This window comes from Acanthopagrus latus, chromosome 16, assembly GCF_904848185.1.
Source record: "Acanthopagrus latus isolate v.2019 chromosome 16, fAcaLat1.1, whole genome shotgun sequence".
Taxonomy (NCBI): domain Eukaryota; kingdom Metazoa; phylum Chordata; class Actinopteri; order Spariformes; family Sparidae; genus Acanthopagrus; species Acanthopagrus latus.
In genome coordinates, this window is record NC_051054.1 from 23,518,725 (window position 1) to 23,580,693 (window position 61,969).

At 40.1% G+C, this 61,969-nt stretch overlaps 4 protein-coding genes and 1 pseudogene across 16 annotated transcripts in view; 1 reads left to right on the forward strand and 4 right to left on the reverse strand.

Moving 5' to 3' along the window:
- fosl2 (FOS like 2, AP-1 transcription factor subunit) overlaps positions 1-580 on the forward strand; it is an 8,422-nt gene extending 7,842 nt beyond the window's left edge. The window contains exon 4 of the mRNA XM_037071221.1: positions 1-580. This exon is cut by the window's left edge and continues 2,209 nt beyond it. The gene's annotated coding sequence lies outside the window, so the exon portion shown is untranslated.
- Positions 581-7,436: 6,856 nt separating this feature from the next.
- Positions 7,437-21,414, reverse strand: LOC119004372 (potassium voltage-gated channel subfamily S member 3-like). Its single transcript, XM_037071219.1, has 2 exons — positions 21,211-21,414; positions 7,437-10,690 (listed from the first exon to the last, which is right to left on the reverse strand). Exon 2 carries the CDS (start codon positions 10,626-10,628, stop codon positions 9,327-9,329), a length of 1,302 nt encoding a protein of 433 aa, XP_036927114.1. The 5' UTR covers positions 10,629-10,690; positions 21,211-21,414; the 3' UTR covers positions 7,437-9,326.
- On the reverse strand, positions 13,493-16,767 carry LOC119004942 (annotated as a pseudogene).
- A 1,918-nt stretch (positions 21,415-23,332) lies between the features above and the next one.
- On the reverse strand, positions 23,333-43,050 carry wdr35 (WD repeat domain 35). 2 transcript variants are annotated; one of them, XM_037072442.1, is made up of 28 exons: positions 42,625-42,648; positions 42,405-42,522; positions 41,551-41,622; positions 41,333-41,425; positions 41,109-41,237; positions 40,823-40,956; positions 39,632-39,797; positions 39,388-39,533; positions 39,047-39,172; positions 37,574-37,759; positions 37,158-37,193; positions 36,989-37,049; positions 35,740-35,884; positions 35,222-35,291; positions 34,830-34,883; positions 34,590-34,699; positions 34,247-34,466; positions 34,036-34,116; positions 33,671-33,807; positions 32,606-32,809; positions 31,948-32,094; positions 30,753-30,885; positions 30,528-30,638; positions 29,799-29,963; positions 29,280-29,420; positions 27,070-27,226; positions 25,387-25,627; positions 23,333-23,887 (listed from the first exon to the last, which is right to left on the reverse strand). In XM_037072442.1, exons 1-28 carry the CDS (start codon positions 42,646-42,648, stop codon positions 23,737-23,739), a joined length of 3,558 nt encoding a protein of 1,185 aa, XP_036928337.1. In that variant the 3' UTR covers positions 23,333-23,736. The 2 variants fall into 2 exon arrangements, with proteins under 2 accessions (XP_036928337.1, XP_036928338.1); XM_037072443.1 differs by lacking the exon at positions 37,158-37,193 and having other exon boundaries at positions 23,737-23,887; positions 42,625-43,050.
- A 374-nt stretch (positions 43,051-43,424) lies between these two features.
- Positions 43,425-56,747, reverse strand: LOC119034217 (matrilin-3-like). Of its 12 annotated transcripts, none has more exons than XM_037125017.1 (12): positions 56,337-56,747; positions 53,990-54,565; positions 51,153-51,272; positions 49,798-49,938; positions 48,923-49,042; positions 48,437-48,556; positions 47,702-47,821; positions 47,474-47,593; positions 46,542-46,667; positions 46,303-46,422; positions 44,733-44,834; positions 43,425-44,466 (listed from the first exon to the last, which is right to left on the reverse strand). In XM_037125017.1, exons 1-12 carry the CDS (start codon positions 56,695-56,697, stop codon positions 44,414-44,416), a joined length of 2,079 nt encoding a protein of 692 aa, XP_036980912.1. In that variant the 5' UTR covers positions 56,698-56,747; the 3' UTR covers positions 43,425-44,413. The 12 variants fall into 12 exon arrangements, with proteins under 12 accessions (XP_036980912.1, XP_036980910.1, XP_036980909.1 ...); XM_037125015.1 differs by having other exon boundaries at positions 53,882-54,565; XM_037125014.1 differs by having other exon boundaries at positions 53,867-54,565.
- Positions 56,748-61,969: the final 5,222 nt, after the last annotated feature.

The following is a 61,969-nucleotide window of genomic DNA, read 5'->3' on the forward strand; positions in this document are numbered from 1 at the left end:
TTTTTTTTTACGTGTGTATCTTAAAGGGATGAGGGTTTTCAATACTGGGCACTGAGAAGGACACAACAGATATTTCTTTTTTTGTTTACTTCAAACATTCCTAATGAATATAAGTGTCAGGGGTCAAAGAGGGGGAATGTCATCTCTGCTTGAACACTTCTTGTTTGTTAACAAAATTAATAAAAGTTGTGGTTGGAAGACTTTCGTTGCTCTGGATGCTGAAAACGGACTTTGCAATTCAATACAAGCTGCTGCTACTTTGGAAAGAACGTGTCGGCTGTTTATCATTTGATGGTGTTGGTTTAAAATCACATGGAAGCAGCAGGAGATATTTAATCCTGTCTGACAAAATAAAAAGGTGAATTGAGAGCCAAAAACATTACTGTGGGTGAGTCTGATATGTCTGTATGTTGGAATATTGTGAGGCCCCTCGACACACATAGGAAAGCCATTGACTGTAGATCTTCTGCTGTACATGTCATCAACTGTCTGTTGCCTGTTTTCAACTACTATTACTTCTTTTCCAAATGCTTTAACTGTTTAAAATGATTCAAAATTAATAAAAAAAAAAACAGCAATATGTATAGCAGTGTTTGTTAATTTAAATGAATAATAATAATAATAATAACAATAACAATAATAATAATAACAATAATAATAATAACAACAACAACAACAACAACAATAATAATAATAATAATAATAAAAAGAAATTCAACCTGAAATTGTCCTGTTTCATTCATGGGAATGCACTCACATCTATGAGTAAATTAACATCAAACTTTTTTCCAAAGGGCCTTCATTACGCTCCATGTTTTAAATATCAGCCACATTCTGATCATTACAAAACAAGACAGACTTTTTGGCACTTTTTTTTTTTTTTTTTAAATGTGCTCAGTAGAATTGACGGAGACGACAACTGACCTGCACAGGTCAATCGTCAATAGCAAGTAGCTTGTAAGAAAAAAAAACCCTAAACCACAGAACACTCAGACAAGGCAGAGAGCTTACTTTTTTGTGCAATGCTGATATGAAAGCAATAGATGACAGTGGTGTTTAATCTACACCTTTTTAACATAAACTGGCCAATGGGTGTTTATTCAGTGTTATAAAATTATAGACACATTATGTTGGTATTTTGTTCAGTTAAATGCATTATTTTGTACCACTCCGATGTGGTAACAATGAGAATAAAACACTGATTTAAATGAAATGGGACCAACAGGCTTCATTCACTATTAAATTATGTCATTTATACGTAATTCTCCAGGCCTTCATTGAAAAACTGAACTAAAACACTTGGATGCACTACACCTTCATCAATATGGGACAATACTGTCCTGGTAATGATGTAAAATCAGCTGCAATAAATCCACAAAATTGGAAAACGTGTCTGTTATCTGGAACCAACTGACAAGAAAATAATCCTATTGGGCCTAGAACATCCTTTTGGTTTCACTGGGAGTATTTTGTCCATCCCAATTAAATTGGAGTCGTCCAATTAGTGGCCTCTCAGCTGTCTATTCTAACAGCGGCATACTTGCTTTTTTTTTTTTTTTTTTTTTTAACTTTGAAAGTGGACCAGGAGTGTTTACTCTACTGCCTCGGCGAGCTGAACATGGTTCGAATCACAGGGTTAGTATATGCTGCCCTCAAGTGTTCACAGGCGGGAATTGCAACACTGGGTTTAAATGGCAGTCACAGAGAAACTCATGGTAGTTTGTATGTCAATACTAATACAAATGTTAGTCATTTCCCCCTCCTGAATAATCAGTCTTCTGAATGGTCTGCTCAGACATGCCTGACCAAGCACCGCTAACAGCAACAGAGCAACTGTTTCAAATCATTTCTATTATACTATACAAATGTGAGATTCTGTGACATGGTGTGATGTCACCAAGTCACAGAATTAAGGGCAAGAGGAGCTCTTACTACTGCAAGATCTTTATACATCTATAACACACTGAAGGAAAGTGGAAGAAAATAAAGCAGCATAATAGTCCCCCTTTAATAGTCTCCCCGGTTATACTCTCCCTTAGCAAAAAGTAGTTTTATCAAGTGTATCTTAGACTAAAACGGAGGCAGTATACTTGAAGTCTACTTTTTATATACTATATTTTATATGCTTAAGTAAAGTATAATTAAATATACTTGGCTTATACTGAACAGTATAAAGTATTGTCTAAGACTAAGCACATTAATACTTAGACTTACACTTATACTTTAATACTAAAGCTTACACTTGTACTTTAGTATACTGTAACGCCCCTTGTGGACTGTGGCACAAAGACTCCTGGGTATTCTGTTGTTGTTGGTGTAATTATGGTTCGTGAATGTGGTTGTGAATAAAATGATGTGTAAGACGGTTGAGGGTTAATTCATATCCTTGTTCTGTAGTTAAGTTGTGTCGAGTTAACAAAGATGATAAAAAATGTTGGCACCATGAGTGAAGGGTGTTTTCCGGGAGAAACTTCCTGTTTGTGAAACTTCTGATGGAATGATAAAGAATACTGAATCTCTGGCTAAAGTTCTCAAATAATGATGCCTGTATATGTTGATGTAAGTGTGTAGTAGTAATGTGGTGAAGTCATTGACTGGTGGTTGCATTTAATTTACTCAAATAAAAAGTACACACATTAGCAACTTTACTACACACATTTGTTTTGAGGTATTACCCATGCCATAGACTTACATATTAACAAATTAAAATGTGGACTAGAACAGTAGTAGTATATAGATGAGTGTACTTGTTGTATACTTGAAAGTGTACTTTTGTAAACTTAAAATGTTCTAATTTAGTCCAAAGAAGTATTAAATTAGTATACTTTCTAGTATGCTACAAGTACATGGTCCATAGTATACTTGCTATACTTAGACTCAAGCATACTTAATAAAATGAACTTCAGTACTACTTTTTGCTAAGCGTAGCTGCTTGTTTTATTCTGAAAGCTGACATCAGACATTTTGATTTGCGGTTTTCTTCACACTGCACACAAACCCTTTCACTCCTTACCACACTTACACTATACCCTGTACATTATGTATAGGCAAGGCTTCAGTTAATCATAATCATTCCAATAAAGCAAATCTGAATGGGAACACACGAAACCTTCAAGGGAAGGCTGCTTGTAAAATGTTCAAATTGAAAAGATATGTTATTAGGCCTTGTCACAACTGAAGGTCAGTGAACACTCGTGATTGTACACACCATCAATTCCCAACATTTAGGCAGGAACAAAATCACACTGGCGCTGTGCTGTGAAGACCTTCAAAATAAAAGTTGAGTTGACCGGAAACACTGTTAATTTGCGTTTCACTCATTTTTAAAATGTATTCTCCATTATTCGTGGCCTCATGTAATAAACCTATTGCAGTCACCTTTCAAAAATAATACTCAGCTCAGCTTCCCATTAAAAGTTTGTTTAAGTGCTTGAACAGTAATTAGGTTGTCTAAGAGGGGATCAAACAATCATACAGGCAGCCACCTGTGATCCACTTTAGCCAAATCAGTAACATTTTTCTTACTCACTTATAAAAACAAACTTGTATAACCTAGTTTTATCTGTGTCTGGGTTTGATTCTATATTGAGTATCCCTTTATATCACATCAAGTTTTTCAACTTGTCAATTCTAATACCAAACTCAGGACACAGTGTACTTGTGCTCAGTTGCCCATTTGCAGCAGCTTAGTGACATGTTGAATCATTTAATGTATCAGAAGAGTGTAACATGATTGGGTTTGCGGACCAGCGCCCTTCAGACATCAGTAACTGAAATCCTAGCATGGGCACTTTCTTTGAAATCAAACACTGAGCTTCCAGAATCTTTCAGCCTGCTCAGGCTGAGTCAGCTGGTTGGAACAGAGACAACGTGTAATTTAATCTGATCAGATGAATTTGCATGGTCTGAGAACATTGTTTGGAGTGTAAGTTTATCAAGTTGTTATTCTACATATACATATACTATATATACTTCTATAAAATAATCACATATTGTATGATACAGACACTTATAGCTAAAGAATTCAAATAAAACAGTATGCTACACACTTATCTGATCCATAGTGTGTGTACATGAGCACAAGCAGTATAGTGGATGTACAGGCTTCTCCATTCTCTCCCTTTCCTGTCACTATCATGTGTGCTTCTTAAATCGATTCTGACCCTGAGATCTGATTACAGCTCAGATTCAATTTAAGACACACATACAAAATTTTACAATATATTTTTCCTTTTCTTATATTCACAATGCTTCAGACAGAGTGTATCAGGAGTTTTTTTTTACTCGCACTGTAAAAGCAGAGATTTGAGAACAAGCCCTTCATTTAAGCGCATGTTCATTGTGAATTAATGTGCATGAGCTGAGTAAGCAGAGCAGCTGATAAACCTACAAGGGTAATTAAAGGAAAATTGATTTCCATCTTGTGAAGTCACTGTGGGACTTAGCAGAGCATGAAAAGGCAACAGCGCACAATAAACATTAAGCATTGAGACATGTCAGGTCCTATTTGAAGACCAGTAAACTACCGTGAAGCTGCAGTTGTGGTGCTGGAATAGAAAACTGTGGTAAAAATGACTTTGTAAAAATTAGAAGCCAGTTGATATTCTGCTTCCAGAAAACAAAACCCTCAGAAGTGTTGTATGTAAGTATGGTGATATTGTATTGTGATAGAAATATGACAAAATATTAGTCAGTAATGGATTGCAATAGAAAAAAAAAATACAATTCCAGGGTTTTCCCACCTTAACCCTAACCCCACTATAAAGCTATGGTGTAGAACCCAAGCTATTTTGGGCACCCCCTTAGGGAAATTAATGTAAAATCAATGTGTAGAGCAGTGAAACTAATGAAATGACTTTCTCCAGATCTAACAGTTGTAGTTAGCGCTGATCTAGCTTTCACAATTGTTTGTGTGAAAAAAAAAAAAAAAGTCCAGAATGAAGTGAATTTGCATATTTTTATTCTAAAAAAAGGTAACGTTTCCTCACGGCTAAGACCTCCAAACCTCCTTCCAGATAGACTTAAGTCCTTCACGAACCTAGGGAAAACACTCTATACTGTATAATATTATAATACACTACTACTACTACTACTACTACTATAATAGCAGTGTCATTTAATGTGACTGTACTGCACCGGATGTTCAAATGTATGTGTGATGTACGCATTTAAGGTTTCTGAGCAGTACAACAAGTAGACAAAGAAGAATTATCTTAATTGATTTGGTTATACTTAGGACAAATCTGTGAGTCAATGCACCTTCACAGATTTGGAACTGTTTTTTGTATTGTTGCTCCTAAAACTGAGCCAACATTAATGTTATCAATAACACGTGTGATTTTCCTACAGACAAATCAAAATGTCTGCTTTGAAAAAGGCAGAATCAGTCTTGCCAATAGATTAGAACACGACTGAAACGCAGCAATCATTAATCGAAGTGACGTATTACACCTGCGCCTTTCTTGCTATGAGTTGAAAAAAAAGTCAAAAGCGGTTTTGAAACAGGCTATTAATGAAACAGGCTATTAATGAAGAGAATAAATAAGAAAATTAGACATTGTACACCTGAATCATTCACAGAATCATTTGCTTCGCGGAAAAAAGAAATACGTGAATCAATGCAGACTACTGGTATGGTGTGTTCATCCGCATAATCTGTGTTGGGTAGACCTTAAAGGATAGGTTTACATGATTTAAGTCTGTTTTTAAACAATACTAACATGTACATTGAAATAGTTAATGTAATTAATAATTAATAATTGTCCATCCTGTTCATACTGGTTTTGAAGAGGTCTGCAAAATTCCTTCTAGTCAGGCTGTTTCCTTGCTGAAGCTGCGATGGAAGGACACAGAGAGGTGGTTCCTGTACTTTCTTAGACTGTCACTTTGGAACATATGCACTTAATTTGTCTGATTAGACAGATGAAGCCTCACATAAACATCAACTGAACTTTGAAATGTTTTCTTACACAGAGCAGGGACTGTGGATTGTGTCATCCATCACGTTGGGATTGAACCACGTTAGAAAGAGGTGTCTTCACATGACAGGCGTCAGAATTAAAGCCATCGGTCACACTAATGTCCATAAGCAACTGATGTTCTGGCCACCTGCAGGCAGCACAGATCAACATAAGCATTTATTAGGTGCCATATTTGTCTGCTGCTTCATAACTTGGTACATTTACTTTAGCTATTTATGTTTGAAAGTTCTTACACTTAGCTAGCTAGTTATATGATAATTAAAAGAGCAAGAGCCCCAAAGAGTTTTACACTGAATCTGAATGTTGTCAGTGGTTGATGTTGGTAGCAGCAGGAGGAGCTAAATAGACTGATGTTAACGTGATTGTGATTAGTTCATGTAAGGGGATGTGAGAGGACTGCTTGCTTCAGACTTATGCATTTGCAAGAAGTCTGATGCTATGTACATGTGAAAGCTGCAAGAGGAAATGGCAACCTGTCGAATTCATAATCCAAACAATTAGAGGGCGGAGCATATTACCAGTGTGACCCTCGCTAATTGTAGCTGCTGTTAGTTTGCTTTAGTTTGTCATTCAGCTAGTGGTCCAGACTGGGAGCTTGGAGTGGTATTTGGAGAAGAAGTGACAGGCTGGCTATCAGATTAGCATGCTTGCATTAGCAATTATTACTTTTGGAATATGACTTTATTTATGGATTAGAATAAAGAGTCTGAGTGGCGGCTTAGTTTAACTAACACTATGGCATATTTCCATTTTTGCAAGCAAAGTATTTCCAACAATCTTTTTGTTGGGTGTCACTGGGGTCAGTTGCAGGTTTAGTGACAATAGTGTGCCAGCCATACAGACACTAGACACTATCTCTGTGTCCCTGTGTAGAACCACATGGCTGTCCTTCATTTGACCACAGAAATTGCTGACAGAGATGTTCACTTAGCGAAGAACTAAATCAGAGTGCAATGACTTTGAGCGTAAAGGCAGGAGGCAGGCTCCAAGCACAGAAGGTGACCATACTGCTGGGTGCTGACGTAGACCTTTACTTCAGAGCTGAAGCCACAAGCTGCAGTTTCCTGACATCTGGCATCTGCAAAATACTATCAGTGTAAAATTATCAACTGCCGGTAAGAAAATTCTGACTGAGTCCACGATTTATACTTCATCAGTTACCCTGAGATAGATGTTGCCTACATTATTGGCATTCTTTGGAGGGCAGCTCCAAAGCCTGGACATTTGGTCAGTTTTCACTGATTACCACATTCTTATCAGTGGAGGAGAAAACAGATCAAACACAGAGATACTGTTGATGGAAGTACCTGCTGCAAGGTGCAGTTAACCACAGCACTATTAAATGTTAGCTTGCAAACAGATTCAACACAAATTTGAAATACAACCCATAAACAGCTGCATGGAGGAAAAGCTGCTCACCTGCTAATGATGGTAAGACAGACAGAGACAGATAGCTTCATTGTCCACTTTATTCTTCTCCAATTTAAGTACGCCAATACATACTGTGGGAAGAATTGCAAATTCAGCACAAAGCAAGTACTTTCATTGACTTTCACTGTTGTCGACCCAAGCACATTGATTACGAACTCATTACACTGATGACCAAACAAACAGTACAGAGATATTCATTGGATTAAGCAATTGAAAGCTTTTGACACTCAAGGTGAATAGCAGATGAGGAGTGCAACAGCATGGCATGGATTGTTGACAAGTTTGCATGAAGGAAACCTACAACTACACAATGCTGTGTCATATCTCGTCAGTGAACTCAAATTTTAAAATACATTGCCCTGAATGCAACAATCAATGTAACTTGGTCTATTACAGTTTCATAATGCAATTAATGGCTTAAAAACAGGGTGTTAAACATTAAATTGCCCATACTTTAAATTAAGTCAATGAAGTTAGACATTTGCTTGACATTTTGGCAGTTTTGTGTTTTTTGATTTAAAGGTTGATACCTTTGCCATAGTTACACTCTAGCTTGACTCACTGGATGTAGACTGTTGAGTCATAGGGCGACTGTTTTTTTGTAGTCTGCATTTTCCTCCCCTTCCGCATGTTATTTTTTTCCAAGGTCCTCTCCTCTACAGATAACAACAATCCCCTGGATAACAGCCAAAATGCTGAAAATACCAAGTTACCCTAACCCTAACCCTAACGATACAAACCTAAACAGGCTAGTATCTCTTACTGTGCCTTTTCTTTTGGGGGGGATTAAGCCGTGCAGGGGCATGCTCGCTGCAGCCAGGCTTAAGCACCACCCAAGACGCTTGTCTCAAAGAAATACAAACAGGCCAGAGGGTTTGTATCCCTATACCACAGTGAGAATCTGTGTAGCCAAACCTTTCTTCTGCACTGACACAACCCTATTTCAGACTTATGCAAACTGGAGCCAGCAGCAGGTTAGCTTAGCATATCAGAAATACTTGGAGCAAGGGAAATCAGATAGCCAGGCTCTGTCCATAAGAACAACAACAAAATCCACCTACAAGCACCTCTAAACCTTAACACTTAACACATTATATCCCTTCTTTTTAATCTGAATTCATTATATCAATCCAAACAACAGCTCATTGTGCTACATGGGTTTTACAAATGGGTTTACGGTTAAATGCCTGAAATAAGGCCTGTGGTTAACGAAAGCTTAAGTGATTTTCACGTTTTGTTCTACAACATTAAATACTTAAGTAATTATCCCACATTTAAAATTAAAAGGTGTTTACATGTCTTAGAAAAGGCAGTTGCTCACATGTAGCTTTTTTGTATCAAGGAGAACACAGACACTCATCTACTCACTAATCCGTCTTAACTACAGACTTCGGTTACCAACTATTCTTACTTAACAACTCATGGATTGATCACTTTTAATTGTCTATAGGATAGTGTGATGAGATGCTTAGTGGTGGTGACACTTAAGTCCTGCAGCTTAATGTTCTTTGTCTGTTTGTTTAGCCTATAGCCTGATGTTAGGTTGTTACTAACCACAGTTGTATTTAAGTTTCAGAAATCATAAAAGAGGTGGTCAGCTGTTTTTCTACAATAAACCAAAATCCAAAATGAAAATTATCCAAATATGTCATCCCTACAGCAATCTATTAAGCTTACATTTAAGATAACCAGCTGTTTGTTCCAGCTACATTTGTAGCATACAGACATGAGAATGGTATCTATCTTTTCATTTAACTCTTTGATGAAAAGCAGATTGTCCAAAATGTTGAACTAACGCCTGAAGCCGCAAACATATTTGTCACATTTTATGATAACTTAACTTATCAGGAATTGCAGGTTTTAATACATCATCCCGGTACTCTTTAGAAAACTCCTGTAATTTCTGGAGGGAGCTCAGTTATTGTTTTGTCTGCTATCTATGTGTTTCTGTTTCTGATAGAACTTGGAGAATTTATTGAAGATGTTAGTAATGGGCAGAGCCACAATCAGCAGCCCACAGATGATGCACAGTGTACCTATCATCTTCCCAGCAAGGGTAACAGGAAATGTGTCTCCATAGCCCACTGTAGTCATGCTAATGGTGGCCCACCACCAGCCAACAGGGATATTCTGCAGCGTCGACTCCTGACATTCTTTCTCTACACAGTAAATGAGAGCAGAAAACATGAAAATGCCCACAGACAAGAAAAGCACCAGCTGCCCTACTTCACGGGAGCTGTGTTGCAGTGTAGCGCCAAGAGAGCGAAGACCTGCTGAGTGGCGAGCAAGTTTTAGGATGCGAAACACTCGCATCAACCTCAAGATCTGCACCACTTTGCCAACATTCTCCAGGTCTGTGCTCTCCCCTTCATCCATTATATCACAGGCTATTGTGACATAATAGGGCATGACTGACAGTACATCAATAATGTTGAGAGGGCTGTGCATGAACTTCCTGGCTGATGGTGCAACAGCCAAACGAAGAATGAACTCTGCAGAGAAGAACAGAACACAGAAGCTCTCACAGAAACTCAGCACTGGGTTTTCAATCTCCTTCTCATTGAGATCCACTTGATGGAGGTCTTGCATGCTGTGAATGCACAAGGCAACAATAGAGATAATGACAACACTTATGGATGCTACAGCCATCACTTTTGCTGAAGTTGAGTAACCAGGATTCTCAAGTCGGATCCAAATATTCCTGCGGACATCAGCACACCAGGAACCTTCAAACATTTCTATGTTGTCTTCCGAAGCTGACAGCTCCTCAACCGATGAGGCAGAGCTGTGGAGTTGTAGTTCATTGCTCCTCTGATCCCAGCTCTTATGCTCAGCGAGTGCCGTCAGTTCATAGTATTTGTTACTGCAGCAGAGGTCCAGATGGCGCTCCTTGATGCCCCAGTACTCAATCTCTTGAACAAATGAGAAAACACACAACCCATCTACCAGGTGGATTTTGCCTGTGAGGTAAAAGTTGAGAACATAGCAGAAAAAAAGTGGATTTCGGTCAAAGTAGAACTCCATTTCAGAGGAACTGAAATCATCGCAGAGCTCCAGGATTGCTTCTTTGGAGCTACAACACACAAGGCGACCCAGACGTGTCTGTGGGAATCTTTTCAAAACTTGGTGCTCTATTCGTTGTTTGAAACCACCAACATTGATATTGATAAAGCACTCATCAGGGTTGTGCCGGTGAAAGATCTGTCCATACACCATGATGGAGCAGCTGCTAGGTGCTGTTCAGCTGTCTTTGGGGAAAATCTCAAACACTTCTTCACCTGCACACAAAGACATTGAAATTAGTACATGTCACACTTGTATGCTATGTGATCATTCATTACATCAGAGCTGTCCAAGTATCATGTTGCATCTTGGTTTCTTTGACATTATATTGTGGAATGCATAAATGACAGCATCTCAGGTAGGATTTATTTACAATCTAAAGATAAAAATTGTCAAAAGTATCGAAAAACAATCAAATCAATCTTTATTTACTATATGGCGCTTTTCATACAAAAAAATATCTCAAAGTGCCTCACAGAAATTTACAAACAGAAAAAGAGAAACAGCAAATAAAATAAAGAGAAGACAATTAAAAGAACCCAACCCTCCCACAGCCACAGACATGCACAGAGACATACACAAATACATACACACACTCTCACATACACACGGAGACACACACACTCACACCCACACATACAGTAGCTGTCACTAAAGAGACATGGCCGGGCAGTGAGACCTGAGGCGTGGAGGAAGCTACCTTTGGGGGGGCCAACCACACTGGAAGAGATCCTGGTCCAAGGCCACAGGGAGCACCGCCAGAGAGACCACCCCAACTCGGGCAGACAGGAGGTCCCACACCAAGGTGCAGAGCCCTCTAGTCACCCGGGCCGGAACTGTTCATGGGACAGCACCCCCCACGACCAGACCAGACACCACTCCCAGTCTGGGAGGCCCCCATGAGGAAACTCTGGAGATTAAAAGATGACAGATTATAACAGTAAAATAAGGCAAAAAGCATAGAAGCTAAAAACATGAGGGACTAAAACATAAAGGCATAGAGGCTAAAAACACGAGGGACTAAAACATAAAAGCACAGAGGCTAAAAACACGAGCGACTAAAGCATAAAAGCATAAAGGCTAAAAACTTGAGAGATTAAAAAGTAAAAAAGGACATAAATAAATAAAGAGATAAATACATAAATACAAGTGCTCTGATAAGCACAGGGTAAAAGCAGGTCAGATAAATAAGAAGGCCCAGGACAATTAAGACACTTAAAAACTAGTAAAAGAACCTTAAAGTCAATAATAAAAAACAACAACAACAACAATAAATAATATTCAACATTGTTCAAAAAGTAGTTTAAAAAAAACACAGACTGAAATATCATTATAACTTTGTGTTCCATACTGTTATTCTTTTGGCTACTGAAACACACATTGTGTATTTTTTACTAAAGTATATCAAAGTTTAAAATCATGACAACCTTATTAAACACAAATGTTTCAGTGAGGCACTGAAAATATATGGTTATATTTCTATTTGTGTCACAATGTATGTTAGTGCCATGAGAGCATTGTTGAAAATTGTACTCAAAATGTGACTGAGGAAAAGAGAATTGATTCAGTTGTCTTTTCACCAGTGGTGCTAACAATAATATCACTTGGGGGCGCTAGGGGGGAAAGCTGTCTGTTGCTACTTTCAGTGTCAAAAGTAGATAAGTAAAAGTACATTTTACATATAAGCTATTTAAATGTATTGGATCCAATATTCAATATGTTTATAAAAGTCAGATTAATAAAATAAAATACTACAAAAATACAGAAAATACAAAGTAAAAAGTAACTGAAGTTATCAAAGTAAATTTTGTAGAATAAATAGTACAATATTAGCCTCCAAAGTGGACTGGAAGTAAGTTGAAAAATATGTAAATACTGAGGACAATTACCTCAAAATGTGAGGCTAGCTAAATATCTTAAGTTATGACTATAACTATGGATCTATGAGACCGAACGATGACCGCCACCACGATTTTCACCTTGAATGATACCATAATCTCCCTATCCTCGAGACCATTTAACAACAAAGTCATGTGACCGACCTTAAGGAGGTTTGACTCTCCTCCAAAAAAGCATCCAGGTGAGCACGCCTCTCCCTCTTGCCTGGAACGCCTCAGCCCGTTCTGAGCGACAAGAGACGGTGACAGTCATCGTTCGGTCTCATAGATCCACAGTTACAGTCATAACTTACAATCTATATCGACCTCACTCAGACGGTCACCATGGTTCACCTTGGATGACTAGTACCATCAGCGTCACGAGGAACAGAGGACTCCACCCCTCCTCGTCCAGCAGCCGAGAGCACGGCGGAGCCCAGTGGAGAGGGCAATGCCACGTTGACCCTATAAAATCTGGCAAAGGTACAGGGGGCACTCCAAGAAGCTGCTGCGCAGATGTCAGAAAAGCGGTGCAATGTAAGCGCTGAGTGCCCGCACAGGGCACAGAGTAGGGTCAGGTTGAAAAGCACCTACCTCAATAACCTGCAGGGTTCGGCCAAAGAGACACGCCAGTGTCATCTGCCTTCCACTTCAAACAATCCCCACTCACAGACAGAGCGTGTAATTCGCCCAGTCGTTTAGCTGAACATATAGCCAAGAGGAAAGCTGTTTTGTGGGACAGGAACTTGAGGGTGGACTGATCAAGGGGCTCATACGGAGGTTGAGTCAGGGACCTCAACACCAATGGGAGGTCCCACGATGGAGCTCTGGGGGACCTGGTCGGACGCAGGCGACAGGCCCCTTTAATGAACTGAGACACCAAAGGGTGCCTGCCTATGATAACCCCACCCACTGCCTCATGAAAGAAAGAGACAGCAGCAGTGTATACTTTAATGGTGCTAGTGGCCCTCGCTGAGTCCAAGAGAGACTGGAGAAAATGGAGGATCAGTTCAATGGGGCACGTAGATGGGTCAACCTGTGCACGTTGACACCATGTCAAGAACACACTCCACTTCTGACTATAATTGGCATGGGTGGAGGGAGCTCGGGCATGTCCTATAGTCCTCAGAACAGCTTAATCTAATCTCTGAGACCGGGACTGAGGAGGGGCCATGCCCAGAGCTGCAGAAGAGCAGGTCTGGGATGCCAAATCTGGCCCCCTGCCCGTGAGAGGAGGTCCCAGGGTTGACCGTGAACAAGGCGAAGGAGCCTGGGGAACCAGTGCTCCCTTGGCCACCAAGGGGCTATCAGCAGCACCTTGCAACGACCCATGATGACCCTGTGGAGCACCTGGGAAATCAACGGGAGTGGGGGAAAAGCGTACAACAACCGTCCGGCCACTCATGAGACAGAGCATCCAGACCCAGAGTGCCCCCCTGCCCATTAGGGAGAACCACATCCTGCACTGTGTTGTCTCCGCAGAGGCAAACAGGTCGACGCAGGCCATACCAAACTAAGCCCACAGGAGAGCCACCACCTCTGGGTGAAGCCTCCACTCTCCTGGGAGAGGGCCCGTCCTAGACAGGAGGTCCGCTTCCCGATTTGCAATGCCGGGAATGTAGACTGCCCTGAGTGAAGCTAGATGGGCCGCCCAGAACAGAAGTGTCTGCGCCACCTGGAGGCAATGCAGTGACCTGGTGCCCCCTTGGTGGTTCACATGGAATACCGTGGAGAAACTGCATACCAGGACATGCCTGCCCTGGATGGAAGGAAGGAGAGCCTTCAACGCCAGGAAAACTGCCCTCAGTTCCAAGACGTTGATGTGCTCCTCCCCCCAAGGGAGTTCCCAGACCCAGCACCATCCTGTGTTCCCACACTGCCCCCTCCCTGTCAGGGAGGCATCTATGGTCACCACCGTCCTTCTCGAAGGAATATTCCCACCCTGGAGAAGGAGCCTCACGTCCCTCCATGGGCGCGAAGCATGGAGAAACGTGCGTGTCACCCGAACCTTTGCACGTCTGTGTAACTTCGGGTGGAGGCCGAGAGCATTGAACCATCTGTGCAGAGGCCGAGCCCTGAGGAGACCAAGAGGAACAATGGCCACTGCAGCTGAGATCATGCCCAACAGCCTCTGGAACTGGATCAACTTAAGCCACCCCCCGAGGCGAAAATGGGACAGGAGGGCCTGGATGTTCCCCACCCTCTGAGAGGTGAGTGACACAGACAGAGTCCAGGCGCAGCCCAACAAAGACCGCCTGCTGACATGGCTCCAAGTTGCTTTTCGTCCAGTTCACTTTGAGCCCCAGGGACTGGATGTGGGAGACAACCAATCCTGTATCCCGTAGAGCTTGGTCGCAGGACGGGGCACAAATCAGCCAGTCGTCCAAGGGGGGAGGATTTTATACCCGACAGCTGGAGAGGGAGAAAAGCTGCTCCAATTACCCTGGTAAACACCCCTGGTGAGAGGGAAAGGCCAAATGGGAGGACCTCGAACTGGTAGGCCTGCCCCTGGAAGGCAAAGCGGAGAAAACGTCTGTGGTCTGGTCAGAGGGACACATGGTAATAAGCGTCCTTTAGATCTACTGAAGTGAACCAATCCCCCTTTTCCACAGCCTCCAAGATCTGATTTGTGGTCAGCATCTTGAAGGGCAAAACCTTTATGAAGGCATTTAAGCGTCTGAGGTCCAAGATGGGGCGTAGGCCTCCATGTAGGCCTCCGAGGAAATACTGAAAGTAAAAGCCAGTGAGCTGTTCGCTTGGCTCTACTCTCATAATTGCATCCTTCTGTAGAGGGGTCAAAACTTCCCCTAAAATTTTCTCCTGGACCGGGTCCCTGACTGTAGTCATACGAACCCCAGAGAAGGGGGGGGGTCACCGCCGAAACTGGATCTTGTACCCTGTGGACACTGTACCCAGCACCCAGGGGTCCAAAACCCATTCTTCCTAGCTGTCCAGGCAAAGCTGGAAGGAAACTGCAGCAGCCGTCCCCCCACCCCTATGGGACCCCGGCCTGTCGTCCCGTACCCCTGGGGGGCGTCTCCTGTGGGACACCTCTTTACTGGAAGGAAGGGGCTGAAACCGCCGCTGGCGGCATGACCGCGGTTGTGTACCACCAGAGGCCGGGAAAACAGCACGTTGCCGCCACGGCTCCTGGTGAGTGCCAGTGGGGTGGTTTGAATGCTGGGGACCCCTAGAACCATACATGGGAGCCGTGGTTCTGCTAACGGTGTGCCGCACACAGTCTCTAGTGCGGTGAGACTGTCTGGCTTTGTCCAACACGCCCTGAAAATCATGATGAAAAACACGTGCAGGCACAATTGGCATGTTTGTGAGCTCCTTCCTAATGTTCTCTGGAAGGGATGTCTGCGCCAACCAATTCTGCCTCCTGGACATCATGGCAGATGACATAACTACACCAACATCCCTCGTAAGTTGGGAGTGAGTGACAAGAGTGGAGTCTATCAGGCTCATAGTGTCCTGATCCTCTGGGTTAGCTGTCCTCCTGAGGGCCGCTATCAAGATGGCGAGCGCATTACCGGAGCGGGCAGCCCGGGTGGCAGCACTGTAAGAGCGACACACCAGGTGGTTGGTCTTTTCGCATTCCTTTACAGGACAGCGAGGGTTAGCGGTCACCCATTCTGGGCCTAGAGACGTAAGGGCCGCCATCTCCCTCTCCACTGGGGGCATGTACCCCATGCCAGTGTCAGGAGGATACATGACCTTCGTCAGCCTCCGGCATCCGGCATTGAATACGGTGCACCACTCAGGGCATTCCACGATTTTCTGAGCATCTGCAAATAATCTGCTGCCACAGGAACAGATATGGGGTGCCGAGACTGAGAAATACCAGCCCAAACACCATCCATCGGAGCAGGTGCCACAACTGGGATGTTGAGTCCCACAATCTTCGCCGCACTCATAATTTTGGAAATTTTGTCGATGGCAGATGACTCACCCCCACCAGCGGGACTGAGGTTGGACATCCCGTCAACCACAGAGGACCTGAGCTGCTCGTCTGAACCAGCAGTGTCAGACTGTTCGCCGCTCCCAAAAGGTGAGCCTCGTGCATACAGGGAGATAACGTCCGGAATATCACCTCAATCCCCCTGACCAGAGTGCAACTCATCAGGGGAGGGCTCCTTCAAGTGCCCCTCCCCCAGTGTGCTTGTCATGGCGGGCCACTGGGCCACCACTCTGCCCAATCTCTCTGACAGACCATGTATGGCAGCCAGGATTTGCAACTGGGTGTCTCCATGAGCACCCTGGCCACCTGGAGCATCCACAGGGTCATTAGGGGGCTGGACTGCCTGCTTGTCACCAGAGCCACGCCTTCTCTTACGGTTAGGGGTGCGTTCATGTTTACGCTTCCGAGAGCGTGTCTTAGGAGCAGGGGCGTAGCTAAGAGTGCAAAACATCTGGGGCTTTAGCCCTGCACAATGTTGCCTCAGTTACCTTAATCTTATTACTGATTACTCCTTTAAACTCATTGGAAGCTTGATAGTACTCTGTCTCCAGCACAACAACAAACCTTAATTTTCTCATCTTTAGCTAACAGGAACTCAAAATAATGTCTGTATTTCAAGTTAGAAGACGTGCATCTCTCTCCTCCCTCCATTGTTGTTTGTGTTTGTGTTGCTGCGTGTTGTTACACGTGAGTTGTGCTCGTGCTGAAAACGTGACTTGTGGCACACGAGACATCACTCCCCGAGACAAGAAGAAAGCAGAAATATATATTTTTGCTAAGGAAAATGACAAAAATAATGATAAGTGACTTTAATCTGATTACTGGTTTGTAAATATTTACGTGTTAGATTACTCCTTACTGAAAAAAGTGGTCAGATATACCGGCATCACAGCGCAGATAGAGTCTTTTTTTGAACGGGGTCCGGGGAAATTTCGAAAATTTGGTAAATTGGACTGTTCAAAGATGCAATTTCAACATTGTTTGAGAAGCAAAGGAAGGCCAATTGTTGGGCCCTTATCGTCATATTTTAATCACAAATAAAGCTAATTTTCCCTCACTAAGCCTATTGACTGATGTTTACATTAAAGATATTATAGCCTATAATAAGACCTGCACTGTGTGCATAGGCTGTTAAAGCAGGTAGAACATTCCCTATTATAATTTCTTGGCTTCATTGTCTGTCTGCATCAGGTCTACAGGAGGCTTTGAAGGGTATTAAGAGACAAACATCCATTTAACATCATCAATAAACCTACAAACGTAATAAAAATCTGCAGCATTTAATGTAATAAACCCACAAATGTAATACATTTTCCACAAATGTAAAAGCCGCTGCCTACTACAAATGTAACATGCTATTTCCTACACATGTAATAACTATTACGTTTGCAATGATTTATTTGTGGGGATGTGAAAATCGTTATTGTAATAACTTCCCACAAATGTAATAATACAATGAATAATGGTCGGGGTGGTTGTTGTTTGTTTGCCTACACACCTACTAATACTACTGACCATGGGTGCAACATCCAGCTGCTGACTCTCCGCTGTTACACAACGGATCTCCCCATGACCAAAGTGTCAGCTGGGCTTCAGAAGAGCCACAATTCAACAGAACAGCCGTAAGCAGTCATTTGGACCGCTAGATTTAAACTCTATAATCTATCAATCTCTCATCTCATGGAGGCAGTGCCGGTCCAAAAGAGCTCCAAACAGAACTCTTTGTTTGTTTTGTTTTAGCTCATTTCCAGCTTTTTCGATTATTATCATTTATTTTATTATATAGGCAATTAAGTGTTCAAATAAAATGTTTCATAATCAAATAAGTTACTTTTAACTGTTAATTATCTTGTTCTGAGTTTTCTCTATTAAAATCTTGTGTAAATATGCAATAATTACGGTTTACTATGTTATCAAAAAATGTTATGTTAAAATGCACACTTTGGTGTTATTTCATTTTTTGTTTTTTGTTATTTTTTTAAATATCATGACACAATGAATTCATTCATCACTCAGGCTATTTGCATGACACATTATAGGGTTGACGTCCAGCGGTCCAAATGATGCTTACGGCCGTTCTAGTAGTGTTGGAATTCCGGCCCATCAGAAGTCCAACTGACACTTTGGTCCAATCAGAAACATTTAATTTGATCCAATCTAACTCTAGGGTTGTGGAAAGCTTGCTGTTATACCTTAACCAAGATATCGATCATTGAGATTAATTGGATCAGATCTGACTGGAATGAACCTAGTAAACTGGCTCACTTCACCCGCCAGCACACAAATTCACGCGCATTTGGCGGGTGGCGGGTTTAATTTCCATTCCTGCTATAAACACTGCAGTGGCACTAAACAGTAGGGGGTAATAACACTGATGTTGAATTTGCAACAAATTATTCTGACTCTGCCTACATATGTCATGAGGAAAGCCAGGCTAGCTTCTGCGCAACTTGCGCTGGCGACAATGTTGCATTTGTGGCTGCTGGCCGTTCGACATGCAACCACATAAAAACCTTTCACCATTAAGCAATTATATTTGATTTTTTTTTTGTGACTGCCGCCACACAGGGGTTGGCAACATCCTCCAACATATGGGCCATGCCCAAACAGGAGGGGCACTCCCGATGGTTGTCACAGGGGTCCATAACGCCAAGGCAAAAGCGGCAGGCATGAGAGGCCATTCCTCTGTGTAACCAACAGCTACGAATAGCTGGTCAAAGGGAAACCAAAAACCAGGCTGCACACAACCAGTGAATGAAAAACAACCCACCTACTGCAAAAAGCAGGGATTTCCCTTTGCAAAAAGTAGTTTTTTCAAGTGTACTACAAGTATACTTATTTTATACTAAAACAGGGACAGTATACTTGAAGTGTACTTTTTATATACTATATTTTTATATACTTAAGAAAAGTATATTGAAGTATACTTGGCTTATACTTAAAAGTCTAAGAATAGGAACATTAATACTTAGACTTACACTTATACTTTAATACTAAAGCTTATACTTGTACTTTAGTATACTGTAATGCCCCTTGTGGACTGTGGCGCAAAGACTCCTGGGTATTCTGTTGTTGGTGTAACTATGGTTCGTGAATGTGGTTGTGAATAACATGATGTGTAAGATGGTTATGGGTTAAATCACATCCTTGTACTGTGGTTAAATTGTGTCGAGTTAACAAAGATGATAAAAATGTTGGCACCATGAGTGAAGGGGTGTTTTTCGGGAGAGACTTCCCGTCTGGTAAGTTGTTAGCACGTGTGGTGATAAGTGGTGAATGTCTGACTAGAAGTCATTGACTTGTGTTTACACTTACTTTAGCACAGTAAAAACATCTTTTACTACACACATTTGTTTTAAGGTATTATTCCTGTTATAAACTTACATGTTAATAAACTAAAATGTGGACTTGAAGTATAAATTTAGTACACTAGTAGTATATAGGTGACTGTAGTTGTTGTATACTTGAAAGTGTACTTCTGTAAACTTAAAATGACCTCATAAAGTATCCTTAAAGTATACTTTTATAAACTTAAATGTTCCAATTTAGTCCGAAGAAGTATTAAATTAGTATACTTTCTAGTATGCTACAAGTACATGGTCCATAGTATACTTGCTATACTTAGACTTATACTCAAGCATACTTAATAAAATGAACTTGAAGTATACTAGTTTTTGCTAAGGGTTAGGGCGAATAAAAAAAATGAGCTACTACAGCTTTAAGTTTATGTACAACAGAAAATGACCCAAACACAAGAGAAAACTAAACGAGCCCGCCTACTATGCACAGAGGCAAGGAAACAAAAAAGCAGTTTTCTTTTTAGTTGTGTGACAAAATGAGCAGTCTTGAAGAAGAAAATGAAAATGCAATTTGGATGATTTATTACTCATTTTATTTTGTGAGTCACACAATGCAGCGATGACCTTTGAATGAAAAAGCATTTCTGCTAATGCATTTTCATTTTCAAATTTGACATTTCAAAATGAATTTTGGTACCTATTTGCTGGGGCATCTTTTGAAAATTAAATCTCATATGCAATTTTCTTTATCAATTTAATTAAGTTACAAAATGAGAAGTCTTGAAGAAGAACATGAAAATGCAATTTGGATGATTTATTACTCATTTTATTTATGACTCAAAAAATGCAGCTATATTCTGCAAATGAAAAAGAATTTCTGTTAATCCATTTTAATTTGAATTATGGAACAGATTCGCTTCCATATCATCCAAGGTGAAGATCGTGGTGACGGTCTGAGGTCGAAATACATACTTGGTTACATCACATCACTGTGACAGTTCTCTACCAGTATGCACCTGAATGCAATGAACGTTGTGAAACTTTTTCAATTATACGTGTAAAACTGCAGCTATTATCTACCAACGGTCTGAGCAAATGACAGTCACACGGGTGCTCCTTTTATGCCTTTATAAAATATATTTTGACACATAGTTTGGCTAACATTCAACACTGACTTTGCATCCAACTGTCATCAGCAGGCTGCCCGCTGTCAGTTGTGCCGTGTCAGCTCTAAAACGGAGTAGCTCTCTTCCTTATTGTGCGTATTGTGTTACGCACGGCCATATAGCGTTACAAGCTGCAGTGAGATGTCAAACCGGGGTCAGATTTCACACGAATCTGCGGCAAAAAAAAAAAAAAAAGTTGTCAATGTTTTCGGGACGAACATGCACCGATGTGGAGGCATAAAAAGTAGAGATCCAAAGTGAAGTAAACTGACTTTGTGCGACACAAGCACGATCCTGACTCGCAGCGATTTATCGGAAAATCGTGCTCAAAATAAAAAAATGTCAACGGTCACCACCAGATGTTATGTTTTCTGTTTAAGTATCTCTGTATACACTGAGAAACTGGAAGAAATGATTAGAGCAGCGTACCTGTGTGCCATATGTTGTCCCGGCGACGCGGACGTCCTGTCGCTGTGACCGTGCAGCCAGTCAGCTTAACGCAGCGCGTCTGTGAGTCCAGCGAGGGGCGGCTGCTAACGGGACAGGTGATCACACAGCGGGGCACACCATCCCACACCACAGCCCGCGACCCTCAGCGCATTCAAGCCCTGATGTGTGATGTGCTACCAGTGTCCAGGGTGTGACACATTTATTACCGTAAAAATATCGTGCTTAAGGCTGAGTGCTCACATTATTCTTATCAATTAAGATATGAATTCATAATAAAAAATAAAAAATAAAAAAAAAAAATACCCACGTGCATTAGAACCATCACAATACACGTGGGTAGTTTTCCTCCGCCCTTAAAGGGGAATATTTGAATAAGTTGAAAACTTCCGTGGAGGGGTAAAAATAAATAAATAAATAAAATTAATCAAAAACGACAAGGAGTTTTTAGAGATTGGCCTGCTGGTCAAATTTCCGTTTTAGTGACAAAAGCATACACCACAAGATTATTCTATAAGCACGCCTGAGAACAAGGACTCTTTAGAGATAATATTTCACGGGCCATGTACAATAAATATAGTGGACAGTATACACATGTATTAAACACTGTATTTTAAACACTGCATTTATTTATGCATGCAACCTTCATCAAGGCAATTCTCTTAACTTTTTGCATTGTGGGTAATGTAGGCATAAAGAAAGGCTGGCTTGTCTTTTAACCCACACATACAGTACTTTTCCCCTTTCAAACCCTGCCACCTACATTACCCACTATGCAACTTATCCACTTGATGGCATTGCTATTAGTCATTCATCAGATTACATGCAGCCAAAAAAAGCTTAATTCTACTTTTAGTTATATGTATTTTTAATATGAATTAAATAAAATATGTGGACAAGGAGTATAATTTTGAATTTCTACAATCAATTCAAAAACCTAAAAGCAAAATTAAGGCTGTTAACCTCAACATGATGCTGTAAAATTAAAAATCATGCTTATAAACAGCAACAGTAATGTGAGCTAAAAAATCATTACAGTCCTGTGAAAACTGAGTACATGTAAGTATTAAATAAACTTAATGGAGACACAGTAGCATACCAAAGGACTCTGCAGTACGATGATTACCAATATGATCTCTTATGGCAATGCACACTAAGTCACAGATAATGCCCCTCATATAGCCTATGCTATCAGTCAGATAAAACTGGTTAAAAATAACTTATGCACAATGATGCTGCAGCCTACCCACTGATGTCATTTATTGATTCTGGATAGCAGAAGATTGTATCAGAGGCAGGTTAGTCACCTTGCACTTACATTTTAGGGTATTTAAGAGATGCTTTTGTCCAAAGCGACTTAAAGTAATTCAAACATACACTGATGGCGGTGGCTGCCGACCAGCTCATTGGGAACAGTTTGGGGTTCAGTATCTTGCCCAAGGACACTAAGACATATAGACCAGAGCAATCAAACCATCAACTTTCAGATAACAAGACGTTGGCTCTACTCCCTGAGCCACAGCCAATTAAAATCACAATTTACACAAAAAAAGTTTTACACATTCACATTATCTATCAAACTGATCCTTGGAGAGCTCAAAGTATACCCACCTATAAGAGGTTCATCTGGTTGGAGGTACTGAAGAGTTCCAGCGCTTGGACTGCATCTAACAATTATTCTTATTGATCTACTAATTACTTTCCTAGTTTATTATCTAGTCTAATTCTTGCTTCCAACCAACAGTCCCAAACCAAAAGGCTCTTCATTTACAATCATAAATGACAGATAAAAGCAGCAAATCCTCCTATTTAAGAAGTTGGTAACTGCAAATGATTGTGTATTTTGATTAACTATCAACTATTTCTTTTGAGTAAATAATTGATTAGACTAATATTTGCAGCTCCACCCAACAAGGTAATTATTTCTTGAGCACTACTCAATGTGGGTAATTAGACTTCCTGGTGGTAATAGTTTTAAAGTCATTGATCCTTTGTGTAACAGTATGTTCCACATCATGCATAGTATTCAAGAAGGCAGCAGGAAATAAGGAGGCAAAAACAAAACCAACAAAAAACCCAATCAAAATACATTTTAAACTGTTACACTGATGTGACTGTTTATTCACTCTTTATTTCCATATAAAAACAGATAACAAAGCAGCCGTGCTCCTTCATGAATTTTACAACATTTAGGGTAAAAGAAAAATAACCACAATATCAAAGACATATAAAGAAAAGCTCACTGAACATATATTTTGCTATGTTTTCTCTGTTGACAGTTTCAGTTCAGATGTTTTTGTTAGCATATTCATAGCTGCCTTTTTGACTTTTACCACAAAAGAACCTTAAGCATCAAGTTGGAACTAAGTGCAGCTATTGTAACAAGTAAATCATTTCTGTTCACAAAATAAATGCACGTGGGCAAGTATTTAACAATTTATTTATGTGAAAAATCAAATAAAATAAAATGTGGTTTTCCCTCCAAAGGTGTTCTTATGAGACTGGGATTCACACTACAGGACTGTGACACAGCGGGCAGCAGCTGTATTTGCGGATCTCATGCTCTAGAGCGCAGTGTTTACACACACTGCACATCCAGAACTGGTACTCCTGGATTGCTAGACCCGTCACAATGCACGTGGGTAATTTTCCATCCGCCCTAAAAGGGGAAAATTAAAATAAGATAAAAACGTCAGTAGAAAGGTTAAAAAAAATAAATAAATAAATAAAAGACAAGGAGCTTTTAGAGATTGGCCTGTTGGTCAAATTTCCATTTCAGTGATGAAAGCACACACCACATAATTTTTCAAGTGAGCTTGAGAACAAGGATTCTTTACAGAGAATATTTCACAGGCTATGTACAATATATCAGTGTACGGCCTATACAGTCTATAGTGGGAAAATTCAAATAAAATATAAATTAGGCGGTTGCTCACTACATCTCCATGAAACTGTCTTGCGATGGCCACTGCTGGTACGAAATAGTGCAGGAAGTATATATTCCTACAGAAAAGTGGGAAGTTTAGTAGCTATTTCACAGATGGCCAAATGAGGCTGTGAAATCCGATATTCCAAGGTATAATTGGCCGTTTGACTATTTTTGATTTTGCCATTACATTTCACCTCAAAAACTATTTACTTGGTGTCCTTATTTTCAGCACAACCTCATGTGTGACTGTACATTTAAATGCAGGCAATGCTCAGGTCTGCCTGAGCTCCTTCCAGCTGAATGAGGAGCTGCACTGCCTGCTCCACATTCAGCATCTCCTCATTGTTTTGACTCATTAAACAAAAAAACAACTCCACAACACACTAAACCAAACACTACGTAACACTAACTATACACTCCAAACACGCTAAATTTCACAAATCTCTCAACTCAATATCGCTGTCTCTACACCGACCATCATTGCCTGTCTTTTATCCGCCTATGTCCCTCCCACAACTTCCTGTTCCTCAACAACCAAACTTGCTGCTTGGACACTTTCGTGACAAAAGCCCATTTTTACGGTTTCTTCCTGCACCAGACACAAACCAAACGTGACGGCAATGTTCGCGAAAAAGCGTGGCAGACCCTAAATCCGGTTTTGGACCTGCCGGTGCGTCTGTCGGCTCGGGAGGTGGGCCGTGTGGGGTAGCGACTAGCAGCTAGCTACACACCAACATCCACAGATTCCGATTCCACTTTGTTGTCCTCGCATATCCAGATCTCCTCAGACCGGAACAGACTCTGTCCGGACTCGTTTAGTCTCATTAATCCACAACTAGCAGGTTGGATGCACAGGTCTGAACTGCCGGCAAAATCCCGGTCCAGCTTGTGCCGCTGCAGATATAAATCCGCTTGTTGTCGTGGGTTTGAGCTCTGCAGTGATGGTGCGCACGTGACTGTAGTGGCTACGGTTAGCAATGCTAGCGGAATTGGTAATGCATTTGTGAAATAAATTATTAGCGGTATCATTGTAATCCAAACAAATGTGTCATTGCACACCCTTGAACCAAGCAGCAGCCATGTGAAAACTCTCAGGTTAGTCTGATCCTGATCTGCAGAGATATTTGAGGAACACATACACACACACACACACACACACACATACACACACACACACAGACAGACAGAGATTCCTTGCTTTTATAGAGAGATAATTTAAAAACATTCACCCCTCTGATGACAAGTCTGGCTCCAGTATGTGGCTGTCCTTCGGGGTGTGCTTCGTGAAGATCTCCAGGGCCAGATCCTCGTAAAGCTGCCGCTGTTCAGGGTCTAGACTTTCTAAGGACTCCAGCTTGATGAAGGCCTGCGAGCATGTGCCAAAGGCTTGATTGGCTGCAGCGCAAATGGCAAGCAGAGAGTAGATCTCCACCACTGGGATGATGTCTTCATACTCACGCAGGTGAAGGGCTTTACAAATGAGAGGAATAGTGAATAATTAGACTGATTTCACTCTGTCTGGTTGTGTCTATTATAAGAAATGTACTTGACTTAATTCAGTGACAGCACACAGAACTGTAAAAATGACAAAGATATATGTTGCCTTACATGAAAGATTAAACCTGTTTTGCATGGATCATGTTTGGCATATTTTCGCTGTCCAGTCAAAACATGTATGTACCTCTAACGTTGGTCTTTTTGAGCTGAAGGAGTGCCACTTTTTTGTCTGAGTGAGGAAAATTCTCCTCTTTTTTTAAGCCAAACAATTTAGAAAGTCATGGAATCAACTGAAAAATGCATTGCCACAAAGCTGAAAAAACATGGCTGTTTTTCTTAGCTTTCTCTTTCTTTTTCTTAATTTGGAGGTAAGAGGTTTTGACAGGACAGCAATAATATGCAGCTCAGCCCCAAGTCAACCATCATCACAAGTGTGCAGGAACACGGCTTGAGTCAGCAGTATTTGGGCAACATTGTATGTCCTAATTTCTCTCCCAAGGAGTACAATAAATAGTTACAGTTACAGGTTACAGACTGTCTCTTTACCTCCTTATATTTGTATTTTGAGTGCAATTTCTTTGCTCTAAAAGTGACAAATCACAGCATAAACAAAGACAAAGAGGAATTTTACAGATAACTTTAAAAAAAATAAATTCTACCGATGTTGTGATAATATTGTTACCAAGAATATGTTCATCCAAGGAAATCCTGTAGTGAAAATTCGATATCATAACAGCCCCACATATCATGATAACCTGAAAATAACATTTGCATTTGTAAAGAGACTTTGCTTAGATGATATTTAAACATTAAGAGGAATGCAAAGTTAAAGCAAAACTCTCGCCAAAATGCCTACCTAACCGAGGGCATTTTTGTGAATGTACCCGCGTCAAACATTTGTTTAGAAGCATAATTACAATGAATTACGATGTACTTGGGTACATTCACAAAAAGACCCAAGGCTGCATTTTGGTGAGAGTTTCACTTTAAAGTTAAGTATTATACTGTGCCATGTACAGTATTGCCTTTGATCCTAAAACGAAGGAGCCTGTGTAATGATGCTTTAACTGAGATGACAGCCAGAGCATTGACAAAATCAGGGCTTTCTTCAGTTTGTCCAGGTGCCTCTCCTACCTTAACTAGTCTGTAAACTATTAAGCATATTAATCTATGACTCATGGCAGGCCCATTTATTTACAGAAATGATACTATACTAACTTAAAAAAAGTCATAATGATTTGCATGTCAGTATAATGATTAGTTCAAGTTAAAACACTGGAACTTTGACTGTTCATTCTCTGAAGACAAAAATAATTCCAAGCCACAGTTTGAAATTAGGGAATACACTATATGAGCCAAACAACAACTCATGTACTAAATCCCTATCTATGAGTGAAGTGCTTGTGATGTTGTACCTGTACGCATGGCATTCTCCATGTAGCCTTCATACAGCTGCCTCTGAGCAAGAAGAAAAAAGTGATATGCCTCTGCTCCACGCCAGGCATTGTCCACAATGCGATTGTCTGAAGAAGTTGCATCTTCCTCAAGCAGCCCAGCCAGTGCAAATGTTGCCTAATTACAGCAAATATAGGTGTTATGACTGAACGACAATAAGTTTCAAACCTGTTGTTGTTCCACCACAACATGATGTACAGTATAAACAGAAAAAGAAAAGAAACACAGAGCTGGCTGGTGAACAGAGGTGAAGGAGGGGCGCAGCTGTGCTCACCGGTCTGATGGCAGTTCCAGCTGCTTGGCCTCGGTGTCAGCGTCTTTCTCGACGTTCAAACCACCCGAGCTCTGCTCTCCTGAGCGGACCAGCCCAAGCGTGCTGCCTGAGTCATTATAGTTCATGGGTGAGAGAGCGAGGGAAGGATTCGTGGAAGCGGGTGATGATGAGGTGCCCCTAGCGCCCTATAAACTCAAGCTACTGACGGTCTTCCAAAGGGGAAAACGCTTCGGAAAAACTATGGGTCCATCGGCTACTAGTGGTGTGTGGCACACGGGCGTCAGTCTAGTGTGTGTCAGTTCAATCTCTTGCTGCAGCATATTCCAGGTGGACTAGTTGATAGTGTTGTGTCGGTCGCGAACGTGTCGTTCGAACGAACGAATCTTTTCAGTGTCACTGAGGACGTGATTCTCGTTCAGGTACTGTGCTGAAAATGGCGTTGTGTCACTCACCCAGGGCAGAGGAGATGCTTCACATTCAGTAACTGTACTGCTAAAATTAGCGCCGTGTTGCTAACATCCGTGTAGCATCATATTATGTGATTTTACTGCACAGTAAAAGTCACTCACGTTCGCGAACGTGATTCTCAGCAGCTGCCGTTGTGAACGTGATTCACATTCATGCTGATTCAGTGACAGCGCGAACGTGATTCACGTCCTCAGCAGGTCGTTCGCGAACGAGGGATGCCAGGACGTGAATCACGCTCGCCCTGTGATTCGTTCATGATTCGCGAACCTACTGCAGGCAGAGAACTGACGTAGAGGATGTGATTATCGTTCAGGTACTGTACTGAAAATGGCGCTGTGTCACTCACCCAGGGCAGAGGAGATGATTCACATTCAGTAACCGTACTGCTAAAATTAGCGCTGTGTTGCTAACATCCGTATAGCATCATCTTAAGTGATTTTACTGCACAGTAAAAGTGACCCACGTTCACGAACGTGATTCTCAGCAGCTGCCGTCACTCAAGTTCGCGAATGTGATTCACGTTCACGCTGATTCAGTGACAGCGGGAACGCGATTCACGTCCTCAGCAGGTCGTTTGCGAACGAGGGATGCCAGGACGTGAATCATGTTCGCCCTGTGATTCATTCATGATTCGCGAACCTACTGCAGGCAGAGAACTGATGCTAAGGACGTGATTCTCATTCACGCACTGTGCTGAAAGTGGCGCTGTGTCTCTCACTCAGCCAGGGCAGAGGAGATGACTCACATTCAGTAACCGTACTGCTAAAATCAACGCTGTGTTGCTAACATCCGTGTAGCATCTTGTTAAGTGATTTTACTGCTACTACAGTGTTATGTGATTTTACTGTGCACAGAGGACACTTTCACCGTGTAATAATTTTAGTGCATGTATACCACTCAGAGCAGCACTGCGTCTCCCACGAATGATTGTGCACCGTCCATCAGTAACTGAACGTGAACCTCAGGGCTGAATTATTAACTGAATGACGGATCGTTTGGTTGCTTATCAGTTCAGGGAGTTGGAGAGCAGTGAACGATTCGGTGAACGAATCTTTTGAACGAATCATTTTTCTGAACGGATTCTGGAGATTCAGTTCAGTAAAAAGAACTGCCGTTCCCATCACTACTAGTTGAACAATCAGTGCTCGCGCCAACCGACTGCGCCGGAGGTGACGTCACAGTAACCATGATGACAGCTGCGCATCACATGTCAACACAACCAGCTCCAAACAAAGAAAGAAATACAAAGGAAAAGACCTAACCCGTCCGTAACAATAGGATTCACAAAGCATACCTGACAAGTATTCAGTATACAGTACATAGTACAGTATATGATGTCTTTATACATGTAAAATACACTCTTGACTTTTTCCAGCTCTAGAACGGGCTATTAACAATATTTGTACAAAGTATACTGTAATGTGTTACCTCAGACTTCTTCCCTTTGGCTTTGCTCTGCTGTGACGTCTTCACCTGCTCATGGTAATTTTCAACAAGACGTGCTGCTAGCACATAGAGCTTCTTCACTCGCAGTGGTCGGGTTCTTTTCTCCGCCTCCTCATCTGCTATCTGTACACACAAATTCAATGGTATGTGCCCACAAACATATCATTCCAAAAATTAATTGGTTACATATAAGATATAAGTTTTTTTAAGTTTTAAGTTTTTTTTTACAATCTCCTAATATCTTTTTGAAACAGCTTTCCATAAAAAATGGCCTGCAAAAATAAGGCCCCAAGTGTGACTCACATTTATTAACAAATATTAGATATCCTATTTATAATAATAATAATAATAATAATAATAATAATAATAATAATTTATATTTATATTGGGTCTTATTAATACAGAAGGTGGAAGCTATTTAGCTGAATGAAGAAGTCACATGACACTAAACACTTTGCATGAAGCCCGTGTAATGAGCATACAAACATACATTAAACCCACCTTAAACATGAGTTTCGCTGCATCAAGAAAATGGTGGGCTTTCCGATAGAGTTCCACCACCTCTAAAGTTTTATTCTTCTCAAGTAGATGTGAAGCATATTTGGAGAGAAGAGATTTAATCTCCTTCATGTTGTAGGTTCTGGTGAGTTCCACTGCTTTGTTCCACTTTGAGGAAACAAACTTGGGTTATTTGAGATTCATTTGGTAAATACCATACTTAAAAAGCTACAGGTAGAAGTAATGATCATAATAGTTAGTCCTATAAATGCACATTAACTTAAAGTCCCCTTACTGTAAAACAGTACAACAGTTAGACACCACAAAAAGTCACTGTATTTTGCAAGGTTAAGAGGAAACAGTGAAAGTGACAGCCTGTTCATTTCATTGTCAAAAGCACAGCATTAACACAGCAAGCTACTGAGAAGGGAGGAGGTTGGGACTGATAACAACTTTTCCTTTTGGATTAACACAGTGACAAATACACACACGTGTGACATCATTTAAACAACAGCCAGCTGTCGTTTTTCTCTCGCTGAGTCCAACCTAACAATTTTTTCTTTAACCAAATGTTAAAACTGACATTGGAGGAGCATAGTTAGGGAACAGCATTCACAGTCTAGGGCTAGATATCACTCAATAGGAAGATCAGTGTAGGAGGACAGCAGGTGCCACAGAGACAGAGTGTAACTCAGTAAATCTGGCACCACACGGCTTGAGTCTGTCTCTCACCTGGTTCAGATGGACACAGGTGTCAACAGCAGCTTTGGGTTGGTTGCACTTCAGGTATGCGTGTACGGCCTGCTCACACATGCCCACAGTGGCAAACATCTGACCAATCTCCTGCAACCCAGAGATACAGGAGAGTAGTTCAGATTCAGAGTCACTGATGTCTGTAACTTCTACCTAAACAGAAGATGATTAGGTTGAGTTACTTTTGTGGAACACCTGGCTCACCGGTAAAAGTTTATGATTCTCTGGCAGCAAAGTGGTCAGTCTTTCAAGGCCATCATAGTCTTCTAACATATAGTAGCATTCTGCCAGCCTTTCCTGGTTACGACCCTGATGGTAGTACTGTACTGCATTGACCCTTGAAACAAAGCAGAGGATATATATTGAATGTCCTTGTAAAATTGTCACATGCCCATAAACTGTGAGAGAGTAATTGGTCACCGTTCTAATTCCCTAGGTCCCTGCCTCATGCTATTCCAATGTAAGTGATTGCTGACAAAACCCAGTCTCCATTCCATTTAATTAATTAGTTCATTTTCAAGTCAAACTGAAGCTTATAAAAGATAAGAATGTAATAATCCCTCAGCTGGGAATTCACATGTTACAAAAGTTTAAGAGTAATAAGCAGACGGAACAATAATGACTGAGTTATAGATTAACTATAATAATAAATCTAAACTAGAACAAGCACATCAAAAATAGAATCATATAAAGATGAAGGTAAAAAACACAACAATAACAAGCCCCTATGCATTATACACTATTTGTCTTGTAATGAAAGATATGACCAAGGAGGACAATTGCACATGATATTAATTACTTCCATAGTTGTAATACACATATTAGGTTTAACATTAGCAGTTAAGCAAGTGGCTATCTTACATAAAATTCGAAAAGATCTACAATGACTCAAATGATGGTAACTTTGGAAGATGCACATTGATCTGGCTAACACAGACTGCTGATGTCTGTCATTAGCTTTAGTTGAACGTCACAAGGCATTTTTGCTTACGTTTGGTTGGATTTTGTCCTCCCTCACTTACACTGGTAACATGTTAGGAAGGGATCACTTTCTTGCTAGTATGAACAGGAGGAATGATAATAGTGGCCAGCTCTTAGGTCTAGCTCTTTCAATGTACATAAGGTTATGGGGAATAAAACAGCACTGACAGTATGTTCACCAACCTCTATCAGCATCTATTATACTGTAGCACCAAATAATGTAATTAAATTTTCAACATGATCACAACAATGCAATAATTTGACCAACAATGCAATAAAATGTCCTGACTGATATTGTAATAACATTTTTACCAATAATGTAATGCCTTATCACATGATTGGGAATTCATGACATTTTCAGGTGGATAAAGGTACTATTATATAACAAGCAGAGAAAGGATAAACACAGTTTAAATACCACTTCTGTCTGTCAGCAAAGTAGTCTCCAACAGCATTGTATGCCTGCTCCAGTAGAGAATCATCACAGTCACCAGACCCAGATTTAAGCAGCTGGAGCACCCTGAACCAGTCTCCCAGTTTGATCCGCAGGCTGATGGCAAGGTCTCTATAAGAAATAAAACATTCATCAGACTATGCCTAAAACACTAGTGGCATTAAGGTAAAACTGACATCAAATGTCCCATATTATGACCATGTACACGTTCATACTTTTATTTTCCCTGTTTTAGTGCCTGTCGGTGTAAGCCTCCCGGAAAAGCCCAGTATGCTCTGTTTGGTCAACTTTCAAAGCCCTGAGCGGGTAACACCCACCGTGTTTCTGAATCACTATACTAGTGTTTTAGATACCATGGGTGTGCTTGGCGCATCACTGAGGCTTGACTTTACAGTTGTGGCACCTCAACCTTAGGAAAGTCCTGATTGCTCGTTCGGCTTACATTTCTTGTGGACTGACTGTTTTGATGCTTGCTGCTTTATAATTAGCAAAAAAAAAAGAAAACTCACTTTTTACAATATGAGACCTTTAAAAACAACAGAATGAGCAAAAAGTTTTGATGTCAACTTCGATATTCAAAGTTGATCTTTGAATATGCTCTGACAAATAAGTCTAAATATACCTGCGATCCATGTCCAGGTACATATGCTCAGCTTCCTCAAAGCTGCCGAAGTAAGCTGCCACCTCCGCCTGTTTCATGGGCTCGCTCTGCAGGTTGCCCAGGTGCTTGACAAACCCAATGCCCTGGTAGTCTTTGCAACGTACGAAGGCCTGTTCAGCCATCTTCAGGTCCAATTTCTGGAGGGCTGCTTCAGCCAGCAGACGCCTACAAGGTTCAAATCACCAGAGGGGCTTAATGAAATGATGTGTATACATAAATGTTTACAACTGCTCTGAAAATAAATAATTTTGATTTAAACTGGTGCTTAAGCTGTTAAGCTGTATTAAGTCACTCATCAATCTAAATGTGTACTGTAAGCAGTCTTTACCAAATAATTGTCTGTGATCCATATATCTGTGTCAAACTTCACAACTTTAGAACTCCAGTAAAACACTTACCATACATCTCTTATACTCTGCTATCTGCCTACAACACCAGCATGAAATGTTTGCACAGATGAAAAATTGGAGGGCAGGAGCTATTAATTGGTACCAACCTGAAAACAAATATTGTTTTTTTCCCCTTTCTGTCCAATAGGCAATTAAGGTATTCATTTAAATATGATTAATTGAGTATTGATTTTATCTGCTTTGTATCACATGGCAGGGATTCAACCTATATATACACATTTCAGCTTTTAACCAGCAACAAAATAACTACAGAAGACAAACTGATTGCTTGTTGGGTAGAGATGGCCAGACAAATTTCATCAAGATAACCCACAAGGACACATGACAGTGCCAATAACTGACAAAAGACACATGACAGTGATTTATCTATATATGTACATGTCAGCTTTTAACCAGCAACACTAGCGCCTTATTTTCATGGTCATGCAACAATAAGCAAGCAGCGCATGCCTTTTCTCGACCTTGAACATCGCTTTGCTTCTCTGTGTGGTATTTTGTAGTGCTTTGAATGCACTCGCCAAGACCTAACACTCACTGCTCTTTAATTTAGGGCCTTTAAACTTTAAGCCATGTTTGAATGCTGAATTAAAACTAAATATTACAATTTCGCCTTTACCAGAGTCTTGGATGTGGATTGTCTTCAATGAACTGTGAGGCATCTTCAATCCCCACTTTTTCGATCAATGCACGACTGTCTCTCAGGGAGCGGATTTCAAAGTTGATGAGATTGTCTTTGTTAGGCCTTTCTGGATCCTGTTGAGCAAAATCCCATAACTGAGTGTTTGACTAAATCAACAAATATGAACTGCACCATTGAGCACTTTCAAGGTATTTAAAGGTGAATACTTTAAAGTTCCAGTTAGCATGAAAAGCATCTCATTAACAACACAATGTATGAATTCCTGTCATAATGCAATTAGCTGTAAACACTATAGTCAACAGATGGGTAACACCAAAACTTAAATGCTTTTTTATGTTTACCTTCATGATTTCATCAAGCAGAACAGATTTGATTTCCAGGTCTTCAAAGTTGCAAATGTATCCAGATGTTTGGATTGGTTCCTGTTTTTTTTGAAAGATACAAACCATTATTGCAACAGTAGCTTAATCCTTATTTTGTATCAACAAGACAATCCAGCTGACGATCATAGACAATTCAGCTGATAATCATAATCATCACCAGAGCACTCACCTCTGGGTCTAGGTTCCTGAAGACATACATCCTGGTCTTCTCCATCATGGCAAACAGATCGGGGTTGTCATTTGCCCACTTCATGTCCCAAACATCCTTGCGCTCAAACTTGGATGGATCTCCTGCAGATGCATGGTTTCCTGTGCTGTTGTCTGTGGAGGTACGAACTTCCAAGTCCAACAACGTCAGCACACCTGCGATGTCGATTACAGCCAGACGACTAGGAAAATCATAATTATACACAATGTGACAGCACTGCAAACATTCAACAGCTTTCCTATCAACTATTCAACATATTCGAACTGTGACAACTTGTAATCTAGATAACACCAGCAGTGCTTGCCTTGAGTTGCAGTTCAATGACAGATAGTAGGCTCTGTTGTTCAAAGTGTATTTCTGGATGAGAACAACATTTGGGAGGCTGTATCTGTGGACGGTTCCAGACTCACGGCCCTGTAAGCGTGCGGGCACACGCACACACACACACAAACACACACACACACACACACACACACACACACACACAATGTTTAACTCAAACTTACCTTTTCATTTTATTACATTGTTCCTATAATATACGTACCACAATCAGGGTCTTATCTGTTGCTGTAATACAACAAATGGGATCTCGAGTTGCCTGAAAAACAACAGGTGAACCATTACAATTTATACAGTTTATCCGTGGTAAAAAAAAATACTACTAGTATTCAATATATTTGTCTAGTTCATCCATTTTATACAGAAACTTTAAACCAAAAAATATTAAAAAAACATTACTAGGGTTAGCCTCAAGACAGTTCTAGTGAATTGAATGCTTTGAAAGAGTTTGTTTTCATGCAATAAGACAAAAAAAGGCTTCACACAGAGTAAATAATATGTATACTGTGCTAAAATGGCACAAAAGTGTCTTTGTAGAGTATATTGTTTTTATTTTGTGCCTGCCTGGATGTTACAAAACCTGTAAATGTCTCTTACTGTGAAGGCTTTTGCAAAATCTGGACCACTGTCAGTGGCTCCAGATGGATTGCTGTCAATGTGGTAGACCCTAGAAAGACAAGGAATGAGAACAAGTGAGAGGTAGCCAGACAGACAAACTGTTACCCTTTCCACTGAGGTGAAGTATGGTCCAGGTGTGAGGATAGCCCTGGCAGAACATTAGGTCATGCCCAGCCGTTTTGGAATCTCAGTGGCATTTGATTTAGATGAATGAATCCTTTTCACAGCACTGGCAATACAAACAAACTACAGTGAAACAGTGAGCCAGTTAACCCAAGGTTTCATCCACTATTCACTGACTCAGAGAATCCAGCCTTGTGGTTATCTTGCCTCCCTGTAACTTTCCATCATCTCTTTGATGTTGACTGTAAGTTCAGACATATGTCCATTTTATCCCCATCCACTACGTGGGTTTGTTGAGTACAATCCTCATGACATCCAATTGAGAAGTGGCTCCATCATACTGTTCATGTTGCGCAAATGTCCAGAAAACTCACCTTTCTCTTCCCTCCTTCTTAGTTCTCGTCAATTGGTTGATCTCCAGAGCAGTTAATTTTTTCGCCACTCTGTACTGCCACAAGTAGAAAGCCTCTTTGGATGCAGCAATCACATGCGTCTTGGTCATGGTGACAAACAGTGGATCTGATGAAGTAGACAAGTGACAGACTTGAAGATGAAAAGAGTGTTTATCATTTTTTTTTTATGCTTTGGAAGCAACATAATATGGTATCTCTATCATTTCTTTTTCACATCATGGTGTGTTTACAGGTTATGAGGACTACTAATACATGAAAAAAACTGGTCGACGATTGCACTCCTATAACACTGGCACCTACATTACCCACAATGCAAGTTAGCCACTGATAACATCAGTAGAGGATTTTTTTTAGATTACATGCAGCTTCCTCTAGAGCCACAACAAAGCTTTATAATACCTACATACCTTTCACATACCTACTATATATCACATCAGTTTTCCCCAGTAGCTGTTAAACACTTAAAGGTGTAAAATTAGTAGAGTTACCCTTTAATCAATGCTGTCCATCTCTTATTTTTGCAGTTTGGTGAATGATGCATGAGCCTAACTTCTGGCATCAAATTTGAAAAGCACAAGTTCCGTTTGTTAATTTTGATCTAAATCCATATGTTTCCGTACATACTGTATACAGCTGGGAGCGATACGAAACTACAGTGAAAAACTTGCCAAATAATTCTTTGTAAATCTTTCTTTAACTTTGAATTCTGAACAATTAAGTGCATATCTTCTGTGTGGATAAATACAGGACAACTTTATAGTGTTCTTAATTAGATACACTTTGACTAGCCTGAGTCCTCATGAGGAGACATCTCCAAAAAGGCACTCGATTGAACTCACTCTCATATTATTTACCAAGGTTGGGTTTCTAAAACCCCATGCAGACCACAGAGGCTTTGAAATCTGCAAAGTGTCTCAGCCTGAATTTCTCAGCAAACATTCAGCAGTATGTCAAGCAGAGACAGAATGCTGAATATCTGTGAGAGATGAAGAAGCCAAGTGCTCACTGTCTATTTGCTATAGGATGCTAAGGGCCCATGTGGGCAGCAAGTGGCAGAATGCCAGCCAATGTTTCTCTATACTCAGCGTGTGATGTCTCACATTGGCTTGAAGAAATACACCAACCTTATGGCAAATTGGGACTCTGATCAACCTACTAAATGGGAAGATTTCACTCCTGTATTATTTCTCTCTTGACTGTATAAACGTACCTATGTCAATGTATTTTGAGTCCAGCGGTGTCCCAATGGAGTTGCACAGAATCAGGACATACTGAAAAACACACAGTAATACAACCTTATTCTCTAGGTCATTTCATGATCCTTTATCAAAGCCAATAGTCCTCATCTTGAGTGTGTGTGTTTTTAATTTGTTCATTACCCTTGCATGCCTCCCAGACTCTAACTCGGCATCCTCCTGTGTGGCAATGAATTAGAAAAACAGGAGGCAAGACAGCAGAGAAACATTTGTAATCCTTACTATTATAGCTCACTCTTTATTTTTTACTGTCTATACTGTATCTTTTCTAGTGTATGTCAGAGTTAGAGACATCATGTCCAAAGCAATGGATAAAATAATCTCATTCTCAGTCAATCTCAATCTCAATGTCATACATTAACCTGGCAAATCAAGTCAACCTGCAATGTTTTACAGCCCATTAATCAGTCCTTTTTTGCTTTCCTCTCACTGAAGTGTTGACAATGAGGGCTTGTCCTCATGATTTTACAAGATTAAATAAAGGCTGAATTAATGAATGTATTTCTATATCAAGACATATAATCCAGAGGTGTTTATACCTGAGGCTGGGTATCATCTGCCTTGCTGGCTAGGATGCAGGAGTCCCCTGAGGTACTGATAGACATCAAGCTCTTGACGTATTTGACAAACTTCTCATTGTTTTTGGTGTCCCAGAACACCACACAGTGCTCTTGTCGCTCTGGCTTTGTGTAGGCGTACACCACTGTGCTGCAACAGTAGCCCCACTATAAAGATGCAGAAAGAAGCTGGTGAGATTCATCTCTTGTGTAGACTATACTTCAGAAATATGACCTAATACAAGACATGACTTCTTCAACAACAACAAAAAACCTTGTCAGAATTCAATTACAGGCTCAAAGAAACTATTTGTCTTTGTTAGGTTAAGTTTCAGTTTTCTGAATAATACTCTAAGAGCCATGATGTCAAACTGTCAATGTGAAATGTTAAGCGGTAGCAATAATGACTAAGATATGAGCATCTAGACTGAGGAATACTAAAATTGCTGTAGACAGTACTCCATCTTTGTTAGTGGGTTAGGAAAATAGATACTGATGACCTGTTACTGCTCTACATTATGCAGAGAAACTAAGAGAGGAAGACCAGAAGAATATGGGTTCACAAAAGCCTTTGGTCACTAGGTGAGAATTTAACGCCCTGTTACAGGAGTGGGTCAACACTGACTATCCTTGTTATCACCAAAGAGAACATCAGTTAAGACAAAACAAACTTCCGAGACCCCGTCAGCGCATCATCTATCAGTGTTAAAAAATATTATTTATTACTCTACTATGACTAATTTCCCCTCTTGGTTAAAAAATGAATACACCACGTGGTCAATTTCAATTTGTTACAACAGACAGAAACACACCAAATATTGCTTGGACGGAACCTACAAGCAAGGTGTTGCCTTTGAAGTAGACCAGCTCCAGAGAGTGCCTTTATGAGCAAACCATGCATTTTATTACTCTACATCGCCCTTAGACACATTTTGCCCCAACTGAATAAAAATATTTGACGGATTTAAAGACAAATGGGGCTGAGCAATACCAATGTGACATATTTGGATTTGTGATTACTGTTTTTATTAACTGTCGTGATGAATGCCCTGAGTTTTCAATAGTGCTGTCGCGATACTGGACTTTCTAAAATTGATACAATACCTTGAAAAATATTTATATTTGATACCAAATTGACAACATTTTAGATTTTCATCAAAAGATATTTATAAAAACGCTTGTGTACTGTTAAGCACAACAGAATTTACGATAGACGACAGTCAGAAGAGTGGGAGGAGGCGGGCCTATGTGGGCACTGCAGTGGTGTGTGTGTATTGACTTGCTGTCAGAGAATGGAGAGAGTGAGAAAGCACAGCTGGTATCACCGATACTGTGAAAAATTAGTATTGAAGAAGTATTCTGCATCAACAAGTGTCTACGAGTGTCTCCCAGAATTGTTTCTTCCCTAAATAATGTAATAAAAGGAAGCTACAAGCTAATAGTGTTACCATTTACCTTGTAGTCAGGTCTTATGTTGGCAAAGTAGATGTAGGAGTCCACAGCCAGGCCAATACGCAACCCTCCTCCCTCCCAGGCAACTCCTGTCATTTGCTTCCCAGGAACTTTTAGAGTTCTCAGATGCTGTTTGAATACCAAAAAGGAATGTTAAGTTCAGATTTTCAAATTACTTATCTTAGAGAAAAGAGCAAATAAAACTATATATATTATTTATTAATTCTGTCCATTCTGTGTAAATTATTCTGTGAAGTCTCATATATGTTAGTGAGAAAACCACTGCATATACCTTATGTGTTCATACATAAAACTTTGTGATGAAACAAAATCTTCACTCTTACCTCTCCAAATGGAGTGTAGAACTGCACCACGTTGAATTCTTTATCCACATTTGAGGCTCTGAGAGAACCCACCACTGCCAAAACACTGCCACAATGATTCCACTGGATACTGACCACATTCATTAGAGTGTCAATGCAAACTGGGTCTGAAGAACAGGGTGGTAGATATATAATATTGGTAAACATTTAATTTATATACTTGTATGTATTACATGTATGCATGTTTAGGAGTTGTTTTCCTTACTTTCATCATTCTCGTAGCGCATGATTTGGCATCTTCCATTGTCAAAACAAATCGCAAGGCATGGGCAGTCCGGTTCCACGTAGCCCCCAGTCCCCGCGTACCAGTGGATACCTGCTATACTGATAGCTCCAGTCGCATTTGTGAGACAGCTGATGGTCATTTTCATCTGAACAATAACACAAATTGGGGCAGAACAATATTTAAAAATAATGTTGCCATAGCGATATGAGTAATGATTTTAAGTTGGATTAGTCATTTTTGCATTTAATATTTAATACATAAATATAATGATGATGATTATGTGTTTTTGCTTGTATCTGTCCCAAACTAGCTTGTTCAATTATGTCTGAAGTATATAATTCATAGACTGTGCATTTCTGTAGCACCACAATCAAGAATTACAACAAGTAGAGCAGTCTGGCATCACTTTGTATCGTAGTCTTTAAATCCAGGAAAAGACAACACAAATGACATATCACCATATAATGATATGTCAGGATAATGATATCATATTGTTAGACCTGTTAATGAAGGTTCTCAGTATCTAGATCATGGTAATACTAAGTACTGTATTGTTTCAGTTTCCTGAAGATGTTTCACCTTTCATGCAAGTGACTTCTTCTGTTCTAACTAACTAGAGAGGAGTTCTAGGATTTAAAATTCTGTGTGGGAGTCTCCTTACTCTTCTTTTAAACCATCTGATTTTAATAATTTCTTTAAAGACAACAATGTACACATATTGGCCAGAGAAGACAGATTGTTTGAAAGAGGAGTAAAAGAGTCCATCTACGTCAAACCTGAAAGACTGTCTTTCAACAGAGGAGGTTGCCTACAACACTACTTATGACCCAGCTACAACGCAGTACTGAGTTCCCTCCCCAGACAGCTTAACGACCATTCACAACTGAGCTCACCTAGCCCTAGCAGCCTACATGAAGACAAGTGGCCCTAGTGACTCTAAAACTCAGAGCTCACACATGTCCTTAACAACTCTATAAGGATACTCCCACACCAATTTTAAAAGCCTGCAACTCCCCTCCAGTTACTCAGAATTGAACAAGCATATTGAATGAAACTTGAAACTGAAATCACGTCCAGTTGCCTACAATACAGCACTGAGAATAATAATAATGTTCCCAGCCCTGGTACATAGTTCAGCATTTACTATGTAACTTAAGCTTATGCACTCACTATGAAGTTTCCTTGATTGTCATAGATATGTACTTCCCCATTGGCCATGCCGAAAAGGAGGATCTTGCTGTCTGGTGACCATGCCACATGAGCAAGTTGATTTCCCTTGAGCTCCTTTCCCCAAATTCGGTTTCCTACAGGGAAAAAAAGGCATTTGTCCCTCTGTACATGTTTGTACCCATTCCCTCAGTTTGTGAACAGAGCAATCCCTATCAAAGGAGCCCCGGTGATTTTATGCTTAACATGACTGTACTGTAAACTTTTAGAAAACACAATATGTTATTACCATCTACAGATCCAACAATGACTGCTCCATCTTCATACACAATGCAGATCTTCTGCCCATCAGCATTCCAACTCATACTCCGTACCACCGACTTGTTACGATTGTTAATCATCTCCTCGTACCAGGCACCTTCGGAATGGTGAAGACAAAGAATTATGAAAGCCAAACCTATATCCAACCTATTACAAAACAACTTCTATTTTCTGTTTGACGGCAGTAATCACCTTTGTATAGCATCCATACGATGATGAGTCCATTCTGATCACTGGTTGTCAGCTTTTCATACTGCTCATTCCATGTGACCACTTGTACTGCACCTGCAAGTGCCGTAATCACAAACTGTCAAATCACTTTCACTGCTGAACTACATCTTCTATTTTGCAAATGTTACTTGTTACTAACCTATAATGATGAGGTTTGACAACCACTGAATATAACTTACCACTGTGTCCCTCTAGAGTCTGGTTCATTGACAGATTACTGGGGGCAGCAAGGCCTTTAATTTTGGCGTCATCTTTTGATAAAGCAAATAAAGTAAAACAGATCAGGCTCAGAATTTTAATAATATTTATGCAATTAAGACAAAGTTTTAATTGTTTCTTTAACTTTACTGTTGGTGTTGTTCTGTTTTGGTTTAATAACATCATACAAGTCATTACCTCCATCTACAGAACACAGCCAAAAAGCTTACTGAGTTAGATAGTTGCATAAAACAAACTATAATCACGATTGCATGGATATTACATAACAGCCTTGACTGTTATAGATAAACTTCAACATAATTCTTCAAAAATACACTTTCTGTTTTAGATTAAGGGGTAAAAAAGAAATATATAGAATATTTGATGTAAACAAGGACAACCAGTGTCACCGACACTGTAATCTGGCCCAGCCAATGTCAATTTATGGGTAAGCAGTGGACTACTTATAACTCATTTTACACATGTTGTCCTTTCGGCCATGTGATAGGACTTCACTTGTAAAATATTTTTGTTATCATTATGTAATTCAAATGTCTTTGTTATTATGTCATCAGGTCTTGACAATCCAACAAATGAGAAAGTAACTCTGACCAATCAACAAGCTTTTTATACAAGTGACATGACTGGCAGGTCATTTAATGTTGTATACTGGTGTCCTTTGTATCCAGTATATCGCACAGAATAACACTGTAGAGAACTTCATAGGTCAAACAACTCTATTTGTATGGTACAAGTTTAATAAAAGTCTAAAGCCTGAAAATCATTAGCGTGTACCAGGGCAGCGCAGGCTGTTAGCTCCATTCCTTGAACTTACCTGTCTGGGTTTCAAGTTTTAGTACTCTGAGAAGACCATCGTCTCCTCCACAGGCAATGAAGCCTTGGTCTTTGTTCCAGGACACGCATTTTAGATGGATATTGTTGGGAATAGCGATCTATTAAACACGGGAAATTAAAGCCACACTGTTAACCATCTCTCTTACATTTCTGACATGACATCCTGACAGATGACAAATGAAAAGGTGTTGGGCACTCACCTTCTTACTGAGGTAGATAAACATGGTGTTGGTGACGTTACGCTATATTTACATAAAATGAATTGCTTATAAATGTGACTAACTACTTAACATATACAGACACTAAACCAACATAAATTAGCAAAGTAGACAGCTAGCTAAAGTGGCTAACTTTTTCAACCTAGCTAACCACATCGTAAGGCCTTGATCTGGTAAATGTAACGTTAGCCTGTATCGTTAGCTTTGCTAGTTACGTGCCTAAAAACGACACATTTACCAAGTACCAAAGACGCTAAGAGTTCAATGCAGCCCCATAAATTATAACGTCTACACGGGTTTAAGTGCAAAACGTGAGCAAATGTATTGGATAAAATGTTTAAGGTCGCGGTGGCCGACTTCTGTACTCAGAGGCTGTAGCTTCCCTCGGTCTCCCGTGGTAACCACAAACCGGAAGGGTTCGGTTTAGGGTAAATGTGGTAGTTGTAGTTTTTACGCGTTTGCGTTCTTATGAAGATTTGCTCCGTCCCTTTCACCTAAAACAGCCCGTTGATTTGTTTTTTATATTAGATTATTTATGGAAACACTAACACTGCTTTATTTAGCTTTGCATGGATGTCTTCGTCTTTCTTTAGCCCTCTGAAAAAAGGAAGAAGGCCCACTAATTTAAAAAAGCCTAATGAACCAGCAGTACTACAATGAATATAACTTCAACAGAATTTTTCATTTAATTATGTTGAATACAAAACATTAAAATTGTGAATAAGCCAGTGGTGGTGTACTGTAAAGAAACAAAACACAAGATATGTATATAATCCATTGTTTCAGAATATTTATTCTCCATAGGCAACTCTTTTCCCAATAGAAAATATACACGTTATTTCTAACACAAAAGCACCAAAAATATGTCATGCACAGCACTGTCAGTTTGTTCAAATTACAAAGCAGAAAACACAGTTTGTGTGTCTATGACAAAAATACCGTACAGTGAAATACAGTTTTAACTGGTCACAAAGACTGAGTATCTCAATGGAAAGTCTCATGATTTCAATACTTAGTGCACTGAACATAGTTTTTAATGGCCTGGACTTTGCCAAGTCTGCAAAGTAACTACTGAATCAGTCCAGTTATCCTTGAAGTCCCCAAACAGTTTCTCCCCCGAAAACAATAGCACCTGTCTCTAACAAACAAAATAATAATTACCAATCAATATTGTGAAATAAAGTTTTCAGGTATCAAAGGAAGGGATCATAGTAATTCACTGTGATGTAACAGGGCCATGAGCCAATTTGACCTCTCTGTAATAGTGCTTTAAACAAAAGGTTAATAACAATGCTCTTGTTGTATAAGAGATTAGTTGTGTTATGATTATGGATAAAGACCTAGAGCACGGACCAAGAAATAGTCTTAGAGTATTACATACACAACTGGGACGTGGTGCAACTCTTTCTCCACAAAAAGAAAAAACATTTATCATGAAAGTAAAAATTTACCATGTTTAATAATTCTTTCATGAGTCTTAACTCAAGGGCTTACAATATTAACAGGAAATCTAGAATTTCTAACACTGTGTATGTAAACATTTTGACCAGTTATACCTGACTATACTGTAAGAAGCATTAACTGACATTGATGTGAATTCAATATGCAGGTTTACAGTACAAAAAAGTAATCAATACGATGTAGACCTCTACCAAATTATAGAATATATTTATCTGAAAGAGATTTAGAGAGTAAATGACTTAAGCTGATCAAAAATACAAAGATACCCTACTCGTCCTTAACATGTCTTCTCACATTTTCATCACTGTTCTTAATACTGCTGTTGGCCCTCAATCAGGTCCACTTTGTTTGAAAGTTCATCAAGTGAACACAAGGTCAAGGAAACATAATTCAAAAGTGCAGTTGCAATGTTGACACTGATCATGACACTGGGTATTTATAAAAATGCATCACAATAAATTGACAGAGATTCGAAGTTTAGATTCAGATACAGCTTAAGTAGTTTTCCAAGCAATTTTTGGTGGCACAAAATATAAAGCATATATTTATCTCACAAAATAATTAAACATTTTAAATCTTATATCAAATTCAAACTGGATCCTTCTGAGACATGAAAGCAAAAAGGATATGTTTTCGGCTCAGCTCCTGAATAGTTGACTGTACTTTCTTCTGGAAAACAATCTGAGCTTCACACATGCATGCATCCTGAGTAATTTCACCTCTCATTTCCTCTGAAAGAATGACAGAAATACAAAGTCAAAGCAGTGATGTTTCACCATGTTAAGTCAAAAACATTTGTAATACAATAATATAGAAGAAATTAGGTATAATCATGATTTTTCTTTGGTGAGTGAGTGATAAACATTTTTTAAAAAATCACTTCAGGGTAAATCAGTCATTAAGGGCCTTGTTACTGAGGCCAGCTGTGGTGTCGCTTTGAACAGTACAAATGTTGATAATTGTTTGAGCAAATACCATCATATACATAAAGCACCAATTCACTGAAAAAGGTACGATCGCAATAGACGACAGGCAGATCAATTACATCCATTTTTTGGGGGGTCCCTAACTGGAGCCAAAGTTTTTATTGGGTTCAAAGCATACTTCCATTGCCTCATACAGTCTCTCAATTCTTAAGCCAACAGTGCAGCACGTTATTGCATGTAAACTGTGCTTTAAATGGATGGATCAGTAGAAGTATTGCTTGTTGATGGATACAGAGGTTTCGGTTTCAGTGAACTGCAGACTTCTCCACAACTACAGAATTCAAAAGGACAGACAAATTAAGGTTAACAGATTGCAACCCTAAATCTGTAGACACGTTTAGGCAAAGCCCCCATCAGTGCCATGGGCTGCACCAAACCTGGAGAACTTAAGTGAAGTGCATGGAAATAAATGTTGTGTACATGTGTGAGCATTTAGTATGATATCAATTAATAGCTTTTCAACTGGTAAGGCAATCGAGGATAGAATGTTGCTGTTGAATGAACCCATGAAAAGTAACTTAAATGTCACATTTTTAAAGTGTTTTCAAAAGATTGGTCTGAAATGATTAAATGCTGCTCTTGATTAATTGAGCTAAGTTATTGTAGTGACATGGCTGTACACCTCCAACTTTTCAGACTAACAACTACTTTTCCCTCATTAATGTTTTCAGGTTAGGTTGAGGTGAAATCCAGATATTTTGCCAAACAGGCACGCTTGCTTTTCAGTTTGACAACAAATTGTCTGCCATCGCCTTCTCAGTCAGCTCTCTTAACTCTCTCAACGTTAAAAGTTAAATGTTACTCCTGTTATGCTGCAGCTGTGTTGCTGGCCCCGCTGCTTCATGGAGAAGACACCTACAGTCACAGTGTCTGGCAATGGACTATTGATTTATCAGAAGTAAAATGATGGTAGGGCATTGGCCAAGTAATGTAACTGGTGTAGACCTGACCACAGTGTAATACCAAGTTAACCAACTACCCTGACAAGGCTAGTGCAAGTTATTTGTAAGGAAAAAAGATTTGCACTGTAAAAAATACTAATGTGCATACAGATCTATAGGCTTCTTCTGTTTGTGTTTCTTTTCTCATACAAGACAACTCACAAGTCAACAACTTAAGAGAGTATGGGAACAAATCCCTTCAAAACATGGACAGTCTGGACACTCAGTACAATTATTACCATAATTTATGTTGAAAAAATCCTAATCCTTACGTGAGCATGTTTTCTGGTCTGCATTCAACACATATCCCACTCGGCATTTGCAGTTGTATGAATCACCATTGTTGATACAAATATGCTGGCAGTCATGTCCTTGAGCACATGCATCTGAGCCTGGAATGAGACCATACAGGTGTCTTAGCAGCCACTGTTGCATGATTCTTAAGAGCTAGTATGAACATACCATCTTGTAGTGCTACAACAATGTTTAATGAGAGGAAGAAATTTCTTACGTGAGCATGTTTTCTGATCCATGTTCAACACAAATCCCACTCGACACTTGCAAATGTAAGAGTTGCCATTGTTGACACAGATGTGCTGGCAGTCATGTCCCTGGGCACATGCATCTGAACCTGAACCTGAAAAGAAAAGCTCACACCTCATTGACTTGTACATCATATCAAATGCAATCAGTTGGCCTTTTGCAGAGCTTTTGGTCACAGTTTCCTGTAAAAGCTGCTTATTTGCAAGAGCTGCAGTGTGTGGACAAAACTTCCATACAAGCCTGATTCTCCATTTGTAGCTTCTGGTGCTCTGGTGAACCATGATTTGAAGCTCCAAATGTGGGACTATGTGGAATATCTGAGAAGCTAGATCACAACACAGCCGCCAAATATGCCTACTGAAACAAAGCAGGTGCTTACGTGTGCATGTTTTCTGGTCTGCATTCAATACATATTCCACATGGCACTTGCAAATATATGAATCATCAGTGTTGACACAAATGTGCTGGCAATCATGTCCCTGGGCACATACATCCGATCCTGGAAAAAACGCTTCCACATCTGATTTAACCTAACGCGATCAGTCAAGAAGCTCTTGACCTGTTTTTGTTATTCGTTATTTGTCCAATCGCCTGACTGGATGAATTTCCTCTCACCAGTTCATTAAATCTGTGATCATGTATTCATATGCATCAGTCAGAGTCTGCTTGCAATAAGATTCATGATTCCAAAACCATAACATAACTTATAAGAAGTGATATGAAGTGATACTGACTGCGTAAAAAGTGTCTTATCCCTTTGGAGATATGCGCCAATCAGCCCATCCTTTAAAAAAATATTTTTTATAGTTTCACTGCAGAAAATAACAAATTAAATAGGCATTCTACTACACTGTACAAGAAACGAGGCATCATATATTTTACAAAGGTCCAAGTTCTTACGTGAGCATGTTTTCTGGTCTGGATTCAAGACATATCCCACTCGACACTTGCAGGTGTATGATTCACCATTGCTGACACAAATATGTTGACAGTCATGTCCCTGGGCACATGTATCTGAACCTGAAAAAAAAAAAAAAAACATTTCCGCATCTAAAAGGCTCAATTTACATTAATCAAAGAGTCCTTAGAAAGTCAAACCTCAGACACAAAAATCTTATGGCCTCTTACTTGAGCACGTTTTCTTGTCTTGATTCAAAATAAATCCCACTCGACAAGTGCAAGTGTAGGAGTCACCACTGTTTATACAAATATGCTGGCAATCATGTCCAATGGCACATGGACCAGCACCTGAAAAGAAACACGTCCACAAAAACCCCGACATGTTGTACCCTGGTAAAACTTGGACTTTCAGTCATACATGTTGGCAGTCATGTCCCTCGACACATGTATCCGAACCTGAAAACAGACACTTTCACAGCTAACTTCCTCATCGAACATAGTCTAACACTAGGGCAGTATCTGTTAGGTGATATGTGCAAGTAAGAAAATGCATTGAGCTACCCAACAACATTTCCATGTGGTGGAAAACCTGATACTTTGTACAAGAACATGCATATCAAGCTGACGATATTAAATCTAAAAGAAAAAAAATAAATTCTCGACATTTGCAAAGGCTAAATTTACCATTTTTGATACAAACATGTTGGCAGTCATGCCCCTGGGTGCATGCATGTGATTCTGAAAAGAGAGACTTGCACAGTTTTTATCCCCATCTAAATTCCTCTGTGAAGCTTATGGTTGGCCAAAATTCATTCAAATGTATAAAGACCGTGGTAAAATGCTCAGTGCCTCTTTCTGCATTTAATCAACTATATATAATAAAAACAACAGAGATTGTACCTAACGACAGACAGTATACTAGGACTTGCATATCAAATCCTGTGACAAAGTCCAAGTTCTTACGTGAGCATGTTTTCTGGTCTGTATTCAAGACATATCCCACTCGACACTTGCAGGTGTATGATTCACCATTGCTGACGCAAATATGTTGACAGTCATGTCCCTGAGAACATGTATCTGAACCTGAGAAGAGATATTCACATTGGTAATGGACATGTAACAGACAACACCAATAAATTTACGGATTACGTCATCATGACCATGCACAGCGTACTGTAGCCGCAAGATTCAAAGTCTCCCTACTTCATGCTTTTTCAAAGTAATTTCAAAACTAACTTCCCAACAATTCAGAACAACCTGCAAGAGTTGATGTATGTATGCGCACAGCACAGGGCTTCTTCGTCTGTTACTGTTCAAATTAAACCTTAATTAAATGCCAATACTGCAAGTATTTGTAATGAATCGGCTTTCACTTAAATAACAGACTTAGACGGAAACCGAAGACACTGCACCCTGACATACATATAGAAGTAAAATACAGGTTCTTACGTGAGCAGGTTTTCTGGTCTGCATTCAATATATATCCCTCATGGCACTTACAAATGTATGAATCACCATTTGTGACACAAAAATGCTGGCAGTCATGTTCCTGGTCACATGTATCCGAACCTGAAAAGAGACACTTCCACAGCTAAAACTTAGATCGTCCAGACAGAACTAGCACACATTTTCAATAGCTGTGACCAGGTAAACCAAGTCATGTAGTCAGAGCATGCGACCTCATAAACATGGCAAAATGGTGTGTGTGTCTTTCTATAAAGGAGTGGTCCTTTTACATGCCTTTGTGTTATAAGCCTGGACTGTCTGAGCCTCTGACTGGCCATTGTTTCCTTTACTATTATGTTAGCTGAGGCCACATGCTCCATTCCTCTTTCTGTATCAATCAGATTCCAGAGTCTCTGAGTTTCTCAGTTCAACCGTGCACTTAAACAATTCTTTATCACTCACAATTACAGTGTGTTTTTATGCAGAACACCCGGAAAAACCTAGCAATAAAGCACAGCCGTGTCATTTACCGCTGAAGCATGCATAATGTCATTGGTCATTTCCCTTTTTTGAACACACACAATCAAAATCTTCATAAAGGATAATACTGGCAAGCAAGGCTTGACACATATCCCAAATGACATTTGCCAATGAAAGAATCATCAGTGTTAACACAAATATGCTGGCAGTCATGTCTCTGGACACATACTGTTTATCTAAAGAGACACTTCTATGTGTAACTGACTATTGTTGAACTGAGTAACCATTTGTTGTACCCTACTCAAGGCAGGACCATGACAAGAGTGACTTATCACTGTCTGGCCCTTTATAAATTCAAGTTAAACTGAACACTTGCTTGATACAAGAATAGAGTCTACCTGAAAATTCCAGGTTCTTAGGTGAGCATGTGCTCTGATCTGCATTCAAAACATATCCCATTCGGCATTTGCAGATGTATGAATCATCAGCACTGACACAAATATGCTGGCAATCATGTCCCTGGGAACATGAATCCAAACCTGAAAAAGAAAAAAAAGACTCCCATATCTGACGTGAAGCCCTAACTGAAGTATTATAGTGCCTCAGCAGCTATGATCAGTATATAACAGACGCAAAGTCATGCAAAACACTGGAACCAACCAAAGACAGACAACAATTCTATGAAAAAGTCTTGTTCTTAAATGATTAATTTTTCTAGTTTGCTTTTATCACGTAACCTACAAGCTAGTTGGCCCATCTGCTGTAATCTTTGCCGTGTGTTCAAGTGAAGCTTTTTGGCCAAGATAAAGGCAAATGTGAGCATGATTTCTGGACTGCATTCAACACATATCCCTCTCGACACTTGCAGGTGTAAGAAACACCATTGTTGGTACAAATGTGCTGGCAGTCATGTCCCTAGGCACATGCATTTGAACCTGAAATGAGACACTCCCATATGACTGACATAGTCTGGGGTTTCAAAAACTGATTCAAAGGCAAGTCCTGGAATTACAAGGTATGGCTTTATCTGTGTATACATAAATAAGTATATCTTTTGGAAATGTAAGTCACATTTAAACTTGTGTGTATCATGTGTTTAGATTTGAGTCATGATTTTAAAAAGTAGAATGATTGATGTTGGTCACTAAGAGTTTAAAGTGTGATTTCCTCACAGCCAGCCAACTCTAGACCATGTTGGTATGCTGGCAAAACTACACTAATATTTATGTTGTCTGTAGAACTCTACCACTTGTTCCTTTCACCTAACACAGTATCTACCTGTACCTCTCTCACAGCTTAGTCTGAAACCTCTGGTCTAGAGCTATCAGTTACGGAGGATTTGGTAGACCTTCTGAGTGGCCAAAATTACTTTTAGAATGTGTGTCCCTCATGTCCTGCCCACTTAATTTGTGCTGAATAGTCTCTGCCCTAATCTATTTAGGCAACCCAAAACATGAGCAACAACAGATGGTATGCAGTGTCCCCACAGAACAAAAAAACAAACAATCTCTAAAGGGAGCATCAAAAGCTTATGAACTTGAAATTACACGATTTAAAATTACAATTTCTACCTTAAATAATAGTTTTTGCATTCCATATCAGTGCTTAAGCAAGATTCCACAGTATAACATTTAGCCATGTTCAGCCTTTTTGAGCATTAGTCTCCAGATAGTCAATCATGCAAAAACACACAACATTTTGTGACACTGAGGCATCGTACAAAAACATTAAGACAAAAGATAAAGATTCTTACGTGAGCATGTTTTCTTGTCTGTGTTCAAGACATAGCCGGTGCGACACTTGCAGTCGTATGAGTTTCCATTGTTGACACAAATGTGCTGGCAATTGTGTCCCTGAGCACATGGATCCAAACCTGAAAAGAAACACTCTAATGTCTGATTGGCCTAAGTCCAGTGAAATCAACAATTCTGTGTTATGCCTTTGTGTTAGTAAGATGTAAGTATGTACTGTAGAATTGTGCAATTCGGTATTTCTACAGAGCCATATGCAGATGAGTTTGCTCTCTGTGCTGAACTATCCAACAAAATATTCCATGCAGCTCAGAACATGCAGACACACAATCTGCACTCTGTCATAATAATTGCATGTCTTCAGTAGTGCCACATTGCTGTGGATGGACAGCAGTTGTTCAAAATGAAACAGAGGTGGGTTGAACTCACTTCTTAGGTTCAAGCTGTCATTCAAAAAAACAACTTTTGAATTTGCATGACTGAAGATCAGTCATGATTTTCAGCACAGTGTGCAATAAGATCACCAAGGAGAAACTTGTATTATTAGCGTGGTTAACTTTAGCAGTTACCTTGCTCGATGGTACCAAAGGTTGAAAAGAGAGATTAGTCTATAACTTTTACTCAATTTTTTTCATATTTTTTGAGCTGTCAAAAGGCCGTTATAGGATTATTTAAGATAAAATACTGCAGTGTAACCTCGCAATTACTTTTGCATTACGTTGCCGTAACTTTTTGCATTCCCCTGATGACCATGGCTGTGGTATACTCTCAGCACTGGGCTGAGGTATGTTTGAGGCTACAGCTGGGGCTCTGTTTTGCCTGAACGTAATTATTTCTTTTATATTGTAGTTTCTGGGCTTTCCTCCTCAAAGGTGTCGGTGTGTAGTTTGAGGATAAAAGAATTCTGCAGAGGCAAGGCTGGGTGGAATGATAGAGCAATCTTTATTGAAACTGAATCTTTATCCCTGCGTCCGGATCAGAAGCGGCCGCTTTCTGATATTATCAAATTTATGGAAAAAGCTAAGCCGAAATGCTTTGCCCTCTGACCTATCAGAACTCCTAGCCTTCGATTTTAGGAGACCTACCAAGTGCCACCCTCTCGTTCTTCCTGTGAGGGCCTTTTTAGAGTCCCTTCTCCAGTACACCCACTTCTTCTGATGGGTCCCTTTCCAAATTATACAATAGACTACAAGAGGAGTTTGGCCCGTGTTAGGCATCTTCCACCATTTGGCATGCAGGTCAACTTAGCTAAGCACTTTGTCGTCCGTTACCTTTGGCCCCTCACAGTTGGAAGCCAACCCCTGGACCTTCACTCACACAATGAAAATCAATCAGTAAGTCATGATTGAACCTAACCTAGTAGATCAGAATGTGTTGCCCTCCAGATACCTCAATATCAAAATATACCTCAGAATTTAAAGGACTGCCTCACCACAATCCTCAGCCAGCCTTTCTCCACTGATCAGAGGGAATGCAAAATGTATTGTGAGAGTAAAAAGTATTGCAAGGAACTCCAACAGGACAACAAGACATTTTGCAAGAAAACGCAGAACTTATTGTGAGCGTATGCAAAGTTGTTCAGAAAAATCCCAGCTATGATTTTAAGGGGCCCTGACAATATTTCAAAATGAAACCTTTATTTTGAAACCCTCCTAGTTCATTTTCCAAGTCTTGATATCACCCAAATGTATCATAGCAATAAGCCGTTGGGCTGTATCAAGCAGGCCTGTAGCTTACTGTGTTGTAGCTAAATATGTAAAATAAGTAATTTTTTCGGAAGGCAATAGGAACTTGTTAGGTTGCCTTTGCATTATTTTATAAATAAAATATAATATAAAAACTATTAAGCATTAAAGGTGGTGGTAGGCAGAGCTAGGATAGCTGTTTCCGCCTGTTTTAATTATTTATGCTATGTCAAGTTACTGGCTGCTGCTTCCAGTGTCATTTTGAACATACAGTATAGTACATTAACAGATGAATATGAGAGTGTTATACATCTCCTGATCAAACTGTCTGCAATAAAGAAAACAAGTGTGTTTCCCAAATTATTTCTTCAAATGGGTCTACAGTCTTTCTATTCTGGGATATGTAAAACTAAGATAATCGTGTGAAAATGTGTGAAATCAAAGGCAATATAAGCAATTATTTTTAAAAATCTTTAAATCTTATAGTTTCCACTCAACACAGTTCAGTAGAATTCAGCACAAGCTAATGTAGTTTTTGCTGTGCAAAATGTCTGGCCATTAATGTTCTGTCAGAGATTGCAAAAGCCTAAATTATGGACCTAGGCAGCTTAGCAAGTCTTCAGGTAACTGAGCAGGGCACTCAGCCTAAGGCACAAGGTGCAGCATGAAGTGCAATGAGCAGTGTGATCCCTATGAAGAGTAAGGGCAGCATCATTTTAGGTTTCAACCATTTCAAAATGGTGTGGATTTTAATCTGGATTGGCGGCTCATCCAGTGAGGCTGGTCTTCTTTTTTAAGTTAGTTAGTATATAACTTGTATTTTAGATGACAACTGCTTTAACCATTTGCATGGTAACAGTTAGTGAACAACTTTTTTGTGGGAAATCCAAACACAAGTGCAATAAATCATTATTTTCATTGCCCCTGTTCTCACGACAAGGGAAGAAGACCAGTGACTTTAGAATGGAGATTCCCTCTAAGGTGCTGCCCATTTGATCGCAGGTGAAACTGAAAGGACAGATCTGACGTACCGTTGTTTCCATTACCATCATTTTCATTATTTATTCCGTCTTTTCTGCCATCTAGGCCTAGTCCATTATCATCAATTCCGCCATCTAATGGAATCTCCGAACTCCCATCATCATCATCCTTACCACACAAGGTTTCCCTAAATTTGGAAGTGAGCTTCTCTATGACGCCATAGGTCTCAACATAGAAGACATGCTCATCATGTGGCTGGCTGGCCATGAGGCGGAGGGACATCATATCAGCTCTATCTACTCCCACTGCATAGATCTCGATCCCAGATGCCCGAGCTGCTGCTGATACATCCTCTACCTTATCCTGGGGCCTCCCATCTGTCACTATGATTGCTACTTTGGCAATGTTCATGGAGCTAACCCGGGCTCCAGCCTCAGCAGTGAAAGCTTTCTCCACAGCAGTCTTGATGGCCATGCCTGTCATGGTTCCTGAAGCGAGGGGCTCAATTCGAGCCAGAGCCTGCTTCAGTGCAGATTTGTCAAAATACGTCTTCAGGAGAAACTCAATCTGCACTGTGCTCGCATAATTGACCAGGCCGACTCGCGTGGCGTCTGAGCCAATCTCCAGGCTGTCCACTGTGTCTTGCAGGAACTCCTTGGCCTTCTCAAATTCAGCAGGGCGTACACTGCGGGAGCTGTCTATGATGAAGACCAAGTCAATTGGACGATTTCTGCAGTTGGACCTTGTTGCTGTATGAAACAAAAAGATGCTTTGAATCAAACAAATGTTAATTTACCATGTTTTTTGATTAAAGATACAATACTATAACTCTCAAAAGACTTTAAAGATATCAGTTGAAAAATACAAACAAAAAATTTGAAAATAGCTCCAAGATCATAGGGAGCAACTTATCAACAGAGTAGCCCTATTGACAACTGCTGCTCTTTTTGGGCCTGGTTAGGATCCTTATGTGAGTTTATTTTGTTAATTTATTATGCTAAAAGCTGAGAGCTTGTTATCTTGTAATCACCTCCGTATTGAAATTACAGGGGCTTTCAAACAATCATCATTTGAGGTCTAAGTTAAGCTCCTGCGACAGTTCTGATGGCTGCAGGAGAGCAACTCGAGTCTCGAGCAGGATGCCAGGATGCAAATGGTGCAGCTTTGTGTTGCAGCTGTGAGAGCGGCTGGTGATGGGAGGGCCAATAGCGATAAAACCTGGAATTAGTGCCACCAGCTTTATCAAGGAGGACAGAATAGGCAGAAGGGGAAGCAGTAGAGCAGTGGTTACTTTGGTTTAAGTCAGGCAAAATGAGATGCAACATGACAGGCATGCATACACGGTTATTAGCTTAGTCACACTTTTTGTAAGTGAATATCACAGAAGGGAAAAGAGTATGCACTGCATGCTGGTCTGTTGAGAGAATACTGTATATACAGTATACTGTAAATCATTTCACTGAAATGCACACTTACTGTCGCAGTTATTTTGCATAACTCATGCTGTTCAGCTGTATGCAATGTTCAACTAATTACTTAATACAATTTGATATAATATGTTTATAGAATACATTTGATATTGATATGTCACTTATGACTGTGGAGAATAATAATGTATTTTTCATTTAGCCCCAGCAAGTGCCTCTCCTGTATCAGATGGAGAAAAGAATCCCATTTTTCAAATGTTATCATTTCCCAAAGGTCTTTTAAAATCCCGTAAGGTTTTTCAACAACGCTTACTGCCGTTTGCAAATTCTTGAAAGGATCTTCTTTTGAAAAATCTGTCTATTTGAAAAAGTAATCACTTCCACTTTAGATTAACCATCATTAATACATGGTAAATGTATAGCTAATTAAACTTTAGTTAATTCTATTTCAACATTAATAAATAATGAAATGATTACCTCATTACAACCAGTATAAGAGACAATGAGCTAACAAGTAACATTTCACTGAGATATTGCAACTTGTTTTTAGACATCGCATCTTATTTCAAGAAAGCTTAACCAGGGAATTTTCATTTGTTCCATTGGCAGATTTTTGTTTATTTTTCCTTCTTTTTTTTCTTATTCCAGCACAAAAAACAATGAAATAATTATTTAAAAATAAATAAATAAATAAAAAATAAAAAAACAGAAAAAAGAAGAAAGAAAGTAATGACGTCTGTTCCAATGTGAATAGGAAAAAATAGGCAACTCGGTAAATAAAGGGGACAGTAGGTTAATCTGTTTTGTCTTTTGATTTTGTTAATTTGGTTATATATTTGCCTCAGCATTTTCAGAACGCCTGGAATTACCGTTTAACAACAGACATGGCAGGTTATTCATTGTTAGCTTTGTGACTGGAGTGAAGGCTGTGAAGGCTGTTAACATAAGGGGCATACAGTGTAATGGTGATATAGTCAAGACATTTTCTCACTAAAGTTTACACAACGGCATAAGAGGGTTACTGCGCGCATCCACGGCAGGTGGATGGATTTTGTTAACGAACATTTAAATCACATGACATCTGCCATCCCACCTCCACTGTCCGCTCTCCTTCCGCCTGGCCTCAGGTTGTTTGCACCTGGTCGGGCTCCCTGCGGCTGCTGCTGCTGCTGCTGCGGCTGCGGCTGCTGCTGGAAGCCCCGCGGTGTGTGAACCTCCAGCTGGACCTCTTGAAAAGATTCAGCACTCGGTACCCCATCAGAGGTTTGTTTATTAGATTTGACATTTTCAAAGCGACGAAAGGTCCTCGGAGGGAACTGCGAGGACACTCGTGGGATTAAAGGACTAATAGAGTGAATCTTGCGGTTGCGTGACCCGAATTGCGGAACACTTCCCAGAGTTCCCGATGCTAGGATGCCTATGAAATAGAGCAGTCCCCATGCTGAGGAAGGCATTTTGGCTGCGCACAGTTGTTTCCAGTCCGCCCTTCGGTTCACTACCACAGCTGACTGTGACCTATTTATATAAGCTGGTCCACGGCCCACAAGGCGTGGGGAACATTAGGGTCCAATCCAGAGATACGTGGAGTAAGGAAGGGAAGGAGAGCACAGAGAAAGTGGATATTGGTGGTGTTTTTTAGTCTGAAGTAGAATTTACTTAATTTGCCAAGGATTTTTAGGACTTCATTAACTTTTGAAGCGACTTTCACAATATATATTATTATTATTATGTGTATGTATGTATTTTACTATTTAGGACATTTCACATACAGTAGGCTTCATGAACAATTTCAATTACATATTTATATAAATTCACCTACATAGTCTGTATAAAGTAATATGTATTTATATATGTGTATAATTTACTACAGGCTAATCATTTTTTAAAGAAGATATTAAAGGTACCATATTATACTGTTTTTCATCAATTTCACACAGCTGTCAGTGGTCCAATAGTACTGTATTCGATATGCATTGCCCCACCCCATCCATGGTCCTGAATTTCAGCTGTCTAAAAGTCGCTCTACAGAGCTCTATTCAGAGCAGTCTGTTTCTGTGCCTGCACCTTAGCTAATTAGCTCCATCTGTCAACGCCTACTTGGAGAGCCCTGCCTGCTATGTCACTCTCAGGGAGAGGATGCCCCTTGCATGGGCAGCATGCTCTAATGTTTATGGTAGATGTATGTACATGTATCGCTGTGGCTCACAGAGATTTTTTTCGTTCAACCAAACCAGTTTGACCCAGAATGGGACCCAGAAGGAGAGGCTCCTGAGGAAGTACAGACTCTGTGGCTGCAGCAGGATGTTTCAGAATGGTAAGTGTGTCTGTATAATGTTAGTTTGTTTGTACGTGTTGTTACAGTTACTGCCATGAAGCTAATGGCTAACAGCTAGCGAAAGCTGTGTTTGTCTCCAACTCAGTCTCCAAACTCTTGGACACTGTTCGCATCGTCTCTGTCTCCAGTCTGAACGTTTCCAGACTTTTTACTGTGACAACCAAGCTCCATCGTAATATTATTAACATTAAACTCGCTTCAAACTCCTTTGCATTGCGGACCGAAGCGGAGCTAGCAAGTAAGCCGATTTCCAGCTGACCTCACCATTCGTAGGCAACTGTGAATTCTATTAAACTGCAGCGACACTTTCCGGTGGCTCGGGTGCAGTTGCTGGGTCCAGTATGGTTGGAACTGATCCTTTTACGAGGGTCAGTGACGAGGCAAAGCTAGCTTTGTACTGACCCTCGTTACTGAAGCAGTCCAATGTGAAGCGATTAGCACACACACACAAGCTAACATGAAAACGTAGCCGACACGTTGTCTAAAAATATGAACGCAACCACTGTCCCTTCTGTTGTTCTGTAGCTGGGACAGAATATAGGCACTTATGTTGATTTTTACAACCAACAGCAGAGCTGTTTGCATGTCTAGCTTTGAGCGACGACATTGTGAAACACTGCTGTCTCACTGCTGGACACCGAACTTCACCTCGGGGAATGCCCCCCTCTTGGATATCTCCTATCACCACGCAGAGGAGGCCGGCCTATGATAACACTTTCGTTACGTAACAAAAGGAGCAGATTCTGAACCATAGACATACGGCACATTCAAGTTGAACTCCTGCTAGATAGATAGATAGATAGATAGATAGATACTTTATTGATCCCGGAGGAAATTCAAGCATCCAGTAGCAATAACAAACATTGAACATACATTGAACATACATGCAATATCAAAAAAACAGTAGAAATAAAAATATGCAATAAGAAATGTTATAAAAATGTTTTGAACAACTGTATAAAAATATAAAGTGATATTAAAAATATAAAGTGACGGTAGAGGTAAAGTGTATTAAGGGGACAGGGGATGGTGTACAATTAAATTAAATTGGGCTATGAAAGATGAGTGCTGACTGACTGCAGCAGCAAGATCTGCGCGCGACTGCATGGGTGAGGCTACAATCGCTGCTGTGAAGTCGAACACTCCCTCTTCCCATAGACGTGATGAAACTTGGCTGAGCTTGCAGTTTTTGCTTTCTTCGTCTGGGAAGAAGTGGAGGAAATTGAAATTCCATTCATGTTTTAGGAAAATCAACAATGACTGCGATCAGTTTTCTTACCTGATGCTATGAGAACTTTGCTGGCCTTTTTTCATATTAGTCCCCTTCAGAAAGTATTCAATCTGAGATGTTAAAAATAGTTGTCAACCAAAACATGTAGGATGAGGGAATAGAGCAGTGGAACTGTTGCTGTGTTGCATGCAGACGACCGGGGATCAAGACCCATCAGATTAGTTTTTATATGTGTGTGTGTGTGTGTGTGTGTGTGTATATATATATATATATATATATATATATATATATATATATATATATATATATATATATATATATATATATATATATATATATATATGATCCGTTTTCCTTGTAATGTCACCATTAAATACATTTGAACTTTGTCTATCTGGTACATTATAGTAAGTCTTGCCCAATAACAATACAATACAATTACAACAGTTATTCATTATTATGATGACAACTGTGCTTATGTGCATGATTATATCACAGCTGAGGGGAATTTGCTGACTACATTTAACAAATAAGCATAACTATAGACCCAAGATGATGCATTTTCTTATTGCAACATTATTCACAATGAATGAAATACATTTCACTGAATGAATGAAATACAATAATCAGAACAAATGACTGAGTCAGATGCCTGCTGTGCCATCTCATAACATGCAAAATAGCTCAGGATAATTCTTTGTATTGTTAATGTGACGGGAACTGAAAGGGTTAATAAGAGTGGATAGTACAGATAACAGTGGACACAGCAGTTAACCACTCCTCCATCATCACCGCAAGCTGACAGAGCTGAGCAGTTTATTGACGACATCTTTCAGGGTTGTTGCGTTAGATGAAGGATTTCATAGGTTTATTCATGTTGACTATCCCACAGGTGCGACCACACAGCTGCTACTTATCTGAAAGTATTTGATATTTGAGTAGGAAAGAGGTGCTTATGGATATGGAAATTCATGGAAACACACCTCATACACCTCAGCGTAGATGAGAGCCAATTAGGGCAAAGTCCTGACGTCATGAAGGTGGGTCTAGGATCACGCAGTACCTGGAGAGCAACCGCGCATCTGCTCTGCCGCCACCTTGCTCCCGCGATAACGTAAGGACGTGTGACATCGGATGCAGAGCAGAGACCACTCCCATCCAGGTCATCATGGACACATTTTAACTATCATGCATCATGAGTTAGGCAGCGAGCCGCAGAGCTGATCTTGAACTCACCTATTTATACATAGACATAGCGGTGTGCCTACAGGGTGGCCATCTTGGAACAGGCCCACTCGCCAGTGATGGGAACGGCAGTTCTTTTTACTGTACTGAATCTCTGGAATCCGTTTATTGAAATGATTTGTTCAAAAGATTCGTTCACCGAATCGTTTAGTGCTCTCCAACTCCCTGAACTGATAAGCAGCCAAACAATCCGTCATTCAGTTCATGACTCAGCCCTGAGGTTCACGTTCACTTACTGAGGGAAGGTGCGTTCACGGACTATAGTACACAATTATTCGCGGGAGATGCAGTGCTGCTTTAAATGGTATACATGCACTAAAATTATTACACGGTGAAAGTGTCCTCTGTGCACAGTAAAATCACTTAACATGATGCTACATGGATGTTAGCAACACAGCGCTAATTTTAGCAGTACAGTTACTGAATGTGAATCAACTCCTCTGCCCTGAGGGAGTGAGTGACACAGCGTGACTTTCAACACAGTACATGAGCGAGAATCACGTCCTCAGCGACGCAAATCATAAGTGAATCAGTTGTTCGCGCAGCGCTGTCACTGAATCAGCGTGAACGTTAATCACGTTCGCGAACATGAGTGCCGGCGCTACATGATTCACGTCCTCAGCAGGTCTGAGAATCACGTTCGCGAACATGAGTGACTTTTACTGCGCAGTAAAATCACTTGATGCTACACGGATGTTAGCAACACAGCGCTAATTTTAGCAGTACAGAACCTGAACATGAATCAACTCCTCTGCCCTAAGTGAGTGAGTGAGTGACACAGCGCCACTGGCAGCACAGTACGTGAACGAGAATCACGTCCTCAGCGACAGTTCTCTGCCTGCAGTAGGTTCGCGAATCATGAATGAATCACAGTGCGAACGTGAATCACGTCATGACAGTTCTCTGAGTGAGTGGCGGCAGTTCCACTCCCGGCCGGCATGATCATAACTGAACTGAGAAAGGAACGAATCAGTTCATGAAGTGATTCCGTTCACTTCATTCACTTAAAAGATAAGTTCATTCGAATGACACGTTCATGAACGACACAACACTACCACTCCCTCCTACAGTGCATTCCATCTATGGAAGAATAGTGTTTCTACACGATAAAAGTGATAATAAATTGCTCAGTTGTCAAGCAATTTTCACGAGGTTTGTTTGCCAAACGTTAGACATGACAGACAGACAGAAAGAGATGGAACGAATACATACATATACATATATATACACATATATACACACACACATTTACATATAAACGCTCGCTATAGTGGCACTGAGCTAGCAGTAAAGTGCAATGCCGTAGTTCCACCATGTGGGGAGAACCCTGTATATGTGTGTGTGTGTGTATATATATATATATATATATATATATATATATATATATATATATATATATATATATATATATATACATAATTATTATTATTATTGTAGACATAGGATCTGCTGTCTCTAGCCATTTTGAATATCAGACCGTCAGAACAGCTTGCAGGAACTTACAGGATCCATCACATTCTTTCCATTTTTTTGAGTGGCTCCCCTGAGGAACAGGTGATACCCAGGGTTAGCTGTGTGATCTGATTGGCGCAGTGGATTGATTGCCACGCTGGTATTTTTTTTTTTTCCCTCAGTGAATGTGAGTTCAAGTCCCGTAATTTTATTGTTTGTTTGTTTGTTTGTTTGTTTAAAAGGGTTCCATAGTTCCTCTATATGATGCATGTTTACTCAGACAGGGAGAAGACGTGTTTTTAATAAAGGTTTATTAGAGATACACATTCACAGGAAGAACGAACACGTATCAGGTATGTTTTGCACAGAGAAAACCTGAACAAAGAGGCAGATCAGAGGACAGCTACGTCTTCTCCTCCCGTTTTCAACATCTGTTGTAGCTACGGTGACCGCAGACGCATTT

Excerpts from the sequence above, each read along its gene's own strand:
- LOC119034217 (XM_037125014.1), bottom strand. The coding sequence starts at position 56,697 with ATGCCTTCCTCAGCATGGGGACTGCTCTATTTCATAGGCATCCTAGCA. Across the intron at positions 48,557-48,922 it reads AGACCAGAAAACCTGCTCAC|GTTCAGATACATGTTCTCAG; the intron begins GTAAGAACCTGT and ends ATCTCTTCTCAG. Across the intron at positions 46,668-47,473 it reads AGACCAGAAAACATGCTCAC|GTTCAGGTTCAGATGCATGT; the intron begins GTAAGAACTTGG and ends TTTTCTTTTCAG.
- wdr35 (XM_037072442.1), bottom strand. The coding sequence starts at position 42,648 with ATGTTTATCTACCTCAGTAAGAAG. Across the intron at positions 41,623-42,404 it reads AAAACTTGAAACCCAGACAG|ATGACGCCAAAATTAAAGGC; the intron begins GTAAGTTCAAGG and ends CTTTATCAAAAG. Across the intron at positions 39,534-39,631 it reads GCGCTACGAGAATGATGAAA|ACCCAGTTTGCATTGACACT; the intron begins GTAAGGAAAACA and ends CCTGTTCTTCAG.
- LOC119004372 (XM_037071219.1), bottom strand. The coding sequence starts at position 10,628 with ATGGTGTATGGACAGATCTTTCACCGGCACAACCCTGATGAGTGCTTT.